At 42.4% G+C, this 72,089-nt stretch overlaps 1 protein-coding gene and 2 pseudogenes across 2 annotated transcripts; all 3 read left to right on the top strand.

The window, feature by feature from the left end:
• Positions 1-38,252: 38,252 nt before the first annotated feature.
• On the top strand, positions 38,253-40,530 carry LOC140711611 (uncharacterized; annotated as a pseudogene).
• Positions 40,531-43,534: 3,004 nt separating this feature from the next.
• Positions 43,535-43,602, top strand: LOC119618401 (U6atac minor spliceosomal RNA; annotated as a pseudogene).
• A 3,964-nt stretch (positions 43,603-47,566) lies between these two features.
• On the top strand, positions 47,567-64,500 carry CRHBP (corticotropin releasing hormone binding protein). Of its 2 annotated transcripts, XM_007975922.3 has the most exons (7): positions 47,567-47,899; positions 48,281-48,374; positions 48,708-48,865; positions 50,663-50,873; positions 53,814-53,962; positions 58,397-58,514; positions 63,760-64,500. In XM_007975922.3, the coding sequence occupies exons 1-7, from the start codon at positions 47,819-47,821 to the stop codon at positions 63,915-63,917; spliced, it is 969 nt and encodes a 322-aa protein (XP_007974113.1). In that variant the 5' UTR covers positions 47,567-47,818; the 3' UTR covers positions 63,918-64,500. The 2 variants fall into 2 exon arrangements, with proteins under 2 accessions (XP_007974113.1, XP_072870766.1); XM_073014665.1 differs by lacking the exon at positions 47,567-47,899 and having other exon boundaries at positions 48,372-48,463; positions 63,760-64,489.
• Positions 64,501-72,089: the final 7,589 nt, after the last annotated feature.

Genomic DNA, 72,089 nt, shown 5'->3' with positions numbered 1-72,089 from the left:
ATCTTCAGTTGCTTCAGGCCATCTGGATGTATAGTGCAGGTCACAGGGGATATCATGGCTTAGTTTGGGCTCAGAGGCCTGACAGAGATCATCTGCAACATCAGTAACACTGACAGGAGTCAGGTTTTGCTTCCAAAAGAGCATATTTTTCTTTCTTTTCTTTTCTTTTGTTTTTATGTTTTTTTAAGATGAAGTCTTGCTCTGTCGCCAGACTGGAGTGCAGTGGCACAATCTCAGCTCACTGCAACCTCCGCCTCCAGGGTTCAATCGATTTTTGTTCCTCGGCCTCCTGAGTAGCTGGGATTCCAGGCACCCGCCACCACGCCCAGCTAATATTTGTATTTTTAGTACAGACAGGGTTTCACCATGTTGGCCAGGAAGGTCTCGATCTCCTGACCTCGTAATCCGCCCACCTCAGCCTCCCAAAGTGCTGGGATTATAGGCGTGAGCTACTGTGCCAGGCTCTTTTTTTGTTTTGAGATGAGGTCTCACTCTGTGCCCAGGCTGGAGGGCAGTGGCACTACCTTGGCTCACTGCAACCTCCACCTCCTGGGTTCAAGCGATTCTCATGTCTCAGCCTCCCAAGTAGCTGGGATGACAGGCACACCACCACGCCTAGAAAACTTTTGTCTTTTTGGTAGAGATGGGGTTTCACCATGTTGGCCAGGCCAGGCTCGAACTCCTGAGCACAAATGATCCACCCGCCTCAGCTTCCCAGAGTGCTGGGATTACAGACATGAGCCTCCACGCCCAGCCCAGAAGAGCCTTTCAATCTGACAGGTAGTAGTTGCTCAATAAATCTATGCTTAGGGAACAAATGAAAGAATCTGCCAATTGCTGACTTTCTAGTGCTAAGACCTGCCATTTTTTTCCCCCTTAAATAGATATTTTTGTTTCCCTTAAACCAGTTCTGAACAGATAGGACAGGGAGAATTTAGAGGGCAGAGCATTTAAGAGAAGAAATGTAGACCATTGGTGTTTACTCACTTCTGTCTTTCAAAAGGTTATGTTGTAGAAGTTATTAAGAAATTATTGCTAATGCAAAGTGGCTCACATCTGTAATCCCAGCACTTTGGGAGGCTGAGGTGGGCAGATCACGAAGTCAGGAGTTGGAGACCAGCCTGGTTAATATGGTGAAACCCCATCTCTACTAAAAAATACTAAAATTAGCAAGGCATGGTGGCGTGTGCCTGTAGTCCCAGCTACTCAGGAGGCTGAAGCAGGAGAATCGCTGGACCCCAGGGGGCAGAGGTTGCAGTGAGCCGAGACTGCGCCACTGCACTCCAGCCTGGGTGACAGAGCAAGACTTCATCTCAAAAAAAAAAAAAAAAAAAAAAAAAAAATTATTTCAGGCAGATAGAGAGGAAAAGGGGTCCTTGGGAAGTTTTCTTTCTTTTCTTTTCTTTTCTTTTCTTTCTTTCTTTTCTTTCTTTCTTCTTTCTTTCCTTTCTTTCTTTCTTTTTGAGACAGAGTCCTGCTCTGTCGCCAGGCTGGAGTGCAGTGGCCTTAAGGGAGGAGACCACCCCTCATATTGTCTTATGCCCAATTTCTGCCTCCAAAGAAAGAAGTAAAAACTAAAAGGCAGAAATGAAATCCACAGGCAGACAGCCTGGTGCCGCACCCTGGACCTGGTAGTTAGAGATCGACCCCTGACCTAACTGGTTCTGTTATCTATAGATAACAGACATTGTATAGAAATGCACTGTGAAAATCCCTATCTTGTTTCGTTCCAATCTAATTACTGGTGCACGCAGCTCCCAGTCACCTACCCCCTGATTGCGCAATCACGACCCTCTCACGTGCACCCCCTTAGAGTTGTGAGCCCTTAAAAGGGACAGGAATTGCTTACTCAGGGAGCTCAGCTCTTGAGACAGAAGTCTTGCTGATGCCCCCGGCCGAATAAACCCCTTCTTTCTGTAACTCGGTGTCTGAGGAGTTTTGTCTGCGGCTTGTCCTGCTACAGCCTGATCTTGGCTCACTGCAACCTTCGCCTCCTGGGTTCAAGTGATTCTCCTGCCTCAGCCTCCTGAGTAGCAGCGATTACAGGTGTGTGCTACCACGCCCGGCTAATTTTTGAATTTTTAGTAGAGATGGGGCTTCACCATGTTGGTCAGGCTGGTCTGAAACTCCTGACTTCGTGGTCCGCCCTCCTCAGCCTCTCAAAGTGCTGGGATTACAGGCCTGAGCCACCGTGCCTGGTGGAAGTTTTCATTTTTTAAAACATCTCTGGAAAAGTTTCTTGTAAAGCCCGGACTCTTAGAGCTAGGCTGGCAACCTTTGATATGCAAATGAAGGCCATTAGAAACTGGGTTCACCCAACATGGCCAGGCTGGCAACTTTTAATATGCAAATACAAGCTGTTAGAAAATGGGTCCACCCAACATGGTGATTCCCCTGCCTTCATGGTGATTCCCCCGCCTTTTTGCCCTTGCCCCACATGTGCCTGGTAACATTGCCGCGCCCACGTGTCCCCGTGTGTGTAGAACATTAAGGTGCCCTATATTTGCATATTAAGAGCCTAGGTTGGGAAGGCCAGCGTTTTTGGTGCTACCTGAGTGACATGCCACGTCAAACCAATCCCCTGAGCCCTATGCAAATCAAGCACTGCCTCCTCTAGCCATCGCATATAACTGGCTGATATTACCTGAGCAGGACTTCCCTCTCTCAGCTTTGGAGCCTCCTTCCGTCCCTCTCTGTACAGGAGAGCTTCCTTCTCCCTTCCTTCTTGCCCCTTCTTGCCTATTAAACTCTCTGCTCCTTAAGACCACTTCATGTGTGTCTGTGTTGTTTTATCTAATTCAACATGAGACAAGAGCCCTGGTGCTCCTCTGCTCATCAAAGCCGTATCATTTAGAAGAAAAAATTTTTTAAAAATTGAACACATATGTTGGATGTGTTTAAGTTTGTTTTTTACAAGTTGATAATACTACTCATGCAAGAGAAGATCTGGACATTTTGCAGGGGCCTTTAAGGTTTTCATTTTAATTTACTACAAAGTTCACATACTCTAAAGTAAGTCACTAAAACATGAAAAGTAAATCCAGAATTTTCTTTTTTTTTTTTTTTTTTTTGAGACGGAGTCTCGCTCTGTCGCCCAGGCTGGAGTGCAGTGGCGCAATCTCGGCTCACTGCAAGCTCCGCCTCCCGGGTTCACGCCATTCTCCTGCCTCAGCCTCCTGAGTAGCTGGGACTACAGGCGCCCGCCACTGCGCCCGGCTAATTTTTTCTATTTTTAGTAGAGACGGGGTTTCACCATGGTCTCGATCTCCTGACCTTGTGATCCGCCCGCCTCGGCCTCCCAAAGTGCTGGGATTACAGGCGTGAGCCACCGCGCCCGGCCAAATCCAGAATTTTCTTCACCTTCTAGTCTAGGACAGACATTATTAATGTTAGGTAGGAATCTAGACCCAACATGGCGGCGTTACCCGGCGTAGCAGGCCTTTTGTTAAAGACTCCCTTCACGCTTGTACACACCTGCAGACTTACATGTGTCAGAGTTCCGGCTGGGCAACCACACTCCCCCGTGACCTGCAGCTCACCTGCATTCCACAAGTTCGTAAACAGCAGTTTCGGTTGACAGTTTCCAAAGACCCCTTCCTCGTGACCCTTACTCAACTCCTGCCCTAGCAGTTTCAAGACCCCCCAGGCCCTGTTTGCACAACCAGCTTCCCTATCTCTCAGGCTATAAAAAGCCCCTACCCTCCTCCCTCAGCGTGACTTCCTCGGCCCACGCCTTTGGACCAAGGAACCTCGCCTGCAAGCCCTAATAAAAGGCTATTCTCACTGCCATTTGCCTTGTGTCTTCGTTCCTGGTTTGGCTCCAGCCTCAGTTTACCTTTACAATTAACATAGAGAAATAAATGGAAAAAATAGTGTTAATTTCATGGCATTTCTAAAAATCGATTAAAAGTGGAGAAAAGCAATCTCTGTTTCAAACTAGATTTCGAATGAGTAAGAATTACATGATGTACCAGAAGCTCTTTTCCAGTAAAGGAGAGGCTTTCTTTTCCTCGTGTAAGGAACACACAGTTTTGTAGAGGGCAAAACTGATTGTTTCTTATGCCCAGGGGCACTGTCCTTTGCATTTACTGGAGTTTAAATAAACTTGACGTTTAAAATTCAAGGAGCATCTCTGAATGAGCATCTAATGTTTAACATTTTCTCGTTGTGGTTATTAGATAGAGCAGCTTATGAAGACAAAAGCCCAGGCTTGCTTGAGACCCTGGTTTTGAGATGTGACTGACAATGCCAATAGCGAGAAAGCTTAAACAAACCAAAACCTTAAACTTTAATTTTGTTTTGTTTTGTTTTTCTAAATGGAGTCTTGCTCTGTCACCCAGGCTGGAGTGCAGTGGCACAATCTCAGCTCACTGCAACCTCTGCCTCCCAGGTTCAGGCTATTCTTCTGCCTCAGCCTCCTGAGCAGCTGGGACTACAGGTGCGTACCACCATGCCCGGCTAATTTTTATATTTTTAGTAGAGATGGGATTTCACCATGTTGGCCAGGCTGGTCTTAAACTCCTGACCTCAGGTGATCCACCCACCTTGGCCTCCCAAAATGCTGGGATTACAGGTGTGAGCCATTGTGCCCGGCCTACAATTTAAATTTGAAAACATATTTCTTTTTCCCCCCAAAGATAGTGAGAACAAGGAAGGCTTCCCAGAAACAGAGGCTTGAGTCAAGTCTTTGATAAGGCAATGAAATGCAGGATGATTATTTAAAGAGAGAGAATATGACCCAAATCACACAGGTATGAAACAACAGGATCTGCTGATGTGGTGGTGTGTACCTAAAGTTCCAGCTGCCTGGGAGTCTGAGGCAGGAGGACTGCTTGAGCCCAGGGATTTGAGGCTGCAGTAAGCTATGATTGTGCCACCACACTAGCCTGGGTTACAGAGTAAGAACCCCGTCTCAAAAACAAACAAACAAACAAACAAAAACAAGATTTGTTAGGGAGAATGCAAGTTCTATTTGTGGCATCCCTATCATGTGGGGTGTCCGAGAGCAGGAGATGGGACTAGAGAGGTGAACAGGCTTCAGAATCAGAAAAGGCCTTGGGTGCTAATGTGAGAAATTTGAAATTTATCCTCCATATTATGGAAAGCCATTATTTGGATTTTACAGTTTCTTCTTTTATTTATTTACTTTTTTGAGACAGAGTCTCGCTCTGTTACCCAGGCTGGAGTGCAGTGGCACAGTCTCGGCTCACTGCAACTTTCGCCTCCAGGTTCAAGCAACTCTCCTGCCTCAGCCTCTTGAGTAGTTGGGATTACAGGCATGTGCCAGCAGACCTGGCTAATTTTTGTATTTTTAGTAGAGACGGGGTTTCACCATGTTGGCCAGGCTGGTCTCAAACTCCTGACCTCAGGTGATCTGCCTGGCTCAGGTTCCCGAAGTGCTGGGATTACAGGTGTGAGCCACCAGGCCCAGCCCCCAGTTTCTTTTTTAACTTACAGCAGTTTTGTTTATATTTCTAAATATCCTCCTAAAAATTTTACATCTTCAAAACAGTGGGTTTGAACCCTTACTTTACATTACACTCATCTGTGGTATTTTTGAAAATATAGATGAATAAACCCCACCTCATTCAGATTCCGATTCAATTAGTCTGGGGATGGGGCCCAGGCATCAGCATTTTTTAAAGAACATCAGGGAATTCTAAATTCAACCAGGGTTGAAAATTATTGCTTTTATGGTGAATTGCTTCAACCAAATAATCAGATCAACATCTGACTGAGAACTGTCTAGGACAGCAGCTGCTTCAACTTTGATGTGCATGTGAATCACCTGGAAATGTGACTCAGCTTCAGTAAGTTGGGGTGGAGTCTGAGATTCTGCATTCCTAACAAACTCCCAGGTGTTGCTGATGGTGCCAATAGAGATGGTCTAGACTCTAGGATGAAGAGGAATGGGTTTGAATGGAAGTATGGAGGAGTCGTTTGGAAACACTGGCACCTGTAGAGCAATTCTTGCTGGGGCATACTTTCTTTGGAAGAAATCAGACAACACAAGAACATTAGATAGACAGAGGGTGCAGGGGAAGAGGAGAGAGGTGGGAGACACCAAGGAAGAACATGCCTTAGGGGCCTGGGAGAGGAGGAGGGGGAGGGAAAGGATGTCACCAGACCATCTCAGAGTAAAGGTCTTGGGCAAGTTATTTAATTTCTTTAAGCCTCATTTTCCAGCATGTCTCAAATACAGTGGCTCACCTGCATCAGAACCAACTAAGGGTACTTATCAAACATTAGGATTCACAGGTTTTCCAACCTAGTCCAAATGATTCAAAACGAAGGAGGAGGAAGGGTAAGAATCTGCACTTACAGCAAGCACACCAGGTGATTATTATGCACCTTCAAGGTGGAGAACTGGAACTTTGATGGTTAAAATAAGATAGCAAGCACCCAGAACACATGAAGTGCTCAATAAGTAGTAACCATGATGTTAATGGTGATAGTAAACATCTCTGGTCCAGCCCAGACTTGCAGAACATGGGTTTTATGCATCCTACTCTTTCAGACAAGATCAGTAGGGTGGTATGGCGGTAGACCATCCTACTCTTTCAAATTGGTCCCTACCAAAGATGTCTGCCAGCTGCTTGCCACAGGAAAAGTGGGGGCACTTCCACTTGACTATATTTCTCTTGACTTCTCCAGCTTTCTCAAAAGGTTCCTTTACAAGAGGAACTCATTAAACGATGTGTTTTCAAAGAACATTTATTATGATTGAGAGAAGAGACACAGACCTTCTCATATTGTTTTATATTGCTTTATACTCAGAAAAAGAAAGAGAAGTGGAACTAAAGGCAGGTAGCCTGGCATCTAGGAACCAGACCCGAAACCAGGCCTGGGCCTGCCTGACCTAAGCCTGGTAGTTAAAGATCAACCCCTGATCTACCCCATTGTGTTATCTACAGATTCCAGACGTTGTATGGAAAGGCATTGTAAAAATCCCTGTCCTGTTCTGTTTCGTTCTGATTACTGGTGCATGCAGCCCCCAGGCACATACCCCCTGCTTGCTCAGTCAATCACGACCCTCTCATGCAGACCCCCTTAGAGTTGTGAGCCCTTAAAAGGGACAGGAATTGCTCACTAGGGGAGCTCAGCTCTTGAGACAGGAGTCTTACTAATGCTCCCGACCGAATAAACCTCTTCCTTCCTTTTTTTTTTGAGACGGAGTCTCGCTCTGTTGCCCAGGCTGGAGTATAGTGGCACAATCTCAGGTCACTGCAAGCTTCGCCTCCTGGGTTCACACCATTCTGCTGCCTTAGCCTACCCAGCAGCAGGGACTACAGCTTCCCGCCACCATGCCTGACTAATTTTTTTGTATTTTTAGTAGAGACAGGGTTTCACCGTGTTAGCCAGGACGGTCTCGATCTCCTGACCTCATAATCCGCCCGCCTTGGCCTCCCAAAGTACTGCGATTACAGGCATAAGCCGCTATGCCCAGCCCTCTTCCTTCTTTAACTCGGTGTCTGAGGAGTTTTGTCTGCGGCTTGCGCTGCTACATGATGGTGTAGAACTGAAGAAAATGAGGTGAGTCTCAACTACTTTAGAGGTTTATTTTGCCAAGGTTGAGGGCATGCATAACAAAAAGGAAGAGAAAATCACAAGAATATCTGTGATCTCTGCTTTTTTCCAAAGAGGGTTTGGGGACTTGCATTTTTAAAGAGGAAAGAGTGGGCAGTAAGGGAAAGAAGAAAGAAAAAAAGGCAGGGGCAGGAGGATAGATAAAAGAGGCAAGCAGTTGCATTCTTTTGAGGCTTTGATCAGCATTTATTGAATTCACATTTTACATGCTAAAAGAGGGGGTAGAGGAACAGTCAACTGTGCATTCTTCTATAGGTCTGTGAATCTGCATTTTTACAGAAGATAAAGTAAACTTAGAGTAGAAGAAGCAGTCAAGTATGCATTTGTCTCAGGTGGATGGAGGGATGACTCCTTCTCCTGTCTTTGTCCCTTATGAAGAGAGGTCATTGATTTACATAGTCAGGGTGAAATTCAACAAAACTCTGTTGAAGATCTTGGGGTTCACAAGGAATTTCCAGGCCCTCCAGAGGACCTATCTTTATAGCTCTCTATTTAGGAACAAAATGGGAGGCAGTTTTGTGCAATTCAGTTCCCAATCTTAACTGTTCCCTTTGGCACAGTGAGTTTGGGGTTTCAAGATTTCTTTTTCCTTTCACAATGGAAACTGTGTACTATTTAATATTAACTTTAAACAGCAGAATGTTATTGGCCCAAATTTAATTTAAAAAGTGCTGCAGCATGAATTTTTAAGGTATTGCTTTGTTTCTACTTGCAGTTTTTATTTTTCTTCACCCCCATCAAGAAGAGAACAGGCTCCTTTGCAAAGTGAAGGTCTGTGATGGGGTAGAAAGCAAAAGTTCAGCCTGGCCAACATGGCGAAACCTCCACTTACAAAAAATACAAAAATTAGCTGGTGTAGTGGCATGTGTCTGTAGTCCCCATTACTTGGGAGGCTGAGGTGGTAGGATTGATTGAACCCAGGAGGTCAAGCTTGCAGTGAGCCATGAATGCATCACTGCACTCTACTCTGGGTGACAGAACAAGACCTTATCTCAAAAAAACAAAACAAAACAAAACAAAAAAACCAAAAGAAAGAAAGAAAAAATTGCCAGAAAACCACTTTATTTTCTAGCTTTTGTTTTCAGAAGTCTAAACCATTAAGACAATTATGTTCGATGCCTCCAGGGAAACTGTGGGAATCACTCTTGAAGAAAATACTTCCCTCACCCTGAGTGAAATATTTTCTTAGAGATTAAAAAGAGATTCCCCTGAGTACTGGGGGAAAGAGGTGTGTGGGTCCCCAGGGGCAGATGGGCATATGACCTTCCTGGAGAATCCTCTTCTAATAGCTAACATTTTCTCAGCTCCTCCTTTATCAAGAGGTGCACTCTGGGTTCCTACTGGCTCCTTTTGCAAATCTTGGATTGTGTTCTCTGATTTTCCTTTGGAATACAGCATCCATTATCTTGAGGCATATAAACAAAAAATAAAGTTCTAGGCCCCCCAATTATCTAAATGGACGTCCTCCTCAGCCAGGGCTCTTAAAATTTAACCTGAAAGACTGGTTCAGGTCATGAAGGGAAGTGGGGACATGCCTCATTATACCTTTTTGGCATTAATGCCAACACAGACTTAAAGACTGATAAGAAACATTTTACAACCTATTCTCTCTGAAGCCTGCTAGCTAAAAGCTTCATCTGCATAATAAAACTTTGGTCTCTACCACCTCTTATTGCAACCCAGACATTCTTCTCTATTGATCCCAGGTCTTCAGAGAAACTCAACCAATTGTCAACCAGAAAATGTTTAAATTTATGGCTTTTCTGGACCAAACCAATGTGTTTCTTAAATGTATTTGATTGATGTCTCACACCTTCCTAAAATGTATAAAACTAAGCTGCACCACCTTGGGCACATGTTCTCGGGACCTCCTGAGAGCTGTCATGGACCATGGTCACTCATATTTTGTCCAGAATAAATCTCTTCAAAACATGTTGCAGAGTTCAACTTTTTTCATTGACAGACATCAGCCAAAATTTTAACATCCATATACGCATGCCTGGAAGAAAGACTAGAAGGAAGACTGGAAACTCAACAAAGTGTTTACCACAGATGGTGACATTGTCGGTGATTTAAAGTTTTTCCTTATATTTTAAATTTTGATGTTTCAACAATGAACAATAATCAGAAAAAAGTGCTGTTATTTATTTTTATTAGAGAATTCCCTGAAGTCTAGTTTTAAATGCCTCTCTTCCTCCCTTACCCTATTCTTACAAACTATAGTGTTTTTTTCTCTGAGACCACTTCTTTAGCTATGTGTGACCACTCCCCCTCTGCATTGTCAGTCATTTCTTTAAAATGCCCCTAGCCCTAGCATACCACCAACAAATCAGAGAAGCCAGGCACATGTTTTCTGAAATGAACCTGTCTTGAGAATGCCCAGGATTTTCTTTGTTAATATCATCACCATTTTAAAACTTATTTACTGTACAAGTATAGCACCAACCAAATAACGGCCATCTGCCCCTTCATAGAAAGAAAGCAACTTATAATATGCTAGTCCCTGGAGTTCCTCAGGAATAAGGAAATTATCTAAAGGAATTATTCCCAAACATCCCTGTCAACAATTCCTAAATGACAGAAATTTGGTCAGCAAATATTATCCAGTGCCATCAAAGAAACAAGGAAAAATTAATGCCCAATGACAGTTAAAAAAAAAAACACCCTGATGTCCAACTAAGGCATTTTAATTTAATTTTTTAATTTTTAAATTATTTAAAATTTTTCGTGGGTACATAGTAGTTGTATATATTTATAGGGTATATGAAAGGTTTTAATACAGGCATGCATCGTGAAATAAGCACATTATGAAGAATAGGGTATCCATTCCCTCAAACATTTATTCTTTGAGTTAAAAGCAATCCAATTACATTGTTATTTTAAAATATAGAGGGTTTGTTTGTTTGTTTTCTTTTTGTTTCTTTTGTTTCTTTTTTTTTTTTTTTTTTTGAGACAGAATTTTTCTCTGTTGTCCAGACTGGAGGGCAGTGGCATGATCTTGGCTCACTGCAACCTCTGCCTCCTGGGTTTAAGCGACTCTCCTGCCTCAGCCTCCTGAGTAGCTGGGATTACAGGCGCCCACCACCATGCCTGGATAATTTTTGTATTTTTAGTAGAGATGAGGTTTCACCATGTTGGCCAGGCTGCTATCGAACTCCTGATCTCAAGTGATCCACCTGCCTTGGCCTATTGAGGTGCCAGATTACAGGTGTGAGCCGCCAGACCCAACCATTATACAGTTATATTATTATTGACTATAGTTACCCTATTGTGCTATCAAATAGCAGGTCTTATTCATTCCTTTTAACTATTTTTTTTGTACCCGTTAACCATCCCCACCATCCTCCCCAACCCCCTGCTACCCTTCCCAGCCTCTGGTAACCATCATTCCACTCTCTATGTCCATGAGTTCATTTGTTTTGATTTTCAGATCCCATAAATAAGTGAGGACTTGCAATGTTTATCTTTCTGTGCATGGCTTATTTCATTGAACATAATGATCTTCAGTTACATCTATGTTGTTGCAAAGACTGAATCTCATTCTTTTTCATGGCTGAATAGTACTCCGTTGTGTATATATACCACATTTTTTTAATACATTCATCTGTTGATGGACATTTAGATTGCTTCCAAATCTTAGCAGTTGTAAACAGTGCTGCAACAAACATAGGAGTGCAGGTTTCTGGTTGATATACTGATTTCTTTTCTTTTGGTTATATACTCAGCAGTGGGATTCCAGTAGCTGCATCATATGGTAGCTCAATTTTTAGTTTTTTGAGAAACCTCCAAACTGTTCTCCATGGTAGTTGTAGTAGTTTACATCCCCAACAATGCGTACAGGGATTCCCTTTTCTCTACATCCTTGCCAGCATTCGTTTTACCTGTCTTTTGGATGTAAGTCATTTTAACCCAGGGTAGGATAATATCTCTTTGTAGTTTTGATATGCATTTCTCTGATCAGTGATGTTGAGCACCTTTTCATATACCCATTTGTCATTTGTATGTCTTCTTTTGAGAAATGTCTATTTAAATCTTTTGCCCACCTTTTGATTGGATTATTAATTTTTTTTCCTATAGAGTTATTTGAGATCCTTAAATACTCTGATTATTAATCCCTTGTCAGATGGGGAGTTTTCACTGTAGGTGTGGGGATTTGTTTTTGGGTTCTCTATTCTGTTCCATTGATCTGTGTGTCTGTTTTTATGCCAGTGCCACGCTGTTTAGTTACTATAGCTCTGTTGTATAATTTGAAGTCAGGTAATGTGATTCCTCCAGTTTTGTTCTTTTTGCTTAGGATAGCTTTGGCTATTCTGGGTCTTTTATGGTTTCATTTAAATTTTAGGATTGTTTTTTCTATTTCTGTGAAGAAAGCCATTGTTATCTTGATAGGGATTGCATTGAATCCATAGATTGCTTTGAGTAGTATAGACATTTTAATATTAATTATTCCAATCCATGAACATGAAATGTTTTTCTATTTTTTTGGTGTCCTCTTCAATTTTCTTCATCAGGGTTTCATAGTTTTCATTATTGAGATCTTTCACTTCTTTGGTTGTCTTAATTCCTATATATTTAATTTTACGTGTAGCTATTTTAAATGGGATCACTTTTTAAATTTCTTTTTTTGTATTGTTCGCTGTTGGCATATACAAATGCTACTGATTTTTGTATGTTGATTTTGTATCTTGCAACTTTACTGAATTTGTTTATCAGTTCTAATAGTTTTCTTGTGGAGTCTTTAGGTTTTTCCAAATATGAGATCATATCATCAGCAAACAAGGATAATTTAACTTCTTTCTTTCCAATTTGAATACCCTTTATATCCTTCTCTTGTCAGATTGCTCTAGCTAGGACTTCCAGTACTATGTTGCATAACAGTGGTGACATTGGGCAACCATGTTATATTCTAGATCTTAGACGAGAGACTTTAAGTTTTTCCCCATTCAGTATGATTCTAACTGTGGGTCTGTCATATATGGCTTCAATTATGTTTAGGTATGTTCCCTTTTTTTTTTTGAGATGGAGTTTAGCTCTTGTTGCCCAGGCTGGCATGCAATGGTGCGATCTTGGCTCACTGCAACCTCCATCTCCTGGGTTTTAGCGATTCTTATAGCTCAGCTTCCCAAGTAGCTGGGATTACAGGCGTGCACCACCATGCCTAGCTAGTTTTGTAGTTTTAGTAGAGATGGGGTTTCTCCATGTTGGTCAGGCTGGTCTTGAACTCCTGACTCCACTCACTTGGTTCCACCCACCTCGGCCCCCCAAAGTGCTGGGATTACAGGAGTGAGCCACTATGCCAGTAGAATAAAGTTTTTAATTTGCTTTTGAATAAATAGACTTTATTATTTCGAGTAGTTTTAGGTTCATAGTAAAGTTTAGTGGGTACACAGAGTGCTCCCATGTTATACCTGCCTCCAGATGTGCACAGACTTCCCCATTATCAACATCTCCCACCAGAGTAGTATATTTGTTACAATAGAACCTACATTGACATCATTATTACCCAATATCTATAGTTTACACTAGGTTTCATTCTTAGTGTTGTACATTCTATGGGTTTTGACAAATGCATAATGACACATATCCACTGTTGGAGTATCATATGCAACACCTTCACTGCCCTAAAAATCCCCTGTACTCTACCTATTCATCATTCCCTTCCCACTTGTCCCTGGCAATCACCAATCCCTTTACTCTTTCCATTGTTTTGTCTTTTTCATAATGTCATATAATTAGAGTTATATGGTACCTAGCCTTTTCAGATTGCCTTATCTCACTTACTAATACACATTTAAGTTTTCTTCATGTCTTTTCATGGCTTGATAGCTTATTTCTTTTGAAAGCTGACGAATATTCCACTGTCTGGGTATTCCACAGTTCATTTATGTAATTACCCACTGAAGAACATATTGCTTGCTTCCAAGGTTTGCCAATTATGAATAAAGTTGCTATAAACAGTCATGTGCAGGTTCTTATGTGGATATAAAAGTTTTTAACTCATTTGTGTAAATACCAAGGAACACAACTACTAGATTGGATAGTAAGAGCATGTTCAGTTTCATGAGAAACTGCCAAATTGTCTTCCAAAGTGGCGGTGCCATTTTGCATTGCCACCAGCAATGAATGAGAGCCCCTGTTGCTCCACATCCATGGCAGCATTTGGCGTTATCAGTATTTTGGATTTTGGCCATTCTAATAAGTATGCAGCTGTATCTCACTACTGTTTTACTTCGCAATTTCCTAATGACATATGATGTGGAGGATGTTTTTATATGCTTATTTGCCATCTTCATATCTTCTTCGGTAAGGTGCCTGTTCAGGTCTTCTCTTCTTTTCCCTCCCCTCCCCTCCCCTCCCCTCCCTCCCTCCCTCCCTCCCTCCCTCCCTCCCTTCCTTCCTTCCTTCCTTCCTTCCTTCCTTCCTTCCTTCCTTCCTTCCTTCCTTCCTTCCTTCCTCTCTTTCTCTCTCCCTCTCTTTCTTTCTTTTTCTTTTCCTTTTTTTTTTTTTTTTAAGAGATGTGGGTCTCATTTTGTCACCTAGGCTGTAGGTGATCATAGTTCACTGCCACCTCAAATTCCTGGGTTGAAGTAATTCTTCCATCTCAGTCTCCTGGGTAGCAGGTGCATGCCACCATACTGGCTAATTCTTTTTTTGTAGAGATGAGATCTCATCATCCTTTCCAGGTTGGTCTTAAACTCCTGGGCTCAAGTGATCCTTCTACCTCAGCTTCCAACAGTGCTGGGATTACAGGTGTGAACCACCATGCCCAGCCTTCATTTTTTTTTTTTTTTTTTTTGAGACATAGTCTCACTCTGTAGTCAAGGCTGGAGTGCAGTGGTGCAATCTTGGCTCACTGCAACCTCTGCCTCAGCCTCCCAAGTAGCTGGGATTACAGGTGCCCACCACCACGCCTGGCTAATTTTTGTATTTTCAGTAGAGATGGGGTTTCACCATGTTGGCCAGACTGTTCTTGAACTCTTGATCTCAGGTTATCTGCTCCCTCCCCCTCCCAAAGTGCTGGGATTACAGGCGTGAGCCACCCCACCTGGCTCAGCCTTCATTTTTTAAATTGGGTGGTTTGTTTTCTTATTGTTGAGCTTACGAGTTATTTGTATATTTTGGTTAAGTCCTTTACCAAGTGTGATTTGCATTTTAAAATTCATGAATATGTTAGAATGACTTTTTATATGTTTACTGGCCATTTATGGTTCTTTTTGTAAAGTGCACATTTTCTTGCAATTGGCATTAGCTGAATCCACTGCTAAGACTTCTTCCCACTTGGGCTTTCATGCATAATATAATGATATACACAATGCCTCATTGGAATTTACCTAACTTAGAAGGAACATGCCTGCTCACCTTCCACAAGAGGCTGTACATCTGACTGTAATGGAGTGCTCCTCACTCTCCTCAATGCAGAGCACAAATAGTCACAGCAGAGTGGTACATAAACTTACAGTAAATGTGTCCAATTTAAATGTTACCATCATCAGCAGGAAACATACTACACAGCCGTTGGCTGGATTTCAAGTGACTGTGTGGGTCTTTGATTTCAGGAAGTTTGTGAATGCTCATCAAGGGCTAAATAAAGTGGAAAGCAGCATCCTTGAAAATCATCACTCTCAGGACAGGGTCTGCCTGGAATAGCACTGAATGTGTTTAGTAGTGCCTTGGGCTTGGGGGTTTTGGAGAAAGCTGCTTGAGACCTTCTCATGCTCATAAATTAGGTAAGGAGCAGTGAGGAAGTGTCTACAGCAACCTCAGCCAATGTGATATGCCTCTACAGCTGTATGAAGTAGATTCTCTGATTTTATCTTGAAATCCACAACTTCCACAAAAAAGAAAAATCTTTTACCATTTCTCATTAAAAAAGTAATATAAGTTTATTGTAGAGGGAAATAATCAAGTGTAATCTCATTGTCCAGATATAATCACTGTTAACATCTTCATTTGAATTTTCCCTAGGTCCATGTATCTATATATCTATGGTTCATAAAGATGAGATTACACCAAAAAATATCTTTTGTTATTTATATATTTCCAGTTCAATAAATATAACACTGTATTATTATTTTTGTCTGAATAGTATTTTCATTGATACATCACAATATATTTACTCCAATTCCCTATTGCATTTAGATTATTTCTAATTTTTCTGTTAATAATACTAAGAGAGCTTTTAAGTCAATACATCTGAATCCTGAATAAAATTCTTGTTCTTTCTCTTTGGATGGGTATTCAGACTCTTAATTTTACAAATGAAGAAATAAAGTTCCAGAAGGTAACAGAGATAGAACTAGGCACTATTTTCTATTTTTCTTTCCTTCCTTTCTTTTTGAGAGTTAATGATTATTTAAAAGTATTCATAATTTTCTGATAATAAAAGTAAGACATGGCAATATGGCACTGGATATTCAAAAACCACAATATCCTTTTTTTTTTTTTTTTTTTTTTTTTTTTTTTTTTTTTTTTGAGACGGAGTCTCGCTCTGTCGCCCAGGCTGGAGTGCAGTGGCCGGATCTCAGCTCACTGCAAGCTCCGCCTCCCGAAAAACCACAATATCCTTTTACTTGAAGATTTTAAAAGGAAATGATTACAATAAATACCCAGAGCCAACAATTATCAAGTTTCTGTCATATTTGCTTCATCTATCTCTTTCCTTTGAAAGTGAATCCTAGGCTGGGCTCAGTGGCTAATGCCTGTAATTCTAGCACTTTGGGAGACTGAGATGGGTGGATCACTTGAGGTCGGAAGTTCAAAACCAGCTTGGCCATCATGGTGAAACCCCATCTCTAAAAATACAAAAAATTAGCTGGGCATGGTGGTGTGCACCTGTAATCCCAGCTACTTGGGAGGCTGAGGCAGGAGAATCGCTTGAACTCGGGAGGTGGAGGTTGCAGTGAACCAAGATCGTGCCACCGCACTCCAGTCTGGGCAACAGAGTGAGAGATTGTCTCAAAAAAAAAAAAAAAAAAGAAAGCGAATCCTAGGTACCATTTCATTTTATCCCTACATGTTCAGGTATGCTGTTAGGGCTCAAAAGTGATACCCCAAAGATTGTGCTTCGATGTGCTGAGTGGCCTTGAAGCTGCCTCAGAATCAAGATTCCCCTAACCTTTCTTGTCTCCACCCCCTCCCAAGCACAGGGAGAGACTCTCTCTGGAATTCCCTCATCTAACCAAGAAAGCTTTTTTCCGAAAGAAATGCAATTTTTCTTAGGATCCCCTCCCTAGGGGTCTCACCAAATAACCAGGAAAGATCAATCACCAGAGAAGAGAAGATGTTGGAAGTCATCACCGTGGCCAGACAGACGTTTCATTCATTCTTCTGAAGGAAGCTTCAAGAGATTACCTGGGAAACTTAATCTGCATAACAAGATCACCTTTGTTCCTGTGCAGTTCTGCCCCTCACCTTTCCATAATGTCTCCCTCCCACCTCCCAGTTTCATACATCTCTTCCCATAACGAGAGTTTTTTTGTTTGTTTGTTTGTTTGTTTTGAGATGGAGTCTTGCTCTGTCACCCAGGCTGGAGTGCAGTGGCACGATCTCAGCTCACTGCAAGCTCTGCCTCCTGGGTTCATGCCATTCTCTAGCCTCAGCCTCCTGAATAGCTGGGACTACAGTCATCCACCACCTAATTTTTTGTATTTTTAGTAGAGACGGGGTTTCACTGTGTTAGCCAGGATTGTCTCGATCTTCTGACCTCGTGATCCACCTGCCTCAGCCTCCCAAAGTGCTGAGATTACTGGTGTGAGTCACTGTGCCTGGCTAAAGAGAGTATTTAAGCAACCATCTAGCCCCTCTTAGAATTCACATGTTGTAAGAATCCCATGCACATGTATGCATGTTAATAAAATTTGTATGCTTTTTTTCCCTAATAATCTGCCTTTTGTCGGTTGAGTTTTAGCAAGCCTTCAGAAGACAAAGGGGAAGTTTTCCCTCTGCCCCTACAATGCCTATGTAAAAAAAAAAAACAGGCTTTTAAAAAAAACAATACCATATCACACCTAATAATTTAATAATTTTGTGACATCATCTAATATGCAGTTCAACATGAAATTTCCATGACTATCTCAAAGTATCTCTTTTTACATTGGGTTTGTTTGAATCAGGAACAAAACAAGGCCCACAGATTACATTTGGTTGTTAAGGCTCTTAAATCTATATTAATCCTCAGCAGTCTTTTCTCATTTCACCCCATGCCTATGTTGTAGAAACCAGGTAGCCCAGTGGAAAGCTTCATATTCTGAATTTGTCCATTTGTTACCGTGTTATTTAATTGTTTCCTCTATCACCTATATTTCCATCAATGAAGGTAGCTCTAGAGCCTGGATTAGAGTCAAGTTGGACTCCTGTTAAGAGTATTTCACAGGTAGTGCTGTGCAGTCAGTGTTGCATTAGGAGCTATCTAATGCCTAGTTGCCCACTTTTAGAGTATAATGGGCCCAGTGCTATGCCATCCCAATGGGGGAGGGCAGGCTAGAGGGGTGGGAGGGCAATATCAATACAAATGCAAAATACCCTCCCACCCACGATGGTTCCTCTTCCACCTCCAACTACACCCTCACGGGTACAGAATCAGATTTTGCTTTCAGATGGGAGAGGTCTCCTCATCCAGCCCAACCCACAGCACCACCATAGCTCCATCATGGGCAAACTGTTTTTATAGACTTGCAAATTAATGTCTGTGGACCAGCAGCATTAGCATCACCTGCACCTGAAAGCTTGTTGGAAATGCAGAAACTCTTACCCTATAATTACCAAATTAAAAATTGGATTTGTTGGGGCTCAAAGAAATGACACTCCAAAATATGGCACTTTGACATGCTGAACTAGAGAAGCAGCCACCAGGCCTCTCTGCCCTCCTTCCCCAGCCCCCCAATTCTCTGTGTCTCCCAAAGCTCAGGATGAGGCTGTTCTCTGAAGTTCCCTGATCTACCTAGAAACTGGATCCGCCAAAGAGGAATACAATTGCCCTTGATCCTCTCCCCTAAAATATCACTAAGCAGAAAAGATTAAAACTCATATCTCAGAGGAAGAGATGAAAATTAAATACCACACTTGGAGCCCAGACACTGTTCTCTGGTCTCGTTCAATTCCCAAAGAGAATTATTTGCTAGCCATTAACTGAATATTGGGTCCATTCATTACCCCTAAAAATCATTTGCTATATAAATTGCCACATTTCCCTGCTCTTTCCTATCCTGTAAAGAAAAGTATATAAGCATCTAGACCTCACTGGGTTTTTAGGTAATCATCCTCCTGGTATTCCCTTGTGCTTATGTGTGGTAAATAAATGTGTATGCATTTTCTCCTATTAATCTTCCTATTAATTCTCTGTTCATTTTCAGCAAACCTTCAGAGGGGGAAGAAGAGCTTTCCCTTGGACCCTACACATTCTAACAAGATTCTTCATGTGATTAGTATGCCCTTTAAAATTTGAGCACCACTGGTCCTCAGGACCCCAGAGGAGTTAGGTCTGGATTAGAGGAATAAGGGCAGTAGTATTAGTTATCTGCTTCTGTATAACAAATTACCCTAAAACTTAGTAGCTTAATAAAGATACATTTATGGGCCGGGTGTGGTGGCTCAAGCCTGTAATCCCAGCACTTTGGGAGGCCAGGGCAGGTGGATCACTTGAGCCAGGAGTTTGAGACCAGCCTGGCCAACATGGTGAAACCCCAACTCTACTAAAAATACAAAAATTAGCTTGGCATAGTGGCATGTGCCTGTAATCTCAGCTACTCTGGAGGCTGAGGTAGGAGAATCGCTTGAACCTGGGAGGTGGAGATTGCAGTGAGCCAAGATGGTGCCACTGCACTCCAGCCTGGGCAACAGAGTGAGACTCTGTCTCCAACAACAACAACAACAAAAAAGATACATTTGTGATCTCACATATTTTCAGAGACTTAGAAAGCAGGAGTGGCTTGGCTGGTGATTTCTGGCTCATGGGACTCTTACGAGGTTGCTGTTGGGTTGTCAAGCTATTGGCCAGAGGAACCACTTCCAAGCTTCCTCATGTTGTTGGCAGAATGCTTCCATTTCTTGCCACAAGGGCCGATCCCTAGGAGTGCTTATGATATGAGGGTCCTCAAAGATGAGTGGCTAGAGAGAGAGAAAGAGAGGAAGGGAGAGAGAAGTCACGGTGTTTTTTTAATAGCCTAATCTCAGAAGTGACAGGCCATCACTTCTAACACGTTCTATTGGTAGTACCCACTAACCTAGCACGCTGTGGGAGGGGAGTATGCGGGGGTGTGAATGCCAAGAGGCAGGGATGCTTGGGGACCGTTTCATAGGCTCTCTACCGCAGGAACCATAACCAGGCCTTCACCTTGTGAAAAGGATGGGAAACTTCCTCCTGGAAACAGAGTAGGTCTCACACTCAGTCCTCTACTCCAGGAGAAACAGAGTTCACCTGGCTGTCTCTTATCTTTCTGTCCACCTGAGTCTATGGACTCTCATTTCTGTTGCAATTGCATGATTTGCTCTAATGCTCTCAATTCTCACAAGTACTTTTTTTTTTTTTAAAGTTACAGATTTTCTCTTGAGTAACTTCTTCAGAAAATCTATGCTGCTTGCCATAGGAAGAACTTAGTGACTGACAGTAAGAAATCACTTAATATAAAGGAACATAAAGCCAGGCGTGGTGGCTCATGCCTGTAATCCCAACAGTTTGAGAGGCCAAGGGGGGCGGATCACTCGAGGTCGGGAGTTCAGGACTATCCTGGCTAACACGGTGAAACCCCATCTCTACTAAAAATACAAACTTTAGCAGGGTGTGGTGGCGTGTGCCTGTAGTCCCAGCTACTCAGGAAGCTGAGGCAGAAGAATTGCTTGAACCCGGGAGGTGGAGGTGGCAGTGAGCCAAGATTGTGTCACTGATTCCAGCCTGGGTGACAGAGTGAGACTCCATCTTAAGAAACAAATCAAAACAAAATAAAACAAAGGTACATAAAAATATAAGGGCACATAGCTTTAGAGGTTGGTAAACAAGTCATTCAGTGTATCATTGTGGCGTCTGGGCTACCAGGGACAGCTGGGAGGTAAAATTGCAGGGCAGAGCAAGGGATGGTTTAGATACAGGATAGTGGAGAAGCTTGTTTTTTTTTTTTTCCTGAGGAATGATGATTAGAACTCACCCAGGGGGATACTCTGGCCTAATTGCAGATATTAAGGCAATAGAATTGTCCAATCTGGTGAGTGATGAACTTAGAGTTGGTGATTAGTAGCCGTGAGGGTTGGGGCAGTATGATGCTGTAGTCCTACCTGCCAAATGGAGCTGATAATACTCCAGGAAGATGTACTTTTAAGTTTGTTTCAACAATAAGGAAATACAAAAACAAGTTCAGTTTTCCCCAACATTCAGGTAATGGGCTTTGGGGAAAAAAAAATAGGAAAGTGGCATACAGTGCAGGAGCTGGGAGGGCTGTGGAAGTGGGTGGGGCCGAAATAGAGCCTTCCCTGCACTAGCTGCAAGAAAACCCTATAGAGCCTGGTTAGGAGCTGTGGAGCAGGGGAGGGAGCTCCAGAGAAAATGAAGCATAAAGCTTAAGGCCCAGACCTGAGGGAAAGGCTAAATGCCCAGGACAGGAAAAGAATCAAGCAAGTTTTAGAACAACAGAAAGATGAGAAAGCAAAGAGGGGATCTGGAGAAAGAATAGGCTCATGAAACCCAGATTAAAATTCTCTTCTCAGGAATTGACAGTTTTCAGCTTGTGGTAGTAGGATCAGCTTTGCAAAATAGAAAGGAAAAGATTTCCCCTGAAGAGCTGCAAACCATCTGATTCATGCTTTATTTCCTTAGAAACATCTGTATAAACACAAGGATTAGGTATTGTCTCCCCCAGCTTCCTGTCTTTAATTTCCTTCTTTTTAATCTGGGCGTTTTGTTATGAACTCTTCTCTCTTAAGACAATATCTTTAACATTCAATGGTTGGGGCAATTCCCAATTCAGTCTGTGATTCTTTCACCTATGCATGATTGTAAGATGTTCCTGCTACTTCCTTCTTACGCTAATAGTAGTAACGGTGAGACATCAAGACCCAAAGCGAAGATGCTCACCCACAAGAAGCGAAGTGTGGAAATAACTGTTGTTCAGGGAGGCCCTAAAAACAAGTTGGGTTTGAATGCCTCAGGTCCTTCCTGTGCTCTGGGCTAGAGGGATTCTAAAGCTCAAGTGCCTCACACTGACCTATGCTTTGATGCCCTCAGCATCCGGCCCTACCTCTCCACCTTCAACTCATACCATGTTCCCCCAAGCTCCAGTCCACTGGCCCCTTTCTGAGGTTCCAGGTGTCAGTGGAAGATGCCAAGTCGTGCTCTCCCTCTGCCCCAGATCCTCACATAGCTGGTCCTTCATCTTTCTCATCTCCATGCAGATGTTACTTCCTTGAGAGGAAAATCTGACCCTTTATCTAAAGGATCCCCCACGCCCCCTCCCCACATAGCAACCACTCTTTTCCTTGGTCCTATGTCCTTGTTTTATCTTAATCAAATTTCTAGAGCCAGAAATTATCTGGTTTATGTGTTTGATCATTTAGTGTCTGTCCCCACCAGATCATGAGTGCCGGGAGAGTGGACCCGAGCCACCTTTACTTACCACTGTTTCTCCACCATCTAGAATGATGCCTGGAACATGGTAAATGCACAGAAATGATCTACTGAATGCATAGTGAATGGCAACAAGTTCCAAGTCTCAAAATGTCAAGCTGACCCATTTTCTTGGTATTTAAATCCCTTCCTGGTAACTGGTTAGGCTTCCACCACCACTCAGCCACAACCAGTTTGGGTTGCAAAAATCATTCCCCTCAATGGCCAGGAGAAGTTGAAGACCCTTCCAAAGGTGGCTTAGACAGGAAAGCTGTCAGGAAATTTTAAAAGAAAACTTAAAGGACATTTTGATGAAAGAAGAAATAAGATAAGGAACTAAATTTCAGCTTATGAACAACAGTTGTAGAAAGAGGAGAGTTAGGAGGGTGAAGACTAACATTCATTTAGGTCCAGCCTCATTCGCATGTTTTACCCATGTTATGACACGGAAACTTCTCAAAAAGCCTATGGGGAAGGTTAGTATCCTCATTTCGTGGATAAGGAAACCAAGGCTCAAAATGGTTGAGCAAATTTCCCAGGATCCTGCAGCAAATACGTGGAAAAGCCAGGTTCAAGCTGAGGCCTGGCTGACTCTAAGCCCATCTGTGTGTGTGCTATTCCCCATCCACAGCCCTAGACTCTCTGCTCTGAGGATGTGGGGGTTTGGGTGGGGCATGTGCTGGCATTACACAGGTATTGAAAGACACATGGGCAAGAATACCTCCCATGCCCTCACCATCCATATGGATTTCATGTATCCTTTAGGAGCACCCAAGTCAGAACTGCCTCCTTTGTTTTGAAACAAAGGGTCTAGTTCACTGTCATTTTTACACACAATGGAGATCTTTATAAATTATAGCTTTTTGTTCCTCCACTTGCAAAGGAAACAAGGACCATAACAGGGCCATAAATTATCTCCCCAATGCAGAGGACCTGAACATATAAGCTGCAAAAAGATGCCTGAAATGTTATAATTTGATTGCTTCCCGAATAATCTTTTACTCGGTAGAATCAAATGTAAGTGCCATTGTGCTTGTGGCTTCACAGCCATCTTAAAAATTAGATAATGCATCTTTAGGGTGGGAGTGAGAAGCCTTGTCCTTCCTGGCACATTTTATATAATAAAAAAGGCTTGTATGGAGCAGGGGTAAGCCGGGAAGGTGAAGCTACTTAAAGCTGCTGCTTTCTTTCTGCATTATAGTACAGAAAGCAGCAAAATATCAAAGCCACACACAGATTCCATCTCCCCTTAAAATGATAGAAGATTAGTTAAAGACAGAAGCAGCTAAGGCTCAGTAAAAAACAAAAGGTCTTTTCATATCCAGATGGGACTCTTTAATCCTCTGAAAATTCCCAGTGTCACTTACTGGGGTAAAAGTTGACTATTTAGCTGTCTCTTTTCATTTTCGTTTTAGAGATCGGGTCTCACTCTGTCACCCAGGCTGGAGTGCAGTGCACAATCACGGCACATTACAGCCTCAGACTCCTGGGCTCAAGCAATTCCCCCACCTCAGCCTCCGGAGCAGCTGGGACTGCAGAGGGGTGCCACCACGTCCAGCTAATTTTAAAACATTTTTTGTAGAGACAAGGTGTCACTATGTTGCCTAGGCTGGTCTGGAACTCCTGGGCTCTCAAGTGATCCTCCGCCCTAGGCCTTCCAAAGTGCTGGGATTATAGGTGTGAGCCTCTGTGCCTGGCTATCTCTTGAGTTACCTTCACTATTAGACTCTGAGCCATAGTAGGAGAAACCTAATAGTCAACCATAATGATGGATGTGGCAGAGAGAAAATTACAGCTCCTCGCTGGACAAAGCACCCAACACATGGAAAAACACAGGAAGAGGTTTGGTCTTTGAGTTATATAATCAGCCTGGATTTTTACATGGCAGAGAGAAGGGTGAAGATAGATGCATATTGTACCTTTTTTTTCCCCCCTGAAAAAAGTGTACAAATGAGGCTTTGACTTGTATGTGTCCACGTCATCTGGAAACTCCATTACTAATTCAGGGAAGGAGTTGCTGGACCAATTGAACAATTTGTCTCTCAGATACATGCAGTAAAATGAAGCATCCTATTAGTTAACAGAGAATTGTCTTGATATATACAGTAAAAGGGAATTAAAAGCGTTGTTTCCAAATTGATTGTGCCAGACAAATTTGGCCAAATATAAGTGCATGACAATAACCTCTTATGGCCTTGCACTTTGCTTTACAGTTGTTCCAATAGAACTCAGTATTTTGGGTCTGTACACCAAGAGGTGACATGAAATGGAAGCTGGGATCATTATGGTTAACCTGAGTGTGTCAAAAACCAAGCAGAGGCTGAATGTTATTATACGCAGCCGGTGAATCAGAGTGAATGATAGAATCAGGCTAAACTATGCATTGCAAAATAGGTGCAACGTTTGGATGGAATGGTCACCAACAGTACCCAAATAACCAATAGCTGGTTGATGGGTGTTATTTACCATACCAAAAACCCAACCTGCAGGGACACATTGTTCAATTGATCTGAGATGCCAATCCACTCCCACAAAAAGAAAAAGGCTCAATTAATAGGAGCTACCAGAATCAGGTAAAAGCAAAGGAGACAGGCACGTGCACGAGAGATTTGTAGACCTTCATGTGAAGAGGAGAATGTGAATAAAAACATCTGGTGCATCAGCATCCTAAAATTCTACTGTTGCAGCTGCTGGTCTGATTTTCCTACAACATGGTGAGGTGTTTGCAGTGAAGATATCTTCTATTCCCACCAAGAGTAGTTTTTCATTTTTAAATCTTTAAAACAAAGAAAACTGAAGGCTAGAAAACAGCCAGGGATTTCCAAACTCAGTGTTTCCTAAATTCTTCTGTGCTACAGAATTGTCTGTGATGCTTGTTAGATACAGATTCTCAGACTCTGATAGCATCTCCAGAGAAATTGCTGGGATCGCTCTACTGGGCAAACTCCCTACTTATGCTCAGGCTTGGGCAGGTCTGGTAACATGATGATTGCACATCCAAATTGTACCAAAAAGAAAAACAGGTGCACAGAAATGACACTCCCTAGGAACACAGTAGAACCGGGACTGAACTTAGGTCTCAAGCACATAAAAATCCAATCTTATTTACTTTCCATGGTAAGGAGGCACACATCTCACAGCGCGGGTTTCAGGACCACAAAGCCTAAGGTTTGGTTGCTTAGGGCAGTAGGTGATTGGACCAACCCCTTCTGTTCAATCCTCAGCAAGAAGTTCTGCAGCTTGATACCTTAGAAAAGATGCAATCACCTGACTCTGAAAATTCCCTGTTAGCTTGTCAGCTGGGGCTGCTTTAATTTTACCTTTAGGTCATAATTCTATTTAATACCACTGAGCTCTGTTCTATTGATCACCGGGCTTGACTCAGCACTGATGTTTTTGAGGAATTGACCATTATGTCTGAAGTGTAGGGTAAAGTGGGTATCCAAGGAGAAGAAGGGTGTTTGAGGTCCTACGATTTCCTGGAATATTACCCATCTGGGAATTGTGTAGGAGTCCATTGGAGGAGATATTTTAAAACTACAGCTTGGCAGAGGTTTTGTGGAAATGGACACCTGAATCAATTTGAGAGCAGCCTACGAGAACTAGAATGGGGTCAGCAAAGTTAACAGCTTTTTTGCCTGAAGGAATGGGGGCAGTGGGGTTTGGAACAGGTATTCTTCCTGGCTTGTAGGTGGGTGAGCAGAGAGAATGAGCTCTGGTCTCTCTTTCTTTTTCCTTTTCTTTCTTTCTTTTTTTTCTTTTTTGAGACAGGGTCTCAAAAAGTCGCCGAGGGCTCACTGCTACCTCCACTTCTCTGGGCTCAGGTGACCCTTCTGCCTCAGCCTCCAGAGTAGCTGGGACTACAGGGGTGTGCCACCACACCCGGCTAATTTTTTAAAAAACTTTTTTTGTAGAGACGGGGTTTCTCTATGTTGCCCAGGCTGGTCTTGAACTCCTGAGCTCAAGCGATCAACCCACCTCAGCCTCCCAAAGTGTTGGGATTACAGTCATCAGCCACCATGCCTGGCTCCTCTTTCTCTTCTTATTTGAGGACACTAATCTCATCATGAGGTCCCCACACTCATGACCTCATTTAAACCTACTTACCTTCCAAAGGTCCCATCTCCAAACACTATCACATGGAGGATTAGGGCTCCAGCCTGTGAATTAGTGGGGAGGGGCACAGACATTCAGTCCATAATAGGAGGTGTCCTTACCTTCAGCCCCGTAGCGTCGTTGAACCTTGGCGGGGATGGAGAAGTGCTATGGAAAAGACCAGATGGATAGTGAATCTGAGAACATTAAGGTTGCATTAGGAGGTCACGGACTGTGGGAGTCTAATATCCAGAAGTAAAATGCCATCTTAAGAATAAGATGAGATCACTTACACGAAAGAAAGAACATTTGGATTTTTTTTATTCTTCCTTTTTTTGTGCACACTAAGTCTCAGTATGTAAAATTTGACACCAGGATATCCACATACACACATTCACACACACATATGAGGAGAGACAGAGGGACATAGTAGGAGTAACATCCACAATGGTAGTCATCTCTGAATGGTAAAATTATGTTATTTTATCTTTTTTTCATTGACCACTAGTGCTGATTTTTCTAACATGGATTATTATTTATATATGTAATTTATAACAAAAACTTTCCAATATATCTTTTCACAAGATGTCAGTTATTTTCAAAGGTCACTTGTGTCTGCATCTTTCACAATCATAGGTTGTAAACTCAAGCATTTAAATTCTTGTTTTTCTCCCCAGTGAAAAGATAGGAGATTTGTTGCTGTTTGCCTGGTTTTTGCGCAGGACTGACAAGCTGTTTTGATGTCTTATAGGCACAACCTAAGTAATATAATTTGTTAAGCTGGAAAATAAGAATTTTGCAGAGCTTTCTCCTAGGCTTTCAACAGCACAAGATGTTTATGCCCTTCTCACGACGAGACGGAAGGGAAGATTTTTTTCTTTTTGAGACAGGGTCTCTCACTCTGCAGCCCAGGTAGAGTGCAGTGGTGTGATCTCGGCTCACTGAATCTCAGCCTCCCAGGTTCAAGCAATTCTCCTGCCTCAGCCTCCCAAGTAGCGGGGATTACAGGCACCCGTCACCATGCCCAGCTTATTTTTGTGTTTCTAGTAGAGACGGGGTTTCATCATGTTGGCCAGGCTGGTCTTGAACTCTTGGCCTCAAGTGATCTGCCCGCCTCGGCCTCCCAAAGTGCTGGGATTACAGGTGTGATCCACCATGCATGCCTGGCTGTGAAGACCGTTTTTGAAACTCCAGTTAGGAAGATGGCTCTCACTGAGTGGCTGACCCCTTCCCATCCACAGATGAATGACTTCATTACCTTCTACAAAGAAAATTCATTTATTTATTCATCAATGCTTTAAAAATAAAAACAAAATAAAGCTAGACATTTTTTTTTTCTGATGGGATTTGGGAAGAAAGATTAAAAAACTGTAAGAAAAGCCTTTAATGACTCTGTAACATTTAACACCTAAACAAAGCGGCTTAGTACCAGTGGGAGCTGAAACTAATTAAAATCAAAATTATATTCGCTTCATCAATGCTAAAATAAATCCAAGGGAAAACAAAGAGGTACTTTTGTAATTAAATTTAACTTACTGTCATAATCTCCATTCTCGCTATTTGCAGCTGTGGGAGTTATTTTCAAAAGGATGTTTAAGGATAAAGTTTTAGAGTACACAGCATTCCAAGTTTGGTATAAAATTGAGATGATTCAAAGGAGAGAGAAAGAGAAAGGGTGTCAGGTGGTGGGGGATTCAGAGCTTCAGAGAAGGCAGGCGGAGTGCCCGGATGAGGCTTCCCGTCTCCTATTCTCTAGACTATGTTGCTGGATGGAGTTCTCGCCTCCCTCAAGGGGCAGCATGGAAAGAAAAACGTTGTTCCCGTGGTGTCTCCTCTGTCAGTACAGTGGAATAGGGGAGAATCCTGCGGAGTGAGACGGCCTTTTCAAGAGGAGTTCTAGAACTGGGACCCGGCGGGTTCAGGAATCACCTCAAACAATGTGAATGTACCTTAGAGAGCTGAGCAGTCTCCGACCTGGTCGAGTCTCAGCGTCCTGTGCTAAGTCTGGGCTGGTAACCACCCACCTGCTCAGAACCGCCCGGGACGTGCTGCTGAATACCAGAAGGAGCTGTCGCCTGTTACTGGGTCGTAGCTACCTACCATCCCCTGAGCATTTGCTACATGGCAGGCCCTGTACTAAATACACACTTTTCATATATTATCTCACTCAATATTCACAACAACCTTAGGGAACGGGAATTATTGTTCGTATTTTTAAGAATACAACTTGAACATTTATTCTCATTTCTTCATGGCCACATCTTTCATTTGATTGTGGTATATATACATAACAAAATTTTTACCAAAATTTTAAGTGTACAATTCAGTATTAAGTATATTCACAATGCTGTGGGACAATCACCACTACCCATTTCCAGAACTTTTCACCATCCCAAACAAAAACTTTGTACCCATTAAACAAAAACTTTGTACCCATTAAACAAAAACTTCCTATTCCTTCTTCCCCCAACCACCTGGTAGCCACTAGTCTACTTTCTGCCTCTATGAATTTGCCTGTTCCAGGTACTGCATATAAGTGGAATCACATATGTCTGGTTTATTTCATTTAGCATAGTGTTTTCAAGTTTCATCCATGTTGTAGTATCCCATTGTATAGGCAAGGAAACTGAGACTTATATTAAATAACTTGCCCAGGACCACAGAAGAATTAGTGACAGAGGAAGAATTCAAATCCAGGGATGTCACACTTCAAAGTCCTTGCTCTTAATCATCCTCTACTAAGTGTTTCTGCCAATGCAGACCACAGACCACTAAATCAGAATGACCATGAGTGCTTAAAAAATACAGATTTCTGGGCTCCATCCTACTAAAAGAATGCTACTAAACGACAATCCTTGCACTTTTAACACATTCCCCAGTTGATTCTTATGCAAAACTAAAGTTTGTGAATTACTTCATTCTTCTCTATTGAAAATGCAACTAAGGAAAGATGGCGGCAGAGAAAATGAAGACAGTTACAAACTCAAGACCAAGTGATCTCATGGAAAAGGAGAAATGAGTAGGCAAGTGCTGTGGTTTGAATAATAGTGTCCCCTCCAAAATTCATGTTGAAGCCTAATCCCCAAGGCAACAGTATAAAGAGGTTTGGTCTTTGGGAGGTGACTAAATCATGTGGGCTCCACCCTCATAAATGGGGTTAACACCCTTATGAAAGGGCAGAAGGTGGAAGGGAGCATTCTCTTGCTCTTTTGTCTCTCCCACCATGTGAGGACACAGTGTTCCTCCCCTTCAGAGGATGCAGCAATAGGAACCATCACGGAAGCAGAGAGCAGCCCTCACCCGACACTGAATCTGCTGGTGCCTTGATCTTGGACTTCCCAGACTTTGGAACAGTGAGAAATAAGTTTCTATTGTTTATAAATTACCCAGTGTGTGGTATTTTGTTATAGCAACACAGACTAAGACAGTAAGACTCTAGGAGTTGTCAAATGCCTATGTATTTTGTTGGGGTCTTCTGGAGTGATTTCCAGCACGTTCACCCTATTTGTCCTTTGTGGCCCCATGACTTATCCTTTCATGAAGTGAAAAGATACATCTCTTATAGTCATGCCATATTTTTCATTCCCAGTTTTACAGTTCATGTCAATATGTATTATGTATGAAAAACAAACTAGCTTTTCGTCAAATGCTGCCAAAATATAGCATCTCAATGTCTGGCATAAAAAAAGTAAGAGGCAAATGGTGAATTGCGATGCTGGCAAACCAATGCACAATGTAGCCAAAAGACGTGTCATATGTATTGTGGGACTAAAAACTCACCTTCAGGAAGACTTTCACCTTGAAATCTGGTGATGTGTGGAACAGATGTTTTAATTTAGCTAAAATTATTTGCATAATCGATTTAACACGTGGTTTATCAAACCTGCCAAAGAGCAGGTGACAATATGGAATTAATATGATTACTAATTTGATACATCATTGAGATTAATTTGACCTTTCTCGATCTCAGAATACCCAGAGGTCTTCACAGACAGGAATAGTGTGCTATGAAATGCAATCTAAAATCCACCATCTTAGCATCATAAATTAAGCAACCACTTTGCTCAGTCTGGCCTCATGCTTCTATTCCTTTTCTTTCAATCTCTCCTCTAAATGGAAAGGAAGGCAATGAGTGAATATTGGGGAACATATCTGATTCACAGTGTCTAAAATGTTATGAAAAGTAATTGATCTAATGTGCCTCTGATACTAGATGTGGTACTGCCTTCTCCCTGGTCTGTTGATTTATCCTTGAATCTAGACTCAAAGGAGATCACCTTTGAGAATTCATTGGCTTAAGCCTTTAGCATTAAGTCTAAAGACTCAAAATAATGACTTTTTTTTTTTTTTTTTGAGGTGGAGTTTCACTCTTGTCACCAGTTGTCACCCAGGGTGGAGTGCAATGGCATGATCTCGGCTCACTGCAACCTCTGCCTCCCAGGTTCAAGAGATTTTCCTGTCTCAGCCTCCCAAGTAGCTGGGATTACAGGTGCACACCACCACACCCGGCTAATTTTTGTATTTTTAGTAGAGACGGGGTTTCACTATGTTGGCCAGGATGGTCCTGAACTCCTGATCTCAGGTGATCTGCCCGCCTCAGCATCCCAAAGTACCGGGATTACAGGCATGAGCCACTGTGCCCAGCCAAAATAATGACTTTTAAATTATATATCAGTCTGATTACAATATAAATTACCCTATTAGAAACAATAGAAATGTTCATCAATAGGGGATTGATAAAATAATATCATATGTCAGTAAAATGCTATATGCCCATTTAAATGATGTGGAAAAACTATATTTAATGACATAAAAACATGTTTGTGATATGTGACATGAAGAAATCATATTGCATCTGTGAAAAATAACATTAAAAATGAGAAATCATATTGCAAATTAGTATGTGCACTATAATCTTATTTTTATAAGAAAAATTACATACATATCTGAAAGGATAAATACCAAAACGTTAACCATGGTTATATCTACATGGTAGGATTAAGGCTGATTTATGGTTTTTCTTTTTTATTTATCTATATTTTGAACATTTTTTTAAAACCATGAACGTATAACTTTTTGGTGTAATAGAGAAAAAAGTCAATCAAAAAATATTTGTGAAGTGAGGATGGCAGATTGAATCAGCATCCAATTTTACTCTCTCCCAAAACTCCATTAAAGTTCCTACACACACACACACACACACACACACACACACACACACACACACACAACCATGAAGGAAACAACAGCAAGAATGTTTTGGAAACTGGAAACATTTTGAAAACTGATTTGGTAGGCTCGCAAAAGCCTCACCTCAAGGCCGCAGTGGGTAAATGAACCAAGCTGCTCTAGGTTGCAGAATCCTGCCTGGGATTGCCACTGGGGATGGAGACGGGAAGAGGGAAGAAGGAAGAGGCAAGGGCACCGAAAGAAGGAGCACTGGGAAGCTGCGAGATCTCAAGAGACATCTCTCCTTCATCATTCCTCAGCCCTTGAGCCTCCCATCTTTCACCCAACAGGAGTATGAAAGCTTATTCTCTGTACTATGGACACCAGACACAGTTGGAAGTCTGATCGTCATACCCAAAACAGAAGAGTAAGTGATCTTATGCTCAGCAAATCCCGGCTGCAGAGCCCTCCCTGGCCTTTCCACTCAGGTTCAGGACAGCAACAGCCAGACCCTGACCCTTCCAGATAAGAGATTGGAAATGGCTTCTTCACAAAGGCTAAATTTATGCTTGCCCCTCAAGATTGCAAAATTAAGCAACATATCACTTAGGGACACATATGTAGGTGATATAACCAAAAGAAAAAAAAAGCAGGGGAATGAGTACTCTTGCCCTGTGTAACGAGGAGGAAGGGGTTGCAACTGGGGTAAGACCCTGGTAATGTTTGATTTTTTTTTTTTAAAGAACTAGAGTGATAGGAATATAGATAGTATAATAATACATTTTATTATTCTTATTTAAATTTTAGATGTGCATTTTATATATTCTTCCCTACATATTAAATATTTTACAATTCACAAAATGTTGGTAGGCCAGGCGCAGTGGCGCATGCCTATAATCCCAGCACTTTGGCAGGTCGAGGTGAGCAGATCACTTCAGTACAGGAGTTTGAGATCAGCCTGGGCAACATAGCGAGACCTCATCTCTACCATAAAAGAAATAGCTGGATGTGGTGGCACACACCTGTGGTCCCAGCTACTCAGGAGGCTGAGGCAGGAGGGTTGCTTGAGCCCAGGAGGTTGATGCTGCAGTGAGCCATAATCGTGCCACTGCACTCCAGCCTGGGCAACAAAGCAAGATCCTGTCTCAAAAAAAAAAAAAAAAAAAAAAAAAGCAGGCAACCTATGACGTCTTCCTTTCTGCGCGATTTTCTCCCTTTCTTCTTTTCATCCCTGTTATGTTTCTGCTGTTCTTTCATTCCCTTTTTCTTTTCTAGAACTTTATAGAGGTCAGGAGTTTGAGACCAGTCGAGCCAACATGGTAAAACCCTGTCTCTACTAAAAATACAAAAATTAGTTGGGCGTGGTGGTGCATGCCTGTAATTCCAGCTACTCAAGAGGCTGAGGCAAGAGCTTGAACCCAGGAGGCAGAGGTTGCAGTGAGCCGAGATCACGCCACTGCAATCCAGCCTGGGCAACAGTGTGAGACTCCATCTCAAAAAAAACAAACACAAACAAACAAAAAACCAAAAAAAGAAATGTGATTGGTCAAAAAGGGTATCACCTAGTGGGAACAGACAGAAAGAGGAACCCATCAATGCCTGTCTATTCAGATTCTTCTTGGCCTCACTCTCCTCCTGGGTATGGGCCGGGGCCCTTTCTGGAAGGGTAGTTCCATGACCTACAATCAAACAAAATAGGTAAGAGAATTTCTTTATGGTCGGTTCTTACTCAGAAAGGCAGGGGAAGGTTAGAGTAGTATTTTACATTTTATGGCTGGCTTTGGGGATTTTGGGGGTTCTGGTTTTTATGAACCACTTTGCAGAAGAGAAATTCTAGTTTCTGTGGCTTGTCTTGAGGACGAGTGAGAGGTGAGAGACAGGAGGGCAGGAGAGAGTTGGAGAAACTTTGCTTTTGAGGCTGCTTCTGAAGACTTCACTTCGGGGAATCACTTTCTGAGTCCCCACAGTGTCTTCTGATGAACAGAAATGTTTAATGTTAATGAAGTTTAATTTATTAGTTTTTTAATGGTTAGTGTTTTCTGTTACCTAGGAAATCTTTACCTGTCCCAACATTGCAAAGGTATTCCCCTACGTTTCCTTCTATATATTTTATAGTTTTAGTTTTCATGTCTATGTGTATGACCCATGTCAAATTAATTTTTATGTATGGTGTGAAGTAGGGATCATGTTTTTTTCCCCATATAGATACCAAGTTGTTCCGGGGCCCCATGTTTTTAAACTAATAGAATGTGCCTGTATCCCTTTATTTGCTCATCATGGAAAAAAATATTCTAAACCTAAACCTGAAAATTTGAAATGTATAACCCTGTCCTCATATCTCACTGCCTCCTGATAACATGACCAGTAACTTTAAGGACCATCTATTATGACCGCTCCCCACCCCAGACAATTACAAATGACTTATTTCTTTAGGATCACATATTTCAGATTAGAGAAAAAATAGATTTTGAAAGGAAAAATAACCTTGGCACTATTATTCTTTGACTGCTCTGCTTTTCCAATGTCTAAGATGTAAATAAAATCAACTATTAAGTTTGGAGCTGCAAATTTTTTTATTTTATTTTATTTTATTTTATTTTATTTTATTTTATTTTATTTTTGAGACAGAATCTCGCTTTGTCGCCCAGGCTGGAGTGCAGTAGCGCCATCTCGGCTCACTGCAAGCTTCACCTTCAGGGTTCATGCCATTCTCCTGTCTCAGCCTCCCAAGTAGCTGAGACTACAGGCGTCCGCCACCATGCCTGGCTAATTTTTTGTATTTTTAGTAGAGACAGGGTTTCACCCTGTTAGCCAGGATGGTCTCTATCTCCTGACTTTGTGATCTGCCCACCTCGGCCTCCCAAAGTGCTGGGATTACAGGCGTGAGCCACCACGCCCAGCTTGGGGCTGCAAATTTTTATATATCATATAAAGTGTGAAATAATATGGAACAAAATTGGTGTTTAACTCCTTTTTTTTTTTTAGAGTTTTGCTCCTGTTGCCAAAGTTGGAGTGCAATGGCACAGTCTTGGCTCACTGCAACCTCTGCCTCCTGAGTTCAAGAGATTCTCCTGCCTCAGCCTCCTGAGTAGCTGGGATTACAGGCACGTACCACCACACCTGGCTAATTTTTATATTTTTAGTAGAGTCCTGACCTTAGGTGATCCATTTGCCTCAACCTCCCAAAGTACTGGGATTACAGGGGCGAGCCGCCACGCCCGGCCTAATTCATTTTTTCAATGTTTTTAAAATTGGCACATGTCTGACTCCGTTAAAAAATCAGGTTTATGGGGCCAGGCACAGTGGCTCACACCTGTAATGCCAGCACTTTGGGAGGCTGGGGTGGGCGGATCACAAGGTCATGAGACTGAGACCATCCTGACCAACATGGTGAAACCCTGTCTCTACTAAAAATACAAAAATTAGCTGGGCATGGTGGCATACGTCTGTAGTCCCAGCTACTCGGGAAGCTGAGGCAGGAGAATCACTTGAGCCCAAAAGGCGGAGGTTGCAGTGAGCCGAGATCACACCACCGCACTCTAGCCTGGCAACAAAGCAAGACTCCATCTTAAAAAAAAAAAAAAAATCAAGTTTACCTAAAACCAAAGGAATAAATTCCAAAAAGAGGAAAAAGAGAAACTGTCAAAAAATGCAGAGAAGTCAAGGAACAGAGAGTGATCAGTAGATGTAAAACTTAGGAGTAACCTAACTGAGAGAAGTTTTTGCAGTCTGGTGGAGGTGATGGGAGCCGGAGCAAAGGAGACTGAGGAAAATGCAGGAAATAACTAAAGATGAATGGAAATAAGTGGCAATTTTTTTATTTTTTAAAATGTTTTTTAGATGGAGCCTTGCTCTGTCACCCAGGCTGGAGTGCAGTGGCACGATCTCAACTGATTGCAACCTTCACCTTCTGGGTTCAAGTGATTCTCCTGCCTCAGCCTCCTGAGTAGCTGGGATTACAGGCGCCTGCCATCACGCCTGGCTAATTTTTGTATTTTTAGTAGAGAAAGGATTTCACCATGTTGGCCAGGCTGGTCTTGAACTCCTGACCTCAAGTGATCCACCCACTTCAGCCTCCCAACGTGCTGGGATTATAGGCATGAAGCCACCATGCCCGGCCTCATGAACCAATCTCTATGTAATAGTATTAACTAAAGTCATAGTTTATTCAGATTTCTTTAGTTTTTACCAAATGTTCTTTTTCTGGTCCAGGATCCCACCTAAGATACTCCATCACATTTGCTGGTCATGTCTCCTTAGGTTCCCCTTGACTGGGACGGTTGCTCAGACTTTTCTTGTTTTTGATGATCTTGACAATTTTGAGAAGCACTGGTCAGGATGCCCCTCTGTTGGAATTTGTCTGTTTTACTCATGATTAGATTGGGTTATCAGTGTGTATTAGTCCATTCTCCCGGGTTCTCTGGAGAACCCTGACTAATACAGTTCTTGCATTGCTATAAAGAAATATCTGAGAGTGGGTAATTTGTAAAGAAAAGAGGTTTAATTGGCTCATGGTTCTGCAGGCTGTACATGCAAGAACAAAACAAAAGACAGTTTCTTGCATGACTCAACTTTCGGCTTAATTTTTTTCCTTTTGGCATAGTGAATTGGGGTCCCAAGATTTTGTTTTCCTTTTACAACATCAAGGTGATATGGTTTGGCTGTGTCCCCACCCAAATCTCATCTTGAATTGTCGCTCCCATAATCCCCACATGCCCTGGGAGGGACCCGGTGGGAGGTCATTGAATCATGGGGTGAGTTTTTTCCCATGCTGTTCTTGCGATAGTGAATAAGTCTCATGAGATCTGATGGTTTTATAAAGGGCGGTTCCCCTACACATGCTCTCTTGCCTGCCGCCATGTAAGAGGTGCCTTTGCTCCCCACTTCACCTTCTGCCATGATTATGAGGCCTCCCCAGCCATGTAAAACTATGAGTCCATTAAACCTCTTTTTCTTTATAAATGACCCAGTCTTGGGTATGTACTTACTAGCAGCGTGAGAACAGACTAGTACACAAGGGTAGATACTACCAATGTGATTCATCACTGTTGATGTTGACTGAGATGGAAAAAGCGTCTGTCAGGCTTCTTCACTACAGACTTACTCCCCATCCACTCCACCCCTCCCTTCCTGCTTCTCATGCTATCCTCTCTGGAGGGAAGTCACTAGGTGAAGTGCACTTTTAAGGAGCGCAGAGTTATGCCCCCTCCGTTGATGGCAGAGAATCAAGATAAATTATTTAGGATTCTTCTGTGCAGGAGACTTGTCTCTTCTCTCCATTTATTAATTTTTCAATCATTTATTTATATTAATGTGGATTCGTAGAAATTTATTTTATTCACTGGTTTATAATCCAATATTACTTTATTTTGTTGCTCAAATTGTTCCAATTCTGGCCATTGAGAGCACCTGCAGTTGGTTCTGGATGTTTACTTTTTAACTCTAAAGGTATTCAGTGTTCTGGTGACTTTTATAGCATGATATTTAAAAACATGAATGGGACCTACCATGTAACTATTATTATTTTATTATTATTATTTTTTAGACAGAGTCTTGCTTTGTTGCCTAGGCTGGAGTGCAGTGGTGCGATCTTTGCTCACTGCAACCTCTGCCTCCCGGGTTCAAGCAATTCTCTTGCCTCAGCCTCCCGAGTTGCTGGAACTATAGGCGCCCGTCACCATGCCTGGCTAATTTTTGTATTTTTAGTAGAGACGGGGTTTCACCATGTTGGCCAGTCTGGTCTCGAACTCCTGAACTCATGTGATCCACCTGCCTCGGCCTCCCAAAGTGCTGGGATTATAGGCATGAGCCACCATACCCAGCCCAGTATAGCTATTATATTGGCCAAAAAATAAAAAAGCAAAAAACTCTAATTTCTTTAATATTAAATGACTATCTTCCCCTAAATGACTTAGAGGAACCTTGTTTGTTTGCACAATAGTAATGATTAGAAATGTTAAAATGTCAGCATTGAAAAGGGAGCAGGGTTTATTGATCTTTCACCAGCTGGTGAGAGTGTGCTGGGCTCAGGGCTGAGACATTGGGGTGTTTAGTATCAGCTCTTCAGCCACTTCTTATGCCCCCACAAGTTGAGCCTGGCACCATCAGCTTGTTTTTACACATGTTGATTCGGTGTAGAAATAGCCATCTGGGCCCAAGGCTATGCCTCTCAGATGGTGATTCAGCTCAAGGGTTTCACAGACAAAGGTTGTCATACAGCTGGAGCACTTGGGGACTCCCCAGTTCAGAGCCCCAGAGAATGGAGAAAATTAGAAATGAAAAGGGCCTGTATTAGTTATCCATTCCTGAATAATCACCACTCCAAAACTTACTGGCTTAAAACAACAGCCATTTATTATTTCTCGCGGTTCCTGTGGGTTAGATATTGGGAAGTACTCAGTGGGGTGGTTCTGTCTTGAGTTCTCTCTTGATGGTGCAGTCAGATGGTGGCTGGAACCAGGTCACCTCTAGGGCTTCTTTACTCATCTGGTACCCAGACTGTGATGATTAAACATTTGAGGACTGAAACAGCTAGGGCTCCGGGGCATCTCCCTGTATGTGGTCTCTCCGTGTGACCTCTCCAGCATAGTGGCTTCCTGGTAGCTGGACTTCTTTCATGGTGGCTCAGGGTACCAAAGGCACATATTGCACGAGAGAGGGAAAACTCCTGGCTGAAGGCATTTTGCTTTTTTACTAACTTCGCCTAAGAGGTCACATGGAAAGAGAATTAGTATCTACCTTTTTGTGAGAAGAGTGTCAAAGAATTTGCAGACAAGTTTTAAAACCATGGCAGGACCTTAAAGACCTGATAGCTCCCAGGGTTAGATGTCTTCCTTTGCCCCTCCTGTTCCTGTCTGTGCCCTCCTACCTGTTCTGTGCCCAGGAGGCTGAGTGACAGCTCCTCTCTGCTCTTGGTCCTGGGACACTGCATGCTTCCTTCCATTTTTCCTGCATACTGCCCACAACTTTGTAAACAGTCCTTTTATTCGACTCCTCTAATTACCCAATTTGAGACACCATCTGTCTCCTGCAGTGATTCTGATAGTTACTCCCACGTCCTTCATCTTAGAGATGAGGAGAATGACCCCATGCTTCCAGCCAGGGGTCCAGTACTTGGGGCACCCAATCCAGGGCCCTTTTGTTTCCATTCTATTAGCCAACACATGCAGAAACCAGAATGGGGCCTGAGGCAAAAGGAAAAGTCACAGACACAGAGTATTTATTTAAAACTTTGACTTTTTTTTTCAGTACAGATTTTTGCATAAATTTTTATTTTATAACAGATTGCATTATAATATTATTTATCATGACTGAGTTTGTTTTTTTTTGGCACCCCCTTAACTTTTGTGTCCCCGGGAGTCCCCTACTTGCCTCACCCTATCCCGGCCCCATCCCTCCAGCTTGCTCCCCACCTTAAGCTGCTACTGGCACTGCTGAGCTGGCTGTGGGCTTTTAGAGGCGACCCAGGAATCCTTTCAGCACCTCCTCCTTTTCCTGAGGTTTTACTGTTCAAATTTCATTGCCTGGTGTGTGCCACATCTTCGGATGCTGTCAGCAGCATTTTAGTGGTGACGAATCCCTAATTTGTAACTAGGTGGAAATAGAAGCTCCTTTATTCAATTTTCTTTTGGGCACCTCCCAGGAGTGCCAGGTGTCTGTCTGCCTGGCGCTCCGGAGGAAGATGGGTGAGGCACATGGTGGAACTTGGAGGCATTTGCATTTAGGGTGGAAAACAGACATATTAAAAGTTAGAATGAAATATGACAAAGGCTCGTCAAGCTATAGAAAAAATACTGAGTACACAACTGAATCTGTTGTTCAGAGTTTGTTAAAAGAAGGAAGGAGGGTGGATAGGAGGGGGTAGGCTGGCAGAGAGGAGCAGGCTGGCAGGTCCCACCAAGGTGAGGTTAGGAGGCGCCACAGATAACTAAACACCAGCTAGCTTGCAGTTTTCTCTTCTGCTGTCCTTATTTAGATCCTCTTCTGTCACTGCACGTAACTGGCAGACTTTTCTCTTTTAGATCTATTCTAAGGCACTAAGGAATGAGGCTCTTTACACTTCATTACTTTGCCGTCAGGGAAGAGGCTGATGTCACGTGCCCATGCGTCACCACTGCTTAACGACAGACACACCAGCGGTTCTGGACCTGGCAGTACTTTTCCCTTTGATGCAGGCAGTGAGGGATGTTAAATGGCATTTCATTATGATCTACAGGCTAGATGTTAGTCATGGTATATTTTAGAGTAAGCCTGAAGGGAGTTGCAGGGAAAAGAAAGAGAGATCAGACTGTTATTGTGTCTATGTAGAAAAGGAAGACATAAGAAACTCCGTTTTGACCTGTACCTTGAACAATTGCTTTGCCCTGAGATGCTGTTAATCTGTAACTTTGCCCCAACCTTGAGCTCACAAAAACATGTGTTGTATGGAATCAAGGTTTAAGGGATCTAGGGCTGTGCAGGATGTGCCTTGTTAACAAAATGTTTACAGGCAGCATGCTTGGTGAAAGTCACCGCCATTCTCCAGTCTCTATAAAACGGGGGCACAATACACTGTGGAAAGTCGCAGGGACCTCTGCCCGGGAAAGCTGGGTATTGTCCAAGGTTTCTCCCCATGTGATAGCCTGAGATATGGCCTCGTGGGATGGGAAAGCCCTGACCGTCCCCCAGCCTGACACCGGTGAAGGGTCTGCGCTGAGGAGGATTAGTAAAAGAGGAAGGCCTTTTGCAGTTGAGATAAGAGGAAGGCCTCTGTCTCCTGCATGCCCCTGGGAACGGAATGTCTCGGTATAAAACCCGATTGTACATTTGTTCTATTCTGAGATAGGAGAAAACCGCCCTGTGGCGGGAGGCGAGACATGTTGGCAGGAATGCTGCTCTGTTATTCTTTACTCCACTGAGATGTTTGGGTGGAGAGAAGCACAAATCTGGCCTACATACACATCCAGGCATAGCAACTCCCCTTGAACTTATTTGTGACACAGATTCCTTTGCTCACATGTTTTCTTGCTGACCTTCTCCCCACTCTCACCCTACTCTCCTACCACATTCCTCTTGCTGAGATAGTGAAAATAGTAATCAATAAATACTGAGGGAACTCAGAGACCGGTGCTGGTGCTGGCCTTCCGTATGCTGAGCACCGGTCTCCTGGGCCCACTGTTCTTTCTCTATACTTTGTCTCTGTGTCTTCTTTCTTTTCTCAGTCTCTCGTCCCACCCGACGAGAAATACCCACAGGTGTGGAGGGGCTGGTCACCCCTTCAGGAGTTGAGATACTCCAAAGGCCATTGTGCAAACACAAACAATCCCCAATCTCCTTCACAGTTATCCATCTGCAGGCATCTTACTTTAGGCTGCACCATCTCATTTTTTTGCTGCTAGTCTAGTCATGTGGTTAATTTCCAAGGCTGTTTGTTGTCTGTGAAGGATTGACCACCTGGCTGGACACAGGGACCTCTTTAGTCTGGACGTTGTTTCTGACTCACTGCGATCATCTGGGCAGATAGATCACTTCATCTCTCACCTTTTCCTCCCATCATTACTCTTCAAAAGCCTTCTCGCCAAATCACTACTTTCTTATTCTCAGTGTTCCTAGGCCTTAACGGATGATGTCATTCAACAATCCTTGATATGGGATCAAAATACTACTTCTTTTGGGCAGTTCCTAATTATTTTATTTTCTGTTTCTGCTTTATAACTTCCAGTTCTCCCTTTCTTCAATCTTCTCAATTTCACTACACTCTACATTTCAGCTCTTCTCTCTGATGCAGCTAAACTACTATATTACGGTACATAATCTTTAATGGGACTCATTCCTAGCTAATCTTTTGAAATGCAGTTCTGCAATTATATTTTAACTTAGTTCCCTCTTTTTCTAATGGTGGCTTTTAAAGTCTGTTAATATTCTAATATGAAGTCATTCATTCTAATTTAATAATAATATGAAAAACATATCCTATGCATGTGCTCGTATAATACCACTATCACTAGGAGTAAAACCCTAGTGATAAAGACATATAATATGGTTGATATAATTCAATAACAGCTACCACTTAAATACATCCTCTTTGTGTTTTATATATTATAATATTTGACCCCTACAATAATTCTTAGTACATATTACCATTTCACATGTGAGAAAATTTACAATCAAAGACATTGAATTGAGGTGGGGCTTTGTTTTGTTTTGTTTTACTTTTTTGTGGAAACCTATTATTTTGTGGATTTAGCATCCCTTCTTCTGAAAACTGCTTCTCCCTTCTCTATTCCTATGGCTGCCCGAGAACAGTCATGTTATGACAAGATCCTACCCCCCGGCCTCTGGGGGCCTCATCCTACAATTTTGTGAAGCACATTAGTTTAGGTTATTTTTATTTGTCTAACAGTAACATGTAAAACTTAGAATTGTTGGTGGCCTATTTACCAGCACAGGGACTGCAGATGTCAGTAAGGTCAGCTAGCAGACAGAGAGACTGGGGAGTAGCACTCAAGCTCCTGCCTTTAATCGCCCACGTCCTGGCCTCCCCATGTATTCTGGAAGAAGTCTTCGTGTCCTGATGAAAAATTTCCCCTTTGGCTTACGCTCGTTTGTTATCAGTCAATTGCAATCCGGAAAAGTCTGAACTTTTACCAACTGTTGATCATCATTTGGGTTGAAAATAGCTGGCGTATTAGAATTCCATTCCAAGGCTGATTTACACTAGTTCCCCAAAGGGTATGTGCTTCATTTCTTCCTTCCTGATCTCAAACACACATGAAAAATAAATCTTATCTATTAAAAACAGTTGCATTAAAAATAGCTAAATCCTTTTTTTACTGAAATAGAAAAACAATTATAAAATTCGTATGAAACCAAAAAGACCTCAAGTAGCTAAAACAATCTTGAGAAAGAAACAAAGCAGCAGGCACCACACTTCCTGATTTCAAAATATATCACAAATCTACGGTAGTTAAAACAATATGGTGCAGGCATAAAGACAGACATACAGACCAATTGAGCAGAACATAGAGCCAGAAATAAATCCACACATATATGGTCAACTCATCTTCAGCAAGGGTGCCAAGAATATACAATGGGGAAAGGATAATCAGTTCAACAAATCGTGTTGGGAAAACTGGATATCCACATGCAAATAAATAAAATGGAAACTTTACCTTACATCTTACACAAAAATCAACTCAAAATGGATTAAAGACTTAAGTGTAAGACCTGAAACTATAAAACTCCTAGCAGAAAACAGGAAAAAGCATCATGACATTGGTCTTGGCAATGATTTAATGGATATGACACCATAAGCACAGGCAACAAAAGCAAAAATAGGCAAGTGGGACTATATCAAACCAAAAAGCTTCTGCAGGCAGGGAGCTGTGGCTCACGTCTGTAAACCCAGCACTTTGGGAGGCCAAGGCAGGTGGATCATTTGAGGTCAGAAGTTCAAAACCATCATGGCCAACAAGGTGAAACCCTGTCTCTACTAAAAATACAAAAATTAGCTTGGTGTGGTGGTGCACACCTGTAATCCCAGCTACTGGGGAGGCTGAGGCAGGAGAATTGCTTGAATCTGGGAGGCAGAGGTTGCAGTGTGCTGAGATTCTGCCACGGCACTCCAGCCTGGGAAACAGAGTGAGACTCTGTCTCTAAGTAAATAAATAAATAAATGGCTTCTGCACAGCAAAGGAAATGATCAACAGGGTGCAAAGGTAACCTACATAATGGGAGAAAATACTTACAAACCATATATCTGATAAGTGGTTAATATCCAAAATATGTAAGAAACTCCTACAACACAGCAAAAAACCGAATAAGTCATTTTAAAAATGGGCTAAGGACTTGAATAGACATTTCTCCAAAGAAGACATACAAATGGCCAATCGATATATAAAAAGATGCTCAATGTCACCAATGATCAAGAAAACGCAAATCAAATCCATGACGAGATATCACCTCGAAACTGTTCGGATGGCTATCATCAAAAAGCTACAAGATAACAAGTGCTGGCAGGGAGAAAAGGAAACCCTGGCCACCATTAGAGGGAATGGCAATTAGCACAGTCATTATGGAAAACAGTATGGACCTTCCTCAAAACATTAAAATAGAGTATTGTATGAAAGGAAAGAAGGTTAACATTCCCCTTGACAAGAGGAACAGAAAATCAAATACTGTGTGTCCTCATAAGTGGGATCTAAATGATGAGAACAAACACATGGACACATAGAGGGAAATAACACATACTAGGGCCTGTTGGAAGGTGGAGGGTGGGAGGAGGGAGAGGATCAGGAAAAATAACTAATGGGTACTAGGCTTAATACCTGGGTGACGAAATAATCTGTACAACAAATCTCCATGACAGACACACGTTTACCTATGTGACAAACCTGCACATGAACTCCTGAAGTTAAAATAAAAGTTTTTAGGCCGGGCGCCGTGGCTCATGCCTGTAATCTCAACACTTTGGGAGGCCGAGGTGGGCGGATCACAAGGTCAGGAGATCGAGACCATCCTGGCTAACACGGTGAAACCCCGTCTCTACTAAAAATGCAAAAAAATTAGCCTGGCATGGTGGCGGGCGCCTGTAGTCCCAGCTACTTGGGAGGCTGAGGCAGGAGAATGGCGTGGACCCGGGAGGCGGAGCTTGCAGTGAGCCAAGATCCTGCCACTGCACTCCAGCCTGGGCAACAGAGCGAGACTCCATCTCAAAAAAAAAAAAGAAAAAAGAAAAGTTTCAGCAAGCCCACTTCTGCATATTTTTCCAAAAGAATTGAAATCAGTATGTTGAAGACATACCTGCACTCACATGTTCGTTGCACCACTATTCGCAATAGCTAAGATGTGGAAACAACCTAAACGTTGATGAATGAATAAAGAAAATGTGGTATATACATACAAAGGAATATTACTCAGTCAGAGAAAAGAGGAAATCCTTGTTATATACTACAGCAGGGATGAACCTTGAGGACATTATGCTAAGTGAAAGATGCCAGCCACAAAAGGGCAAATACTGCACGATTACACTTATATGAGGTATCTAAAATAGCGAGACTCGTAGAAGCAGACAGTAGAATGATGGTTGCAGGGATTGGGAGGAGGGTAAAATGGGGAATCACTAATAATGGGTATAAAGTTTCAGTTATGCAAGATGAATAAGTTCCAGAGATCTGTTGTACAACGTTGTGCCTATAGTTGATAATATTGTGTTGTGTACTGAAATATCTTTTAAGAGAGTAGATCTTGTGTTTTAACTCTTCTTACCACAATAAAATAAAAATAATAGCTAAATTCATTCAAACAAATCATCTTGAAGGCAACTGAAAACTATTTGGTGGTGGTTGTTGTTGGTTAACTACAATGAGTTTTATTCAGTAGTCTTTACTTCTTAAAGAACGCAATGATATGTTCCATTTTCTAACATTCCAGCTAATTCATTAGTCAGGAAAGGAAAAAGGAAGTTCATCTAAAGCATGGATTAGTGATGTTCTATGTTGATGTGATAAATAAAAGAAAACATTTGTTATTACAGGTCATATTACAACTTCTAACTTGAATGCAGAGGGATTTTGTGGTCACCCTGAAAACATGTGACTGTGAAAGTCAAGTGCAGCCTGTGGAGGCTCTGCCATGAAGTGTCAGAAGCTCTCTGTGTGCGTCTCATCAGTCTATGCACAATTTTAAATTCTGCACCTGCCCTCATGTCCATGCATTGAATATGGATCTGCTATTGTGTGGCCACCTTGGCCTTCAGGCTTAACATAGGTGACAGTTTGCTCTGGGGCTTTGTGAAAGAAAAAAATGTCTTAATCCCACCTAACAAAAAGAAAGTATTAGCCCTGTCTAACAATAGTTGAAGACCCAAAAAACACCTATCAGGGACTGTATAACATCAACATTGGAGAAGCTATCTGGAAAAATACGGAGAAAAACTGAAATATTTGAAAAGAATGGAGGTTAACATACAGATAATTTCCAATCAGCATACTTGGGGACTCTGAGTTTACCCAGAACATATTTTTTTAAAAATCCAGTTTGCTTGAACAAACAACTTTCAAATATTAAGCTAATTGTTTGAATGACCAAAGCAGTCCATGAAAATAATTTATCCTTAGTCTTCACACATAGGCCTACTTATTGCCCAGAAACTTTTTCTTCTGCCTAATCCAAATTACTCTTCCATTTCTCTCACCTATTTTTAATACTTTCTCTCAGAGAGAATGGCCACCTGGCTTCTCCTTGTCTTCCAATTTAATCTTCTTAGTTTTCCTCCATCGGTTGTAGTTTCCATCTTTTAATTACCGTAATTTTTTTTTTTTTTAAAGAAAAAGTATTTTCCACTGGCTTAGTAGATATTTTACCAAACTGGAGAAAACTACACATTAATTTATCCACCTAGAATTTGGTGGGAATGAGGTTCATCTTGTGCTATAATTTGTGGATTAAGTAAAATCAGATGCTATGTTATGATATTTGTAAAATCAGTCACTATGTTAGCGCTTATTCATCCCAGCTCTTGCTGTGTGTGGTTCCTGAGGAGGGGGCATCATGAGAGCCGGGTGGGAACATCGGTGTCGTCCGTGCATGTGTGTGTGCACACGTGCACATGAGCATATGCTTGTAAAGGGGCCGGTTGAAGAAGAATGTCTCCTTGGTGATGCTAATAAAGCAACATTGAGCTGGAGTGACATCAGGTGCCAGACCCCCAAAGAGGCAGAGGTCTCCAAGGTGGGTGCTGGACTGAATTCTGGGAATAGGCCAAGGACTGTGGCTACATCAATGGGAAAGAGAAGAGGGCCTGTGGCATGCCTGGTGAATGGGCCTGAGGCTCCCTCTAGGCACAAAAAGGGTGGGAGATAGACCTGAAGATGGCCTGGCATGTTTGAGGCCAGCAAGTTTGGGTTAACTTGTTTGTTTTCCTCCTCTTTTATTCTTCTCAGGTTTCTTTATAACCTTTTTAAAATTCAGGCATCTAAACAGCCCTTGGGATGAGAAGGACATGGTGGTCAGTGTCCATGAGCTTTAGGTACTCTTTTCCCTCTCACTGTCTATGGTCTGAGAACTGCTTACAAAGTTGGGCTGTGGCAGAAAGGCCTCCTGATTAAACCAACAAAAAGACCACCTCTCCAGACCTCAGAATTGTCCTGACATGAAAATATTCAAGTTCTGACACTGCCAGGATAATTACTGTTTGAGTATTTTAAAATGGAAAACACAGCCATTCCTTCCTTTATAACTCTGTATTATGGTCTATTTGTAATAATTGTAATAACAGTGCTTGGTGCAGAGCCTGGAAAGGGGTAGGAAAGCCAATAGTGGATCGTCCTCATGTTTCCCACAATTTTGGACACAAAGAAGAAATTCTCTTCTCTCCTGATAAGCAGAGATAAGCTTATACTTATCTCTGGATCCCTAAGTCATCTTTTTAGCCCTGTAAATTTGCTGGTGAGCAGTTACAATAAAGCTTCCTGGCAGTTCTTTCTACCAGAGTGTTAAAGTAATCCAGGTATTTGAATGCATGAAATGGAATGACTTAATCTCATCTCCCAGTGGTTCAGATGGATGCAAAGGTCATGGCTACAGCTACCTGGTCTAGGAGTGTGTACATCATGTAAACATTCAGGTCAAGTGACAGAGCTCAGCTAAAATCCAGAAGTCCACTGACACCAGAGTTAGTTTTCCATGAAAGAAATGCCTGTGAGAAACTGGACCAGGATAAAGCAAAGAGTAAGGGGCAGGAAGAAAGCTTATAATTGCATTACTGCAATATTCTGCAAAATCAGACTTTTGCTTCTGTTCTACCTCTCTTTAAAGCTGAAAATGCCTCAAGTTTCTTACTGAGAGGCATGAGTAATCGCATGAATACTAAATTCTTTGACGATTTCTAGCATGGTTTCATCCAAGGTTATGTGATGAGGCTGCAAAATATAGGCTGTATGTGTTTGGGTATTTTATGCATGTATGTAACTTTGTCACTTTGATTTGCAAAATGGAAAATTCCCTGAATGCCCACAGAAAAGTATAATGTAGCATTTGGCAGGTCAACAAAATGCCCTCCCTTATTCTTTGTCTCCACCTCATTCTCCAACACTTTAGTGCACTAAGTTGTAGTGACTGAAATCATTCTTGGTGAATAATGCTGGGCCACGCTGAAAATTTGTGGCTGAGAGCTGGACCCTCGTCATCGCCACGTACTTTGTCAATGAGACAGGGTAACCCATGGTTACTGAGCTCTGATCAGCTAAGGGGCAGAGAGCCTCCGCTCCCCACTGCTCTATAAAAGAGACCCAGCTAAGGGACCCTACCAGCTTCTAGCTCTCAGTCTGCGCGAGGGTGTGGGAAGGAAAGCCCAGGACCTCCGGAGCAGAGCACAGCAGCTGCAGAGGCAAGGCCAGCATGTCGCCCAACTTCAAACTTCAGTGTCACTTCATTCTCATCTTCCTGACGGCTCTAAGAGGGGAAAGCCGGTACCTAGAGGTGAGCCGCCCCTGGACTGATCCATCTCACCTTCCTTGCGTGTTAGCCCTAGGCGGCAGGCAGGCTGCCTCTGCTCGCAGCCTTTTGGGGTTGGCTGTTTCTTCCCTCTCTGCTGGATGCTCTCTTGCCCCTGGTTTCCCCTATCCTGTTCTCCCTCCTTGCCTCTGAGCATCCCAGACTGCCTGCCTGCCTCTGGCCGCTGGGGATGCCCTGGCCTGATGGAGAGGGTCTAAGACCTTCCCATCTTCTCCCGACACGAGAAAATATTATCCCTCTCTCTTTATTTGCTATGCTGAGTGGCAGGGAGGGTGCCCCGCTCCTGGCCCCCTTTTTTATCCCCAGCCCTTGAACTTTTCCGGACTGACCCATGTTCCTTGCCAGCTGCGGGAAGCGGCGGACTACGATCCTTTCCTGCTCTTCAGCGCCAACCTGAAGCGGGAGCTGGCTGGGGAGCAGCCGTACCGCCGCGCTCTGCGTGAGTCGAGGCTGCCCGGCTCGCGGGCGCCCGGGACGCGGGGAAGCTGGGACTCTGTGCGGAGGGCAGGGGGCTCGCGGGCATCTCGGGTAAGGGGCTGTCCGGAACCGCCAGGGGCGCGGCCCCCTCGCTAAGGATCGGTCCGCGGAGGCGCTCTAAGAGGGGAAGGAGGTGGCGCGCCGCGGGCGCGGGAACCCAGCGCAGCCGAGGCTGGAAATCGGAGCGCTGGGCGCTACAGAGCCCGGGAATGGGGCGCGCGGAGAGGGGCCGCCCGAGGCTGGCGCCGCGGCGGCTGCAGCCCGGGACTTATTGCCCCGTGCCCTCCTCCCCCAGGGTGCCTGGACATGCTGAGCCTCCAGGGCCAGTTCACCTTCACCGCCGACCGGCCGCAGCTGCACTGCGCCGCCTTCTTCATCGGCGAGCCCGAGGAGTTCATCACCATCCACTACGACCAGGTCTCCATCGACTGTCAGGGCGGCGACTTCCTGAAGGTGAGGCGCCCACGGCCCGCCAGCCTAGCCGGGGGAGGGGGTTGGGGGGCGGCACGGGAGGGTTGGAAAGGGCTGGGGCATTGCAACCAGCGTGGGGCTGCCGAGCGTGGGTAGCCGGTGGCAATTCTTAGACACGTCGCTGGTGCCCGAGTGGGAGAGGCGCGCTCGAGGACCCCCACACGGCGAGAATCTCGCCCTTACCCGAAGACCTCGTGCCACACACATCCAGTAGGGCTCCGGTCGGTGCCTCTGGACGCTGCCATGGTTTACATTCCCTTCTAGGCGCTTTCGAGGCCCGGGGAACTTCTAAAGACTTGAACTCGCAGCGCAGAACGCTGCGACGCAATCCGGGGCCGATGAAATATGATTAAAAACCAACAGCTCGAGCGCTGCGGTCCACCAAGCGGGCCGTCTTGGTTAGAAGGCCCGCCCCACACGTCTCACATCTGATCCCGCCTCGCTCCTGCTGGTCCACGCTCGGCGCACAGAGGCTGTCTTCAGTGCGCCGGTGACCCGATTTTGGAGCAGGAGGGGACTGGTTGCCGAGGGGGCATCTAGATGGAGATAGGTGGGAGGGGAGGACAAGACCCCCAAGCTCACTGCCTCCCTGATTCCGGTCGTCAGACTCCATAAGTATAACAGGGCAGAGTGGGATGGCTGATGGAGCTCTACTGTCCAATTAAAAAAATCATGATTAACATCTCCAAAGTAGGATTATTTTGGAACCTGTCACATGCGTTAGAAATAATTTGTAGCTGGGTTGTTGGTAATTTTGCTAATGTGGACTAGATTGGACTCATTAAACTGGAGACCTGTGGTGATTTTGAGGGTCAAGTCAATAGACTCTGACCCTTTGTTCAACTGTGAACTTTAACAAGTGAAGGAAAAATGTCCCAGGTAGTATACCAGCCATCATTGCCTGGCTGTTGAAGCAGTTCTTCACATTTTAAAATAATATGTGATGATATTTAAAAAACGAGAAAAATGTATGTATATAGCCATTAGCAGGTAAAGTTGCTGCTCAATTTTTTAATTTTGCTATCTATTTTCTTTTCTTTTCTTTTTTTTTTTTTTTTGAGACGGAGTCTCGGAGTCTCGCTCTATCGCCCAGGCTGGAGTGCAGTGGCCGGATCTCAGCTCACTGCAAGCTCCGCCTCCCGGGTTTACGCCATTCTCCTGCCTCAGCCTCCCGAGGCTGTAGCTGGGGCTACAGGCGCCCGCCACCTCTCCCGGCTAGTTTTTTGTGTTTTTAGTAGAGACGGGGTTTTCACCGGGTTAGCCAGGATGGTCTCGATCTCCTGACCTCGTGATCCGCCTGTCTCGGCCTCCCAAAGTGCTGGGATTACAGGCTTGAGCCACCGCGCCCGGCCTTGCTATCTATTTTCAAGATATTTTGTTCACATTTCAATGACTAGAGGAAAGAAAGAAGCTGCACGAAACCCAAATTATGCTTTTGTGGGATTCTTCTGAAGGTGAGAGGTAGAAAATATGACCAAGGTAAAAATGTACACTGGCTGTGGTTTTATTTACCAAAGTGGTTGAAATGATAAATTATAAGGAAGTTTACTTACTTTGGAAGCTTTAAGGCTTATAAAAATTGATTAATACTATTACTTGCAAACAACCCTCACAGTCCAATATATACAAATGAAAAGCAAGCAGGCAGAGTGTGGACTGTCAATTCTCACTTATGACTGAAGGCCCATTGGTGGATGACTTTTTTCCCCTTTTCAACTCTCTTCAGACTTCAGGAGCTGATGGAAATGATAGCATCTATGTCTGTATTTTTTTCCAAAGGTATTTGATGGTTGGATTCTCAAGGGGGAGAAGTTCCCCAGTTCCCAGGATCATCCTCTCCCCACAGCTGAGCGGTACATAGATTTCTGTGAGACTGGTCTTAGCAGGAGGAGCATCAGATCTTCCCAGAATGTGGCCATGATCTTCTTCCGAGTCCGTGAACCAGGAAATGGATTCACATTAACCATAAAGACAGACCCCAACCTCTTTCGTAAGTGTTCTCAGTCAAAAGGCAGAACTTGGGAGTCAGACTGCTTTTTGAAAGTAGTATCATTGCACAGACTTAAAGAAATTTGAACTGAGGAATGATTTGAATGGAAATATTTTTGTAATTAGAAATGACCTAAAGGATAGTTTCTATTCTTTACTATGAATATCAAATCACAGTTTTAAATTTATTTCCCAGGTTAGGTAGTATACTAATTTATGGTGAATACAATTCAATCTTTTCTCCAAAGTCTTGCTCTGAGCTCCTCAGGTTCTACGATGCATTTAGTGATAAGCTTTAAGCTTCCAAGTCATTTCACTAATCCAGGATAAGCTTGAGGGATCGGATATAAAGTTGCAGTCTTAGAGATATTCAGGCACAGGCTTGAAAGTCTCCATGTCTTTCAGCCTGTGCCTGAATGTGGTAAACAGATATCATGCCCTGACCAGAGGGTTGGATTATAGCATCTCAATGTTACCTTCTGATTCTGAGCCCACCACTCTAATTTAGTTCATTTCTGATGGACACACATGTAGCTTATGCTATACAACTGAGCAGCCCCGGCCTAAAGCATATTATCTTTATAAAAATGAGTTTACTCAGGCGGTGGCTCATGGCTATAATCCCAGCACTTTGGGAGGCCGAGGCAGGTGGGTCATGAGGTCAGGAGATCGAGACCATCCTGGCTAACACAGTGAAACCCTGTCTCTACTAAAAATACAAAAAATTAGCCGGGTGTGGTGGTGGGCGCCTGTAGTCCCAGCTACTCGGGAGGCTGAGGCAGGAGAATGGCGTGAACCTGGGAGGCAGGGCTTGCAATGAGCTGATATCATGCCACTGCATTCCACCCTGGGCGACAGAGTGAGACTCCGTCTCAAAAAATAAAAATAAAAAATGAGTTTACTCATCTGCTAATTGTTTTTTTCCCCATTAAGAGAAAAATCTGTTTAAAAAATTAGAAAAGGAACACATATCGCTCATTTTTGCATACAATAGAATTAATATTAACATTTCATGTGGCTGAAAGATGGGGCCTAATCTGCCAAAGAATAACGTACTACTGATCTTTTGATTTCTAGTTCTCAAAAAACAAAAGAATTTTTGAAAAAGCCCCCCAAAAAGAGTGTTCCTGAGGACTGCAATAGAATAATTCTAGAAGACAAAATAAAGAGTTTCCCCTATATTTTGTTTAGTTAGAAATCAGAAACCTCCTGGGCCAGGCATAGTGGCTCATGCCTGTAATCCTAGCAGGATTACAGGCCAAGGCAGGAGGATCACTTGAGCCCAGGAGTTCAAGATCAGGCTAGCCCACAAAGTGAGACGCTGTCTGTATTAAAACTTTTTTAAAAGTATATTAAAAAAAGAAACTTCCTAGATATTTCCAAGGTATTTCAGTTCTTTTTGAAAGTAAGTATAATTAAAAATATGAAAAGGAGGCAAGAGGTGTTTCTGATCTGTTCTGATCAATGTTGATTCATCCAGTAATCAGAAAAAAAAGTACAAATTCTGATGCTTCTAGTTTCATATCTAGACTAATTAATGTATTGTAGATTTATTTATTTATTTATTTGAGGCAGAGTCTTGCTCTGTCACCCAAGCTGGAGTGCAGTGGTGCGATCTTGACTCACTGCAACCTCTGCCTCCCGGGTTCAAGCAATTCTCTGCCTCAGCCTCCCGAGTAGCTGGGATTACAGGCGCCCATCACCACGCCCAGCTAATTTTTGTGTTTTTAGTAGAGACGGGGTTTCACCATCTTGGCCAGGCTGGTCATGAACTCCTGACCTCGTGATCCACCTGCCTCGGCCTCCCAAAGTGCTGGGATTACAGGCATGAGCCACCACTTCCGGCCAATGTATTGTAAATTTAGATTTGAGATATAAAACAAAAAATTGTAGAAGTTCTTGGGAGTAAAATAAACATTAAAAATACACCTTTTAGTTAACTTATCACTTAACATGCAGCAAATATTTATCAGCCTTAAGACTACTGTCTTTCATTTTTTTTCTCAGCCTATTTTCTCACTATTAGAAAAACACTTAAAATAGGCCTGGCGTGGGGGCACACTCCTGTAATCCCACACTTTGGGAGGCCGAGGCAGGTGGACCACTTGAGGTCAGGAGTTCGAGACCAGCCTGGCCAACGTGGTGAAACCCTGTCTCTACTAAAAATACAAAAATTACCCGGATGTTGTGGCACATGTCTGTAATCCCAGCTACTCAGGAGGCCAAGGCAGGAGAATCACTTGAACCCGGGAGGTGGAGGTTGCAGTGAGCTGAGATCGCACCCCTGCATTCTAGCCAGGGTGACAGAGCAAGATTCCGCTTTAGAAAAAAAAAAAAAAAAAGAAAAGAAAAATACTTAAAATAAGCCCGGGGCCATGGTGAAGCTGCTGAGCTGCATCCTAGGCCCCCAGTCTTAAAATGAAGATAAAAAAGTTTTAATTAAAAATTAAAAAGTTTTTTAAAAAGGAAAATAAATAAGAATGAAAAAGAAAATACTTAAAATTAATTATTTGCTTTATTATTTAAAAATAGAGTTTGAGTTTTGGACTCACCATTAAGCCTTGATTTTTCCACACTCCTAGCTTTAAGCTGAACTCTAGTTAACTCAAGTGCTCCTAGAACTAATACCAGCTAGTATTTGTTTGGGTGCTGAGTTATGTCTTTTGATTGTTATAAACAAGGTAACCCCCTAAGATTAACATTAGAAGCCGCCTCACAGCCCAGGGCCTCCTGACAATATCCACGTGTCACTGATGGTTTTTGTTCCCCAAATCCTTTCTGTCTCCAAATTGTTTTTGTGGTATATATGCTCTCTTCCTGGGCAGAAGGCCCTAGATCATGAACAGGAGTCCTAGAATAAGATACAGTAAATGTCTATAAAAACCCAGCAAACCAAGTAATGGAAACATGAATTTTTTTTTTTTTTTTCCTTTCTACAAAGCCTGCAATGTCATTTCTCAGACTCCAAATGGAAAGTTTACCCTGGTCGTTCCACACCAGCATCGAAACTGCAGCTTCTCCATAATTTATCCTGTGGTGATCAAAATATCTGATCTCACCCTGGGACACGTAAATGGTCTTCAGTTAAAGGTGAGTTGTTTACTTGTTTCCTAACCATTTGATAAGGCCACAGCTTTATCAGAGCAGAAGCAATCATACAGGGCAAACCTGGACACTAGCAAATTGGCGTAGTACGTCGCTCTGATGAGCTCTTAAATCTCACACGTGTTTGCCCTAGCTGCTTTGACTAAGCCCCTCTTCTATTTCAGTTATGCGGCAAGTTGCATACTCAGGTGCCCCTTCTGACTACTTGAATACTTTCCTTGTGATGTAAGAAATGTTTTCAATTGGTAAAGTTGTGGTATATAATTACAATTGAACTCTCTTGTGCTTGCCTCTTTTACAAAAATTCTCTCCTAGCAGAACGTAGTGTGAGTCATCTACACAGCTGTTTTTCTGATTATTGGAATTTTCTTTTGACATAAGGAAGTATCTCATTGACAGAACTGTGTTGTGAAGGAGTGCTAACTGTAGCATAAAATACAAAATTGGATTTTTGGATTGCAAAATACGGTAAAGCTTTGAAAAGTATTTGGCATGACATTTAACTCAATACATTTTGCCTAAAAAATATTAGCGGATAATCCCTATCAACTTATTTTCGAATAAAGTTCTGTATGGACCTTAAAATTCATACTGAGTTTGACCGCATTTTCTTGCACTGGCAGCATTTTCCCTCTGAGTCATCCTCATTTCCTTTTACTTTCTCACATGACTAGGTTAAGATAACTCATGTATTTGCTGCTATCAAAGGCAGTCATAATTCCTAATCAGACAGATTTTAGTGACAACCAAATAAATAGAACTAGGACTGAAAAAAGGAGTATATCCAATTTCCTTTAAGCCCTAAATTCATGGATTAGTGCCTGCTTTTTTCTTAGTGGAAGAATAGTCCTTTGATAAGGACACTTTTGGGTATCTTTGGTACAGTCTTACTGGCTCGATATTTGTATGTCATTTTTGATGTAAAATATAGAAGATGAAAGGTGTGAGCACAGACTGGGAGATCTGAATTTTAGTTATTGGGGCTATCGGGGTAATCTTGGTGTTTCCTCCCAAACAATTTAGAGCCTACAGTGTTTTAGGCATCTGCTTTTTCAAAAATATTTTTTGAGTGCTTAGCATGTGCCAGGCACTATTGTAGATGCTGGAAATTAGCAATAAACAAGACAGGTCCTGCTCACAGGGACCGTGCATTCAAGTGGGATGAGACAGGCAAAACTGCCATGTGTTTCAAATGGTGGTAAGTGCTACACAGAAAATGCAGCAGAATAGTGTGGTAGACAGTGACTGGGAGCATGGGGGTGGATGGAGAGGCAGGGGGCTACTTGTGATAAAGTGGTCAGGAAAGAAACCTTTTGAGAAGTGAGACCTGAGTGATAGATCAGAAGGAGCCAGCAGCTGTGAGAACAGGGAGCAGAGGGAACAGTGCAGAGGCTCAGAGGCAGGAATGGGCTTGCTGGATTCCAGAAATGGAAGGAAGAGGAAGATTGGCATAAGACAGCTTCAGGGAGATGGGCAGGGCCAGAGTGTGCTGAGCCCTGCAGGCCACATTAGGGAGTTTAAGTTTATTTTAAGTGCAGCGGTAAACCACTGAAGAGGTTCAGGGAGGAAAGCAACATGATCTGATGTACACTGTCTAAAATGTCACTGCGCCTTCCATGCAATGAATGGGCTGTCGGGCCATACCACCCTTTTTATGGCCCCGGTGAGATGTTTCTTTAGTTATTATTAATGTATCTATCAAGATTATTTTCTTAAACCGCCCAGATTTCTATGTATTGGAAGATGAGTTCCACCAAAATAAACAAAAAACCAAAAAACCTTCAATTTTGCACATTGAGTTGGTGCGAGGATCTTACATTTGGTACAAGGAATATAAGTACTTCTTTTTTTTATTTTTATTTTTTTGAGATGGAGTCTTGCTCTGTCACCCAGGCTGGAGTGCAGAGGTGCAATCTCGACTCACTGCAACCTCCACCTCCCAGGTTCAAGCAATTCTTCTGCCTCAGCCTCCCAAGTAGCTGGGATTACAAGCATGAGCCACCACAACTGGCTAGGTTTTTTTTTTGTATTTTTAGTAGAGACAGAGTTTCACTATATCGGCCAGGCTGGTCTCGAACTCCTGACCTTGTGATCCGCCTGCCTCGGCCTCCCAAAGTGCTGGGATTACAGGCATGAGCCACTGCTCCTGGCCAAGTACTTTTTTGGTACATTATTGTGGGCTAGGCAAAAGATAGTAGTGGCTTAGAACCTCAACAAAGAAATTTAGGAAATCACTGTTGAGGAACCGAACTTCAGAGGTCCCCACATAACTCAGTTCCTAACATTGTAAGAAAAGCTGAGAGGTTTGCAAAGAAGGGAGAAAAATCGTTGAACAGCAAGGAATAAGTGCACCTAACTTTCTTGTTTCTTTGTTTTGTCCCCTTCACTTTAGTTTCTATTTCTTTCTAGCTTTTTTATTTCCCACTTCTCTCTCCTGAGTCTGCCTTTTTCCCTGTAACAGCACCTGCTGAATTTTGGAACCTATAAAACTAGTGGAAAATTTAGTCTTAAGAGATGTTCCTCCTGGACGTCCTCTACTCAAGGGAAAGGCAATTAAGGTTTTTTCCCTTTACTGATAAATTGCTTATTCCACTCCCAGTACAAGAACATGAAGCCCTGTATACAGTGGGGCTAATTAAACCTCTATTTCATCATTTGATGCAATTATATACAAAGCCTCTAAGCATCAAACCCAGCACATAGTAGGTAGGCCCTTTAAAAATAGATATCCCCACCTACCCCTGATCATTAGTGAAGCAGTTGCCATTATGTTATTTTCCAATTTGCTGTTTAGTTCCAGTTGTATTTCAATGCCCTTTTTTTTTTTTTTTTTTTTTTTTCTGAGACGGAGTCTCACTCTGTCGCCCAGGCTGGAGTGCAGTGGCACGTGATCTTGGCTCACTGCAACCTCTGCCTCCCAGGTTCAATTGATCCGCCTACCTCAGCTTCTCGAGTAGCTGGGACTACAGGTGTGCCACCGCACTTGGCTCATTTTTGTATTTTTAGTGGAGATGGGGTTTCACCATGTTGGCCAGGCTGGTCTCGAACTCAAATGATCCACCTGCCTTGGCCTCCCAAAGGGCTGGAATTACAGGCATGAGCCACCATGCCTGTCAGTGCCCTTCTAAATGCCTGAATGTGTGTGCTTGTGTGTGTGTGTGTGTGTGTGTGTGTGTGTGTGTGTGTTTTAAGTTCTCTATTTTAGATTTTGGTTCCTATGTGTTAAGGTCTATCTAGTTAAATACTGAGCACCTTGTCACATACTACTAGATCTCTTAATGAGCACACTTCAATGAAGAAGAGGATCACAGGCAAAATTGTGGGTACCAGTACAAATGAAAATGTGAGAGCCCTTATTACAAGTTTATTAGATTGCAGCAGAGCATTAAACCAAGCATAGAGCCCTTCTAGGCACTGAATTTATGTGGCTGCATAGGTGGGATACTTGTGAGACTGCCCTGATCATGGCAGATGGGGGCTCAAAGTACTTTTGGGACTGAGAGTGGTTGCTTCGTTTGTGTTGGAAAGTAAGGCAGGGGGATTGCTGTGGACAAGACAGTATGGAAAAGATGAAAAGACTGAGTGAGGTGGCTCGTGCCTGTAATCCCAGTATTTTGGGAGTCCGAGGCAGGAGGATCCCTTGAGGTTAGGAGTTCAAGACTGGCCTGGGCAACATATCAAGGACCCATCTCTACAAAATTTAAAAAAAAAAAATGAAGGGAAGCAGGAGAAGGTGATCATGGTGGACCACACAAAGCTTCAGAATGAATTCTTTTGAGTAGCTTGAAATAAATTTGTTTTAGTTGAGAGGAGAAAGATCATGGTAACTGTAGCTAACTTGAGCCCCAAATCAGGGTTTTATTATTTCTTTAATATACTCATAATTAATCAAAATTCTTATTGGTAGAAATGATGTGTTCCAATAGCACACAAAGTTCCTTTACAAAGAAGAAGAGATGAGGTGAAGGAAAAACGGATGTGAAAGCCCTATTTATAAAATGTAGGTATTTGACTTCGCTTAACTGTGACTGCGTGCATTAAGAAATTCAAGTGATTCAGTATGTATGTCCAAATGATTTGAAAAGTAAAGTATTTTTTTGGTTCAATTTCCGTACATCTTATATGGAGTTTACAGATTTCCATTTTATCATTCCAGTCCTTGAGCTTAAAAAAAAATGAAAAAAACATGTACACACATTTCTAAAAAAAATGATTACTCAACTGATTTAGAAAAGCAATTTTTATGATTTTTTCTCTTTTAAATGTCTTTTAATTTCCGGAGTCCCAGATGTTAAATTAAACGGTATTGCCAGGATGTTGAGAGCTGATTGAATGAATTCATGGACCCGCTGCTGGTCAAATGGTTTGACTTCTGTAATTGGTTTAAATGTGTCTTTCTCTGCTACTTTATTCTCTTAGAAATCCTCAGCAGGTTGTGAGGGAATAGGAGACTTTGTGGAGCTGCTGGGAGGAACTGGATTGGACCCTTCCAAGATGATACCTTTAGCTGATCTCTGCTACCCCTTTCATGGCCCGGGTGAGGTATTTCTTTGATTATTATGTATGTGCTTATCAAGATTAAAAAAAAATAATCTATCCCCCAATATTTTCTACATTGGAAGGTGAGTTTCACCAAAAAAATCTTCAATTTTTCACACTGAGCCAGTATGAGGATTTGAGGTTATGTATAACATCAGTATCTTTACCAAAATATCTGACATTGGGAGAGAAACCTGTGAAGCAATAAAGGTTGGCCTTAAGTAAAACTATGAAAAAGACAAAGCTTTTAAAATCTGCTTTCTTTCCATTTTCTTGGGGGTCCCTGCTTTCATTTTCTAGAGACTAAAGAGTTTATCTACTAACTGAAACACTTATGGTTCAAATAGTAGATGTATCATCAATTAGTGATAGGATAATAATGAAGTAACTGTTTTTTATATATGTGTATGTATGTGTGTTACTCATAGTAAATAAACAACAAAGTGTTAAGCTTTATTAGAAATTCTTAGAACTGCTAAAAGTCTATAACTTCTTAACGGCTAAACTAGCCTCTCAAAGGCCAGTGTAACACAGAGGTAAATTCTGAAATCTAAAAGCGGTCACCAGTAATAGAAGACTGGTTTATTTGGCACAGCATATGCCAGATAGAACCAGATCTATGTCAGAGACAAGTGAGGATTTTCACTTTATTATGCTCATGTCAGGTGAGGATGGATGGGACTTCATGACCTCCTGACCAAACAACTCGATGAAGTCTGGGGGAGGCGGGGAGAGGAGTCATCAAACATTACTGTAAAGGTCACTCCCACAGCTTTACTTCGACACAGGAGCCCTAGATTATCATTAAAGAGACAAAACAGAAGAACAGCAGTCTCTAATCTCGGTTAATTCTGACTGTAGCCTCCTCCCTCTCCTGTCACTGCAGATCATTAACCAGCTAGGCAATGATGCTGCAAAGCAGACAGTCCTCTTGATCAGCTGTTACCTGTAATAATTAAAACCAGGCCACACCACCAGTATTTTCTGTCTCTGAGTTGATGATGTACAAAACATTTCTAAAATAGAATTAGCATCGAGTCAGCTCTCCTTAACTGTGGGTTCCCCATACATGGATTCAACCAATTGCAAATAGAAAATAGTCAATGTAGGCAGGGTGCAGTGTCTCATGCCTGTAATCACAGCACTTTGGGAGGCCAAAGCGGGCGGATTACCTGAGGTCAGGAGTTCGAGACCAGCGTGGCCAATATGGTGAAACCCTATCTCTACTAAAAATACAAAAAAATTAGCCAGGCATGGGGTGCACACCTGTAGTCTCAGTTACTTAGGAGGCTGAAGCAGCAGAATTGCTTGAACCAGGGCAGTGGTGGTTACAGTGAGCTGAGATTGTGCCACTGCACTCCAGCCTGGGTAACAGAGAGAGATTCTGTCTTTAAAAAAAAAAAAAAAATTCAGTGTAATTCCTGAACTTTGGGAGTTTGAGGCAGGAGGATCGCTTGAACCCAACAGTTTGAGACCATCCTGGTCAACAGACCATACCTCCATAAAATAAAAAAGGAAATAATCAGGAAAAAAAACCACAAAAAAAATAGAGTGTAACAACTATTTACATAGCTTTTACATTGTATTAGGTATTATAGGTAATCTACAGATGATTTAAAGTATACGGGAGGATGTGTGTAGTTTGCATGGAAATAGGTAAAGGTAAAAGGTAGCCATTTACATAAGGGACTTGAACATCTGTGGATTTTGGTATCTGTGGGATGGGGAGCATCTTGGAACCAATCTCCCGAGGATACCAGAGGATGGATTATACAAAAGTCAGCACTAAAGCCTGATATGCAGTCTACCCTCCCCCAGATATAGTGTATTCTAAAAGTTTCAGATGAGATTTAAGGCAGGAGTGGGCTCAAAGCAAGCTTTCCAAGCAAGGTAAAGGCAAAAGATTTCTCAAATCCCACTTTGCTGAAAACTAGGGGATTCTCTAATGCTAATTGACACTTGAGCCCTGGTTTAAACTGTCAGTGCATTCGGCCTCTCCAGCCTTTTGGGTGAACGATCTGAGGTACTGAATTACTTCTCTGCTCATGATTGGAGAGCACCTTTGAGGAGATATACCTCAGCTGGGTTAAACGGTAAGACAAGGATTAAAAAACAATCAGGCCTTTAAATTTAGATAATTGAAGCCAAAGTAATTTTTCTGCTTGAGTGGTATAACTTGAATTGGCAAAAAAGGTGATTCTAAAGCTGGAAAACCACTTTTGCCTATATTACCTAGGTAACTGAAACCACTTTTAAGACATTTTAAGGCTTTAATCATATCACTGTTTGGTTCATTTCAGACTTTATTCCATTACTGGAAGGAGGGCCTTGATTGTAAGTTGTCCAGGTTCTTGGTGTTTTGAACGAAGAATTGGACAGAACGCACCAAGTAACAAAGGAATGAAACACAGGAATGAAGTAGCCAAAGCGGGGATTTATTAAAGGGACAAAGCACTCCACCGGGTGGGAGTGGACCCTAGCAAGTGGCTCAAGGGCCTGGTTACAAAAGTTTTCTGGGTTTCAAGTACTCCTTTCTTTTGTTTTGAGACGGAGTTTCGCTCTTGTTGTCCAGGCTGGAGTGCAATGGTGCGATCTCGGCTCACTGCAACCTCTGCTTCTTGAGTTCAAGCGATTCTCATGCCTTGGCCTCCCAAGTAGCTGGGATTACAGGCATGTGCCACTACGCCTGGCTAATTTTGTATTTTTAGTAGAGATGGGGTTTCTCCACGTTGGTCAGGCTGGTCTCGAACTCCTGACCTCAGGTGATCTGCCTGCCTCAGCCTCCCAAAGTGCTGGGATTACAGGCATCAGCTACTGCGCCTGGCCTTTTGAGGTTCTTATCAATTACCCCTTTTCTGGATGAAGGATTTGGTTTGTGGCTAAAGGCTGAGGTGAATTGGCACCCTATGCAGATGAAGAGATAGCCCATGCTTGGCCCACGGCCAGTCCAAGGCACTCTCCCTTTCCTTGCGAGATGTGGTGGAAGGGGAGAGTTGTAGGGAGACTAGCCTTTGATCCTTCACTACTCGGGCTTGGGGGAGATGCAGTTTTTCCTTTTGGTTCAGCTTTAGGAAGTTTGCATTAATTGGCCTTAGGTTCTCGGCCCCCAGACCCAGGTGTTTTCCTTTTGCTCCAGCTTTGGGGAGTCAGCACAAATTGGTCTCAGTTGCCCTGCCACCAGGCCTTGGTGGTTTTCCTTGATTCAGCACGAATTACCCCAAGTTTCCTGCTTCCAGACCCTGTTCTGCTGCCTTAATTCTTTTCTTTCTTTATCATGTTTCCATGAGCCTCTCCCGAGCTGTTCAGTGTTGAACTATTAGGGACCCTGCCCTTTACATTGGATTTTGTTAGGAATTAGTTCAAAATAATAAATAATACTCAAGTAAAGAAAATAGGACATGTTATAAAGATTAAAGTCCAGAGTAAGATCAGAAAAAGAATGGCCTCCAAATTGTTTAATGAAAAATAAATTTGGCTGGGTGTGGTGGCTCACACCTGTAATCCCAACACTTTGGGAGGCTGAAGCAGGCAGATCACTCGAGGTCAGGAGTTTGAGACCAGCCTGGCTAACATGGTGAAACCCCGTCTCTATTCAAATTAAAAAATTAGCCCGGTGTGGTGGCACACAACTGTAATCCTGGCTACTGGGGAGGCTGAGGCAGAATAATCGCTTGAACCTGGGAGGCAGAGGTTGCAGTGAGCCAAGATGGCACCACTGCACTCCAGCCTGGATGACAGAGCAAGACCCTGCCACAAAAGAAAAAAAAAGAAATTGAAAAAGAAAAGAAAGGAAAAGAGAAATAAATTTGGACCTCCTGGTAGAAGCTTAACTAGACTCCCTGGTACTTATATTAAAATAATTATAGGGCTTTTATTTATTACATCATCAAATTGTCTTTTATCTCAATAACTCTGTTGAACTGTTTATTTAAATCCAGGTATGTGTTTGAGTGGTACCCATTACACAAGGACAATGATAGCATTTCTTAAAATTTAAAAACACCTTATAGAGACAAAGTGAGGAAAAGGAAGATTGAGAAAACTAAAACAGCAGAAACAATTATTGTTGGCAGATAAATCTTGCCTCAGGAACCAGCTTGAGGCTACATAAATAAAAGGAAAGGAATTCTTAATGAAAATAATATGAGTTTCAGTATATAACCCATACAGAAGAGATATAAAAGTTGTCAGATCTTATACAAATAATGAATAAGACTGGATTTTTGTTTGTTTGTTTGAGATGGAGTCTCACTCTGTTCCCCAGGCTGGGGTACAGTGGTGTGATCTCGGCCCACCATGACCTCCACCTCCCAGGTTCAAGCAATTCTCCTGCCTCAGCCTCCTGAGTAGCTGGGACTACAGGCGCACACCACCATGCCCGGCTAATTTTTGTATTTTTAGTAGAGACGGGGTTTCACTATGTTGGCCAGCCTGGTCTCAAACTCCTGACCTCCTGATCTCCCCACCTCGGCCTCCCAAAGTGCTGGGATTACAGGCATGAGCCACCGCGCCCGGCCGAATAAGATTGGAGTTAAGAGAAGCAAGGATATGAGAAGCCATTTCATATAAGTGGTACAGAAAAAATCAGAGAAAAGTTGTAAGTGGATAATAGAACAAAAACTAGTATGTGCAGTGTATATCTATACCATGCAAATGATCTTTTTGTTTATGTATAAAACAGAGTTTTTGTTTAAATTCAGAAAATGATAAACAGGTCATTTTTTTTTTTTTTTTTGGTCTACATAAATGTCCCACAGTACATTCTATCCTCTAGCCCCCACTAAATGCCCCTTGCAACCCTAGATCTGGTGACAAACAAAAATTGCCACTGCAAATTTCCGACCTGTGCTTAGAGGGCAGTACTGTTTCCACTGCGAACCCGGAACCCAAACAACTGTGCACACGCCAGACTGATTTTCTTTGCCTGACTTTACCACTCAGGCTTTGCAGGCAAAAAAGGCCGAGGAAACATCTTTCCTCTTTCCAGCTAGTTTTATTTTTCTAATAGTGTTCTTGCACATGAGTAGAAAGACTGAATTCAATTACACTATTCTGTAACTAATTATAAGTTACAATAAAAATGAAACAAAAACATTTCAACTGATAGTAGATGCGTAGTTTGAGTACCTGAGAGGAAGATACGTCTCCTTGCTTTCATTGTGTTTAAGTGATCCCATCGTTTAAATGATGACTGTGTGGTTTCTAACCTGCTGGGAAACTTTTATCTTTTCCATCCATTATAGCCCAAATGAAAGTTGGCTGTGACAACACTGTGGTGCGCATGGTCTCCAGTGGAAAACACATAAATCGTGTGACTTTTGAGTATCGTCAGCTGGAACCATACGAGCTGGAAAACCCAAATGGAAACAGTATCGGGCAATTCTGTTTGTCTGATCTTTGAATAACCAACCCAATGATTTACATGCTGATAGCTAAGTGAGTTTTTAATGGCCATTGTGTATGATTTTGATGCACAACTAGTTAAAAGCCTTTCATACCAGTCTGTATTCCCAGCCTTGAGCGCGTGCGCGTGCACACACACACACATATGCATTAATTTTTGTACTTTGCTTCTTTTATGTTTGTAATCTGTAAATGAACACATGGCAGAAAATAAGCACCTGATTAGTAGGATCATTGTTCTAAATGGAAATGTTTGTAATTCTTTGATGTGCTACGAACCTGAAACTGGTAAGACAAGCACAAAGCAACGTGCAATAAAAATATTGTATCTCAAGGGAAAATACTCAAAAGAAAGAAAAGCGGCAGCACTTTTATTAGTTTTATAACAGGAAAAAGTCTTGTATGTAGCAAAGTAGTTGCATCTGTTTATTTTCTATTTATTATTCTGTTACAATAGATAATAGTTATAGCAGTTATTTATTGATTTGTAGCAACTTGTTTTTAACAAAACTTTGTAGCATGGAAAAAATTTTCCATCCACAAATACAAACATGAATAAATGTATTCAGAATGTTGGCACCTTGATGTTGGGCTTTATTTGCTTTCCTGAGTAGTCCTCTTTCTTGTTACCATCAGAAAATAATGTTATCATGTGATGCAGAGCCAAATGCTGAACTAAATCATTTTGGACTTCTTAGAGCTAGAAGAACTCTGGGCCATTGAAATAGAATGATTTAAAGTAGAGGTAGAATTGCAGCGTTTGCACAAGCAACACTAACTGGCCCTGGCAGGGAAGCGAGGTACAGAGATTCATTTTCCACTATCCTCATAATACATGTTTTTGTCACGATATACATTTCTACAAAGACAGCAAGGACCTTACAACTCTCATAGACACAATTTGCAGAAATCTGAGTACTTCTTTGATACTGAAGGCAGTTTACTGTTGACTGAGCCTTGTTCCCTGTTTGGCTTAAAACTGAGCGTGTAGTATATAAAAGACATCTTGGAGCAAAAAGCAAGGTTCAAAGCTACAAAGAATTTTTTTTTTCTTTTTTTGAGACAGAGTCTTGCTTTGTCACCTAGGCTGGAGTACAGTAGTGTAATCTCACCTCACTGCAACCTCCGCCTGCCGGGTTTAAGCGATTCTCCTGCCTTAGCCTCCCAAGTAGCTGTGGTTACATGTGTGCCACCATGCCTGGCTAATTTTTGTATTTTTGATAGAGGCAGGGTTTCATCATGTTGGCCAAGCTGGTCTCAAACTCCTGATCTCAAGTGATCTACCAGCCTTGGTCTCTCAAAGTGCTGGGATTACAGGCATGAGCCATTGTGCCTGGCTAGAAAATTCTTTTAAGTGAACTCTTTACTTTGGATTAGTAGATGAAAGCTTCAAACTATGCCATAATTAATGGCCTTATTATGGTTCCTGAAACATATTTAATATGAAATTCATTGAAATATACTGGGACCCTATACATTGGGTTTGTTCACAACATCTGAAAACCAGGCAGAAAAACAACAACAAAAAAAAAAAAACCCCAACTGATTGGAAGTGTTTCAAATACCTAGGATTTTGCATAAGTTTTGGCTCAGGAGGTATTTTGGAAAGAGTGACTACTTTAGCAAATGAATGAATAAATGCTTGAATGGATGGATGGATGGATGGATGGATGACTATAATTCTTGATTAGTTATATAAAATATTGGATTCTTCATTTCATAGAAACTAAATTCTATGAAGTATGAGGTTGAACCCTTTTCTTAAAAAAGATAGTCCCTCTAGCAACCCAAGAATTAAGGAAGTTACTTTTATCACCATCAGAAGTTTCTGGCTCTTAACCTTCATGACTCCCTCATGCTGAGTAAAATGCACTTTTCGTTACACCTCACCATGAAAGTTAGGAAAACTTGCTTTTGTTCCTAAGGGATATTTTGCAAGCTCATTAGCCTCTCTGCAGGAAGACAGGTGCTCCTGTGGTCCTTAAGCCCTGACATTCTGTGGTCATTTGTGACATGCTTTACTTCAAAGCTTGTTGGTGAACAAAAGCTTACATTCTTTGAGAGGATGGCCATCCTGGTGAACTGTCCCCATCTTATTCTTGGACTGTCCACTACTTAACCTACATTCCAAAAGGACGGGGCAGCTTTCTGGAAACAAAATGGTAAATGAAATCTCTGGGGGAGATTTATAGGTTGTGTCTTCACTGGCATATCCGTCAAGCGAGTAAAAGTTTATATGAAACTATTTGACTTTCTAAGACAGGAAGTATAGTGTAGTGGTTAAGGCCATTGAGTCTGCAGCCAATCCTCTTGGAATCCCAGCTCTACCAGTCACTTGAGCAAGTCACTTGTAAGTCTCCATTCCTTAGTTTTTAATCTGTAAAATTTGGATAATTTACAATACCTTTACAGAAGGATAAAGGTACCATCTTCAAACGGTTATTGTCCACATTAAATGGTTAGATATATTTAAAGCTTAAGACATGTGTCTCACATGTATTGACTTATTTTTATTTTTGTCTCTTCTAAGCAAATATGCCATTCTGGGTCCTCTGTACTCTTATTGGGACATTTGCTTTGTGCACTGAGGGATTTGCACTAATTCAATTATATTGTTTCATTCTAGGACATGTGTGAGGAAGCTAGCGTTAGTTAAGGTTGTTGTCTGTCACTGAGAAGTGTAGTAACCCCAGCCCTAATCCTCACCCTAATGCTAATGTTTGAGGATAGATCATGTCAGGATTTATCTAATTCACACACATCTCTTCTCACAGCTCACCCCTGTCTGCAGGCGCTGCATTGCTCCAGGACCAATCCTGACCTTGGGCAAGAGGAATTTGAATAGCTCTTGTCTGACATTCTGGTTGTGAACAAATCATCTCATAAATTGTCTGGACAATCTACCCTTGTGCCCCATTATCCATCTCTGTAATCTTCTCGATCTTGGTTATTTCATTGTAGTTAGTTCTTGTCTGGCCCTACTTTTATCTCTTACTCCTACCTATAGGTCTTTCTAAATACCAATTAGGTGTCTAGGGCTCTGCTTTCTACAACCAGTAACTGATTTCCCAAATTCCTCCTGCCTCCATGCCTAAAATTCTGAGCATTTTTGCTCATAGGTTTTATGTCACTGTCACCATCTAATTTTCTAGATGCTTCTCTTTTTTCTTCTTTTGAGACAGGGTCTTGTTCTATTGTGCAGGCTAGAGTGCAGTGACAGCTAACTGCAGCTTCGACTTCCTGGGGTCAAGCGATCTCCCACCTCAGCCTCCCAAGTATTTGGGGCTACAGGTGCATGCCACCTGTGGCTAATTTTTTTTTTAAATGTATAGGCCGGGAGCAGTGGCTCACACCTGTAATCCCAGCACTTTGGGAGGCCGAGGCGGGCGGATCACCTGAGGTTGGAAGTTGGAGACCAGCCTAGTCAGCATGGTGAAAACCTGTCTCTACTAAAAATACAAAAATTTGCCGGGCGTAGTGGCAGGCACCTGTAATCCCAGCTGCTTGGGAAGCTGAGGCAGGAGAATCACCTGAACCCGGGAGGCGGAGATTGCAATGAGCGGAGATCATGCCATTGCACTCCAGCCTGAGCAATAGAGAGAGACTCCGTCTCAAAAAAAAAAAAAAAAAAAAAAAAATTATAGAGACAGGGTCTCACAATGTTGCCCAAGCTGGTCTCAAACTTCCGGGCTCAAGCGATCCACCCACCTCTGCTTCCCAAAGTGTTAGGATTATAGGCATAAGCCACTGCACCTAGTCTTCTGGATCCTTTTCTACCTCCTCCTCTATTCCTGCCTCTTCTGCCACTGTCTTCCAGCCTGTCATCTATGGAATATCTTGACCTGCCTATGACAGGGGACTTTCTTCTCGTATCTAAAGCAGCATGTCTTCTTTACCTCCAACTACTCCCTGGTACTGTTGCTTCATTTAAGTGGGTAGGGCAGAAATGCTATATGTTCATCAGAACTCACTTTACAACCTCTCTTACAGTTAGGCTTGGTAACGTGACTGAATTATCACAGAAAGAATGTGGGTAGATGTGATATCCACCCCTTCATGTGATCCTCCACACCTTCTCTCTCTTCCCATATCTACTGTCTGTTAGACACAGAGGCTTTAACAGAGGACTCCAAGGCCATATAGGAAAACAGAGCCATAGGATGCAAGAAACCTGGATCCCTGAATGACCACATGGACGGCTGCCTATTGACTATGCATATCCACATTGGGCTTTGTGTGAGTGAGAAATAGATTTTTATCTTGTTAAGCCAGTGAGATAAATATATATAGCACTGAGTATTATCTTACTTCATACAACGGGCCTGTCTAAATCCAATTCTTAGCTATTCTGTCTGTTTTTGTTGCAACTATCCAGACAGGCCTGACTTGACTCTTCCAAAGATGAATACCTCAAATGCACATCTTTGATCTTATGAACGCTAAGCTTTAACTGATATAACCATATGCAACCTTTCCACATTCTTTAAATAATCTTTTTTTTTTTTTTTCTTTTTTGAGACGGAGTCTTGCTCTGTCGTCCAGGCTGGAGTGCAGTGGTGCGACCTTGGCTCACTGCAAGCTCTACCTCCCAGGTTCACGCCATTCTCATGCCTCAGACTTCTGGGTAGCTCGGACTACAGGCGCCCGGCACCGTGCCCAGCTAATTTTTTGTATTTTTAGTGAGACGGGGTTTCACTGTGTTAGCTAGGATGGTCTCGATCTCCTGACCTTGTGATCCACCCGCCTCGGCCTCCGAAAATGCTGGGATTACAGGCGTGAGCCACCGCGCCGAGCCTCTTTAAATAATTTTAGAACGGTGATCCTTAGACCTCTCTGAAAATCTGACAGGAACTGGAAATTGTTTTCCAGTAAAAAATCCCTATAGGTACAAAAATACCATGCAAATACCTGAGAGTTCACAAACCCCTAAAGAGCATCTAAGGATTTCAGGATAACTCCTGCTATTGGATTCAGTAATAGATAAAAGTTAGTTTTATACCAGTCTTCTCACACTGAATTGCCCTCTCTTCAATATTATTTAAAAATATTCATTAGTGAATTTGGCTGCAAAGTAAGTCCATAATAACAACTTAGTCTTTCTGCTTCTATATTTATTTAATTTTGCCTTTTACCAGATGAGTTTTTCTTCATCTGCTATGTAGTGTTTCTTTAGGGAGAAAACATGTTTGATTCAGGACAAATTTTTGTGACACAGATTTTTCCAGATTTCTTCCAATTTCAAACTTTTCTTGCTTGCTATTTTATTTTGTTTGAGATGGAATCTTGCTCTGTCACCCAGCCTGGAGTATAGGGTGCGATCTCAGCTCACTGCAATCTCCTCCTCCTGGGTTCAAGCGATTCTCCTGCCTCAGCCTCTCGAGTAGCTGGGATTACAGGCATGTGCCACCACACCTGGCTAATTTTTTAAATCATTATTATTCATTTATTTATTTTTAGACAGGGTGTCACTTGGTCAACCGGACTGGAGTGCAGTGCCACGATCTCGGCTTGCTGCAACCTCTGCCTCCCAGGCTCAAGCAATTCTCCTGCCTCAGCCTCCCAAGTAGCTGGGATCACAGGCATGTGTCACTATGCCTGGCTAATTTTTGTATTTTTAGTAGAGACGGGGTTTCACCACGTTAGTCAGGCTGGTCTTGAACTCCTGACTTCAAATGATCCACCCGCCTTAGCCTCCCAAAGTGCTGGGATTATAGGCGTGAGCCACTGTGCCCGGCCAAGTTTTGTATTTTTAGTAGAGAGGGGGTTTCACTCTGTTGGCCAGGCTGGTCTCGAACTCCTGATCTCAGGTGATCCACTGGCCTCAGCCTCCCAAGGTGCTGGGATTACAGGCATGGGCCACTGCACCCAGCTGCTTGCTATTTTAATTGGGAGGCAACATTGCCGGAGTTTGTCTGCAAAGTAGAATCTTCATGAAAGGAAAACAAAGGTTTGATGGACAGGATTTACTTGTAGGCAGTTTGTTTATGTGCTCAAAAGCACCCAAAAGAGAGTTGTGGAAAGAAACGCCTATTGTACGGTAATCATATGAAATTATATCTGAATATACTCTTATCTGTGCAGTGAAGTATTTCAGAAAAGAGAAACACCTTTGTATCTTCAAATAAGTAGGTTGAATGGCTTCAGTTCTGATGGGTCATTTGTAATGATTATCATCCATTTTTCTCTGCATTTTAAAGTTTTCTTCTTCATTTGTTAAGACAAACTACACAAAGAGGAAAGTAACAGATATGGGAGAGGAAATACGGATGAGAAAAAGAGGCTTGATTAGAGGATTTGAAAACATAATGAAATAGAGGTCTCTAAATTGGATTCTGGGCTTTGGTCTTGATAACAACCGTGTACTCAATCCCCCTGCAGCTGAAAAACTGAAAACAGGAAGTGTTTTTGCTTTAGGGGAAAGATTTCATGTCAAAACTAAGGCATAAAGTTGGATGAGCTAGAAATAACCATGATCTTTTTAACCAGAAGAATTATCAGATATTGGGGGTTCCTAGTACGAAAATGCAATCCCCTTATTGACTCTCCTTTCCAGGTTTTTAAAGTATAAGAAAACATGTCTTGTGTTATTAACGGTTCAGATGGAATCAAGCCAGCCAAAGGCACCAGCACAGCAGGTAGCTACCTGTGTGGTGTGATTTCAGGGATAGTACTTAACTGAAAATATTGCCTTTTATTGAAATGCCCACCCTTACAACCCTTTTTCTTCTGTTATCAATATGTATATTTAATTAAGCAAGTAATTCATTAGTAACTTATTACTTTAAAGATTCAAACCATATAGTAACTAGTTAATGAACTAACTTATAAATCAGTCATTAATTTGACCCTATATTTTTGCTAACCATTATGACATGACAAGAATTGGCAGGAAAGTCTCGAATACAGGGGAGAGTAGTGAGTGCAATTAAGAGTATTAGGTGCTGGCTGGGCACAGTGGCTCATACCTATAATCCCAATACTTTGGGAGGCTGAGGTGGGCGGATTACTTAAGGCCAGGAATTTGAGACCAGCCTGTCCAATATAGTGAAACCCAATCGCTACTAAAAATACAAAAAATTAGCTGGGTGTGGTGGTGCATGCCTGTAATCCCAGCTACTCTGGAGGCTGAGGCAGGAGAATCGCTTGAACTCGGGAGGCAGAGGTTGCCGTGAACCAAGATCACACCACTGCACTTCAGCCTGGGCAACAGAATGAGGCTCTCCCTCTCTCTTTCTCTCTCTCTCCATATATATATATATGTGTGTGTGTGTGTGTGTGTGTGTGTATGTACACACACACACACACACACACTATATATATGTGTTATATATACATGTTGGTGGTCCATTGGCAAAGCTAAGAAAATAGTAGATCAACTCTGCCATCTGCTCAGCAAAAGCCAATCCCTTCACCTATCACATCTGGGCTTACTAGCAGAGGCCTCTATGATCCCTTCTTATCCTGGCCTTTCCAGTGAAAAACAACCAGTGCTGACATTGAGTGTCCCTTAAGGGACACTGACACGCCAACTGTCAGGTAAAGGTAGGAAGGGTGAGGCTGGTGTAATTTTCTGTAAGTCTGCAGGTTTAAAAACAAAACAAAACAAACTCAAAAACCTCTAAGATTGATGAACAATAAGAAAATGTTTGGCTTTATCCTTGAATCATAGTAAAAGCTAATATTTATTGAATACGAAGTACAGGCATACCTTGTTTTATTGCACTTCACTTTATTGGACTTTGCAGATGTTATGTTTTTTACAAGTAGAAGGTTTGTGGCAACTGGGTCGAGCAGGTCTATTGGTGCCATTTTTCCAACAACATGTATTCACTTCATGTGTCTGTGTCACATTTTGGTAATTCTCATAATATTTCAAGCTTTTTCATTATTATCATACCTGTTTTGGTGATCTGTGGTAGGAGATCTTTGATGTTACTATTGTAATTGTTTTGGGGTGCCACAAACTGTGCCCAAACAAGGCAGCGAACTTATGGATAAATGTGTGTGCTGACTTCTCTGCCTACTGGCTGTTCCCCTATCTCTCTTTCTCTTGCCTCGGGCCTCCTTATTTTCTAAGACACAAGAATATTAAAATTAGGCCAATTAATAATTCTACAGTGACCTCTAAGTGTTCGGTGAAAGGAAGACTCCCAGGTTTCTCACTTTAAGT

This window comes from Chlorocebus sabaeus, chromosome 4, assembly GCF_047675955.1.
Source record: "Chlorocebus sabaeus isolate Y175 chromosome 4, mChlSab1.0.hap1, whole genome shotgun sequence".
Lineage (NCBI taxonomy): Eukaryota > Metazoa > Chordata > Mammalia > Primates > Cercopithecidae > Chlorocebus > Chlorocebus sabaeus.
This window is presented reverse-complemented; position numbering and strand designations above follow the sequence as displayed.

Excerpts from the sequence above, each read along its gene's own strand:
- CRHBP (XM_007975922.3), top strand. The coding sequence starts at position 47,819 with ATGTCGCCCAACTTCAAACTTCAGTGTCACTTCATTCTCATCTTCCTG. Across the intron at positions 47,900-48,280 it reads GGGAAAGCCGGTACCTAGAG|CTGCGGGAAGCGGCGGACTA; the intron begins GTGAGCCGCCCC and ends GTTCCTTGCCAG. Across the intron at positions 48,866-50,662 it reads AGGGCGGCGACTTCCTGAAG|GTATTTGATGGTTGGATTCT; the intron begins GTGAGGCGCCCA and ends TTTTTTCCAAAG.